Source organism: Centrocercus urophasianus, unplaced genomic scaffold (assembly GCF_019232065.1).
Source record: "Centrocercus urophasianus isolate 14NV4802_14NV808 unplaced genomic scaffold, USGS_Curo_1.0 seq_16, whole genome shotgun sequence".
Lineage (NCBI taxonomy): Eukaryota > Metazoa > Chordata > Aves > Galliformes > Phasianidae > Centrocercus > Centrocercus urophasianus.
Genome location: NW_024884711.1, coordinates 28,445,815 through 28,517,903, shown reverse-complemented (window position 1 = coordinate 28,517,903; position 72,089 = coordinate 28,445,815). Strand labels below are relative to the sequence as shown.

General features: G+C 41.2%; 1 protein-coding gene across 1 annotated transcript; it reads left to right on the top strand.

Moving 5' to 3' along the window:
- Window positions 1-23,154: 23,154 nt before the first annotated feature.
- On the top strand, window positions 23,155-58,310 carry ST8SIA6 (ST8 alpha-N-acetyl-neuraminide alpha-2,8-sialyltransferase 6). Its single transcript, XM_042817321.1, has 8 exons — window positions 23,155-23,234; window positions 28,695-28,781; window positions 36,703-36,847; window positions 40,398-40,510; window positions 42,473-42,565; window positions 45,581-46,053; window positions 50,500-51,373; window positions 57,545-58,310. Exons 2-6 carry the CDS (start codon window positions 28,750-28,752, stop codon window positions 46,047-46,049), a joined length of 852 nt encoding a protein of 283 aa, XP_042673255.1. The 5' UTR covers window positions 23,155-23,234; window positions 28,695-28,749; the 3' UTR covers window positions 46,050-46,053; window positions 50,500-51,373; window positions 57,545-58,310.
- The last annotated feature ends 13,779 nt before the right edge of the window (window positions 58,311-72,089 follow it).

Genomic DNA, 72,089 nt, shown 5'->3' with positions numbered 1-72,089 from the left:
ATGATCTACATGTAGGAGATTTCCTTGCCCAAGATGTGATCTGATAGCATGAGATCATCAGATAATAAATCCAGGATGACATTAGGACAACACTAGATAGTGCACACCATAGCAAAAGCCCTGTACAAGCTGGCAGAGCTCTCCACACCATGGTGGCCATGGAACCACCACAGCTAGCAGCATCTATGTGGACATCAGCCCTTCTGAGCCACTGCTTTCAGCTTTGGCATCCACACTGCCTAGGTGATACACAAAACATGGTATAGTGATGTTGGCAGCTTGGTGATTTTGGAGAGAAGACGACGAGCTTGGAAACTTCCCCAGTACTCCCCTGCCTTGTGCCCTCCCAGAGGCAGTGCTGCCCACACTCAGCAGTGTACTCAGTACTCAAGTACTCAGCCTGCCTCTCTGAGTGCCGGTGCTCTCTCTGATGCTTCCACAGCAACTCGTGTTTTGTGTCTGGTTAGTGCTGCTGGTACGGACAAGTGTGAACACATCTTGCTACAGATAAGAAATCAGAAGTAGTTTCAAGGTAATTATTTCTGGTGTTTTGTTTGCCTTTGCCCAGCCTTTGTCCAGCACCATGTTTTTGGAAGAGCTCTAATGGTGAGGGCAGGCCAAGCGGCAGCTGGCTGCCATCTCCAGTGGCAGAAAAAAACCTTGACCATAAAGCAGTGTCTATGAACACATAATTTCTGAGATGACATTCTCTATCCATATCATATTTGCTGTTTGCAGGCATTCTATTGTAAAGATTTTCTTTTCCTTTCCCTGAAAAAGTTGGAGCTTTATGAGTAAAACAACCTGTGAAGATGGCCACTGTGCCACTGCTCCCTTTAAATCATCAAAAACAAAACATAACCTGAAATTCTATGATTTTCAGATCTTCTCTGTTTTTGCTATCTATTATTTATATTCATTGTCAATAGTTCATCAGGTCTGGTCTGTTTTTCCACTTCAAAGAGCTTGTTTTTCATGAATGCAGACGTAAAGTGGAAAAAACAGCATGATCAATGACCTCACTACAATGAACGTAACCCACTTAAAACAGCTTGTTTGCATACAGTCTACAAGCTGAAAATTTCTCATCCCATTTATGCAAAAAAAAACCATTTCAGTGAAATGAAACCCATTCTCAAATAGAAATGATTTTTTTTTCTTCCTGTTTTGAGTGAGGTGTACGAATGAATCCTTGCAAATAACAAGTAGAGTGGTGGAAAGCAGGCTGGGTCCGTAAACAGCCTGCAAATAGGAAATATTGCATTCTTCTGATAACATAGCCCTCCTCGTAAATATTGTAGGTAGTCCTACCTAACCATGAGCTGTTCATCAGCATTTTTCAAAGTGATGAACGGTGTCTTGCCATTTCCTTCTCATTCTGATGATCTGTTATAATGACAGAGGCTTTTATCATAGCTCTGTCTGTGAGAGCCTCTCCCTTTCTTGCTCTCTTCCTTCTCTTACTACAAAAGCTCTCAAAGGAAGCCTTTGTACGTCAGGAGAAACTAAATTAACATAATATGCAGCCCCTATAAATAGTTCCTTCAAATTAGACTCTTCCACAAAACCTTGAAGTGACATTTCTTGCATTTTTCCCGCTGCAAGTAGAGATACAATGCAGAATAACATTATTTTTTTTCCCCTTTATATGACATTGTTTCTGCTGTTTAGATCGACTTATCCTCACATTTTCTTTGGCTATTTTTCTTTGTTTCATTCAACTGTAAGGGAAAGATAGTCAGAACCTTGTTATTGAATCTCGAATTTGTGCAAAAAGAGCTTGTTAGAATTGTGGCTTGAAGTATTGGCAAATCAGTTATCAAATACAATGAAAAAATGTCCTGAAGATAGACACTGGAAAAATTGGATTTTTTCATATGTTGTGTTTCTAATTTTTTAGCACTTTTTTTTTTTTTTTTTTTTTTTTTTTTGGAGAATTGCTTCCAGATGTAGAAATATGGAACATAAAACAGCACATCGGCTTAGAAGCTGTAAGACAAAGATATTTCAATCATTGACTGGTATGAGGATAATAAATGAGAAAATGTTAGTCATTGTTTTCACACCATGAAGATCATGTAGTGAAATTATCAGAGATTGAATCCGAGGTTATACAGTATTTTTCTTGTTTTCACACTGTGCCCAAATCAAGAGTGAGATTCACCTCCACGTGGCAAAAGGGGTTTTGACAGATCAGTAGAAGACAAATCCCCGAGTTGTTTTTTAACAAGACAGCCTGGAGATCAGACATCTCATAGCATTTCCACTGCTTCAAGCTGAGCAGTCACACTAAGGAAAAACCTGTCTGTGTACACTTTCCTTCTACTTCTGCTCTTGGACATGGTTGGACAGAGGGATTAGGCTATGCTAAGCCCTAAGCTGGCCATTATTATCACCTTAAGTGTCTGTCAGTCCTTGTCCAGCTGCCATTCTGGAGGTAAAAACCTAGCTGTCAGGATGGGTGATGGGGCTCTGCCCCATCTTGGTGTGCTGGGGCATTCCTCTATGGACCAGGTGGTGCTAAATGGCTTAAAAATTATCTCCATGAACAGTAGCAGTTGTTTAGCACTGCTGAAGACAGAGAGGGCTGACACTGTCAAGCACAGATTTTCAAAAAGTGTAGGAACACAGCACTTCTTCCAAGACATTTCATCTTGTTTCTCCTGGATTTCTCTAACTCTCTGGAGGTTCTTTTTTGTTTGTTTGTTTTTTCCTTTGCAATTTTAAAGCCTAGAATCTCATGACTCCGGTGACTGAGCAGTGGGAAAATCACTGAGTATCACAAGATGAATAATTAAATCCAAGGCATCCCTCAGTTTCCTGAGGTTTTGTCCAGGGAGTATTTTCCTGATCTCAGAAACAGCTATCATTTTAATCCTGCCCTGGGAAAGGCAATCCCCTTCAATTTAATTTAATTTATGTGTGCAAAGAAGCAATTTATGACCAAACTGTTTGCTTTTTTAATTACATGGCAGCATAATCTATTGCTATGTCATGGGCTATTACTGATTCTAGCTCAGGTATAAAAATAAAATGTATTTCTACAAAACACAGAGTAAGAAGTATCAACAGCTCAACAAACAGTGACTATTTTGTTCAGGTGCATTGAAGAAATCCTGTGGCAACCTTAATTTCAAATTATCAGGCTCCTCAGTAAGAACTCTGAGACAAGGTAGTGGCTGGAGAAGCATGGAACAAACTCTTCCTGCAGCCAAGCTCACTGTTTTCTGAGATGGCATTATCTACACCAATTAATAGCTCCCATTCCATAGCAAAGTTACTTAAGAAAGAGGAATTTTAAAGAGCTTTGAATATTTCTATTAAGGAATTTCTTTGAAAACTTCTGCTTCTCTACATGAATACAAAGACTCAAATGAAGTGATAAGAAGGTTTGGGGTTTTAGGAACAGCTCACTTGCAGGGCTTCAATTCAATTGTCAGTTTCTGGGAATCCGAGAGCATGTCTTTATTTTACTGCAGCTTAAGATTGTGTCCTTACAGTGTTGCCAACCTTTATTTTAAGGAGCTCGGCTTCTGCCACCGGCCAACCTGCAGTGCTGGGCCTGCTCACCAGGCCACGGGGGTCTCTGGGTTCACCAGGCTACGGAGGTCTCCAGACTGCCCATGCCTGGCTCCATGAGCTCCATCTGGGAGCTTTATCTGTCATAATTGCATTGCACATTCATGGCTCAGCACAATAAAACTGCTGGCAGTTTGTTTTCTTGCAGAAGCATGCTCAGCCTGACAGAACGCAGCATTTCACTGACTCGCTTCTCTCTTAGCTCTCTGGCACATTACTGCATGTAGCAACTCATTAAACAATTTCTCTCTCACGGGTATAAATAAAAAATTAAATGCAGTATTCTTTCCAAGACTTTGATAACTGGGGGAAAAATTAGTTAGAGGTCAATGGGCTTTCTGTAGCACCACTACCAGAGTGAGCACATTCGGTGTGACCTTAACATGACTGCTGCAAACTCCACTCTCCAGCCCCACCTGAATTCAGATGGCCAGGGCCCTTCCCAGCCCTGGTAAGTTCCACCAGAGGGGCTTCTCCCTGAGAACTCCTTCCCCACTAATTCTGATGAAGCAAATTTCTCTCCAGAACCAACTACCTGTTTTAAATATAACTGAAGCCACGGTGAAGGATTCAGATGCAGGTATGTGTATTTTAAATGACTGTACCTGATCACATGAAACCCAGTCACAGCATTCCAGTCATGTTACTGGTATTTTTATTTTTTTCAAGATCTTTTAACTTGCTAGATCTAATGAGGCTGATGTTTGCATGAAAAATACATCACTTGAGCCTCCTTCTAGAAGCAGAGGTCCTTACAAGATTTGTACCTAAAGCTGGCAAAATTAGCTTGTTTGTATATCATTTATTCATCTTAGATTTCATCTGCCTAGAATAAAACAGTATCTGTAGGCTACTTAAAAAGAAAACGTTAATGGTAAGTTAATTTTTGGAGTTTGTGTTTAATAACTTAATTTAAAAAAAAATCTGTGCATAAATATCAGAGGTGGCTAAATGTGGAATTAGGAATCTAAGACAAGTTGTCAAATATCATACAGTCCTAGCCTTATGATTCCAGTATAAATCAGCATAGCCAAACGGGTTCTGTCACTTTTTTGTTATACTACCTTGACCTGTGAGTGCAGATGCCATCATCAAAAAAACATAATGGCAGCTCTCTCTAGCCAGAAAAGAACAGGAGTGCCTTGATTCCAGTGTCCCCACCCTGCAGTTCATTTTGCCATCCCAGGGCTTTTTCATCCAAATGCTGGGGTAAACAGGGCTCCTGTCCCTCCTCTCCCATCCAGCGCTTGCTACAAGTCAGGATGTTGCAGCACTACCCCTCACTTCACATCAGACCCAACACCTCAGCCAGGTGGTGTCCAGGGCATGGATTCACATCAGTGCCTTGTGAGAGCAGATCTCCACATTCCCAGGCCACTGTGTCCTGTGGAACATCAAGCTGCATCTTTTTGTTGCTTGCTGGGAGAGCACACTTCTATGGCCATACACTCACTCTTTGGTTTAGTCTGAACTTTTTTTTTATGCTTATTAAAAGCTACCTGTATTGTCTTTATGAGTCTAGATAAATTATATGCTCAGTAAATGTAAAATGACAGTAAACAGGATAGCATTATTTATTATGGGGCTGCTCAGCAATTGTTAAAGAGCAAAACATTGAATTATGGAGCCGTAACAGCTTTACAAACAATGCAGTATCTGAACAAATAAATAAGCATGTCTGTTTTGAATTCCACCTTTTAATTTTCAGAGACCATCTTTCTTTGGATCCCAATGCGCATCACTGGGGCAGAGACACAGCAAGGCCCAGGACGACCAACGGTTCCTGTCCTGCAGGGCTCTGTACACTATGCACTCAACAGCTCTTCCAGATCCCTGCCACTATGTGTTAGTCATCCTCAGCTGGCAGCTAAGTGTGCCACAGAACTGAAAACATGCAATTCAGTGCAGATCATTTTGCACTCCAGATCTGAGAAAGGGAGCTGGCTCCATTTCCTCCTATCTAGACTGAATTTGGGGCCTCAATCTGGTGAACAATTTTGCGCACAACTATTACACCACATGCACTACTGATGAATGAACTGCGGAAGGAGTGAAGGAGCAGTGCAGGGCTCAAGCAGCCCCTGTTCCCAAGAAAGATGCAGCTGGGTTTGGGGTGGCATGCAGAGGGGCTGTGCGCTGCCTGCTATTGCTTGCCCTACCCTGTCTCTGCCACATGAAGAACTCAGGTTTTCATGACTGCACCCAACAGTTATCACCAAAAGCACATACTGCCTGCTTGCTGTTCTCAGTGTGCTCTTAAACACAGCCAAGCTGAGCCTGAGCACATCTGGAAAGCTGGAATAAATTTTCTCCAGCTGCAGGTTTCAAGTGAAGATTCCTTGCTTTAGAATTGCCTTTTACACACACTCAGCTATTCGGTCAAATGCACACTCATGCAATATGCAAACAGAAAATTAAAAGCAAAGGATTTTAAATGTATTTAAAATGCACATCTCCCAGCAGCATGATAATAGTACTTCAAGCATCAGCGTTCTCTCTGATAAAAATGTCTTCATCCTCCTCCCCACTGCTTCCCTCACCCTTGAGGGTCAGCCTGGAGTTCCCCTGGGGGCCACTGGCCTCCTCCGACACTGAGCCCTCACACAGCCCCCAGCATCCCCAGCTCTCCTCTTTGAATCCTTCTCCCTAACACCAACATGTTTTAACCAACTGTCTCAGATCTGACAATCAGTTATGCCAATACCATTGAATAAAAATGACTCAGAAACATTACATGTAAACCATACACTTAATAAACTAATTGCATTAGCTGGAATTGTTAGCTGTGGGGAATTTCTGATGGCACATAAAGCAGTGTGTCTCTAAATGAGTACTGTCGGTGTTACAGCCCTCAAGGTTAAAATGAAGGTGGATCAGAAAATGAGCATGTGCTGCAGAAGTGTCACCTAGGAGCGGGTTACTGAATGTCTGTTCTGTAAAATAATGCTAAATGTAAGAGTATTTATTTATCCCTCTGCTCAGATGGCACTCAATTTTCCCAGGCTATGCTCAGTTTTCCCCTCTGCCTGACTTTAATTCTCTCCTGCCAGGACATTGAATACACTGGATAATAATAAGCAACAGTGTGCTTTCTCTGGGAGTACAGTAATTGAGAGGGAGACAAATACATAAGTGGATATCTGAGAACTGTAACAGAGATTCTGGCTTACCCAGCACGTGGATTTTGCGAGAACTGCAGTATATTTGCAGAGCCTAATGAAAGCGAGTTGGAGTTCAACATGATCAGCGAGGTCTGTCGCTGACGCACGGATACCAGCCTATTTACTGAAGTGGGGAAGGTAACATTTAAAATAATTGTTGCTTTTAATTATTGCATGAATCACAGAGGAGATTGTATTTACATACGGCAGGATGTAGTGATGCATGTAGCAGGATGAGTTTTGAGGACACAGAGATGGAGAGCTTCACACAAAATTGATTGCTGGGGGATGAAAGAAATCCAAGACCCCATAGCTGCATCTAACACCATCTGCATTCCCCGGCCAGGACTCAGGCCATAGCTTCTCACTTACTCCTAATCACAGGCTGGACTCAGCCCCACTCATCCTCCCCTCACCAACCCCAGCAGCAATGCTGCTCTGGCCATGCTCCACTGCTGATGTGAACCCAGTGAGTGCTGGCCCATTCTGGGCTCTGATCTTCACCCAGTGTCATTCAGACAGAAAGTTACTTCAGAATACCTAATAGGGAATAAAAACTCTCAAATAAAAATTTGAGATAATGCCAGTAGACAGTAAGATTTCTATAGCGGGAATGCTAAATCACAGCTTGAACCAGTGATTGAACACCTGGCAGTAGGGCAAGCCCAGGGTTGCTCAGGTGCAAGCAGTGTCTCTGAGAGACTGGAAGGGATGGAGCCAGGATCCACCTTTTCCCAGACTTCATTTAAGGGCTGGCAGGGGAGGAGATCCCTTTCTACCTGAGGGCCTTATGGGTCTTCTGAAGGTAAGCAGCTTCTTTCTCTTATTTCTATACCTGCTGTTATTATGTCTAAGTAGATCCTCACTTGCTGTAGCCTGAGACTTTACTGCTTTGCTATCTTGTTATACTTTCTATTGCATTACACCTTCCCATGTGCCTGTGTATCTTGCTGGCTGTTGGAGTTGCCTGGACTTATTTCTGTTTGGAGGTAAAGGCTTTCAGTTCCAGTTTATAATAGCTTGGGGCATTACTAGATAAATACAAATAAAGAATTGTCTGTGCTTTTTTCTTTTCCCCTTCACTTGGTTTTCCTGAGGTTCCTGAACCAAGAAAGCTGTCCCACTGATAAGACTCATGTTCTTGCATGGCCAATTTTCCCATGTCTCTTTTCTTCCCAGGGTGTGTTCTGACAGTTGTTACTGTTTTGCTCTTCCCTATTGCAGCATGGATGTGCCCCTGTGCCCTGATGTTTCATGCTGATAGTTCATTGTGGAGCTTCTTCTAAGCATGATTTTTGCCATGTGCTCAACTGGAAGCATGAGACTGGCCTCAATTTAACTAATACTAATGAGTCTGAGCTGGCTCACAGGCCCTTCAACATTCTCATGATCCACTCCTCTTCCACTTGACCTCTGGGGTGTTGGTTCGAAGCTGAGCACCTTGCATCTACAAGCCCTGTTCAGAACTCACATCCCTCTGTGGGTCACAAGGACTGCAGGCACGGGGCAAGGGTACACTTGCACCCATCTGGCACCTTCCTGCACCGCAGCCTTATCAGCATTTACTGCATAACTCTGCAAATAGCTTCAAAAGGACATGATATGGGAAGTAGAGAATCTGGGATTTGCAGCAGTGATGCTTCTATGAAGCACTGAACACTTTTTATTGCAGAGTAAAATGGGAGAATCAGTATTATGTGGAAATAAGTTTAGGTTGCAGTCTAGGAGGTCATATTTCTAACCTCATTTAATGAGGTTAATGGCTTTTCCTCAGCTTGGAGGCAGAGGTCCTGTCCTCCTGGTTCCAGGTTCCTTTAAACCCATGAGGTTATTTTGCTCTGTATCACACCTGCTGTTTTCTTTATTACCCACAAAGTCATCTATCCCCATACATCTGCATGTGTCCTTATTTTTTATTTACTGTACTTCATGTGAGATTCAACAAAAGAAATGTAAGGATAAAAAAAAAAAAAAAAAAAAAAAGGCAGCTCCAGATTTACTTTTTTCTCAGCGCACTACAATCCCAAATAGCCAGCCTGGAGATGCCATCAGGCCACTGCCTTGGTACAAACTCAGTAGATAATCTTCCCCTCAGAGAGCTGTCCCTCTCTTTTCTTACAAGTAATCTCCCTTCTTTGCCTAGATACAGTATTTTTGTATACTGTGGCTTTCCATAAGCATAAAGAGTACTGCCTGATCACTGCATCATTAAGGATGATCTGACTCCTCTGTGGTTTCTCATTCTCATGGCATTTTACACTCACACTTCAATAAATGTGATTCCAAACTTAGATTTTTGTACAGACAAGCAGCTGGGCATACTTTCCATATTCACTGATGGAAAGAAATGCTAGTTTTGATGTAATTAGCTCAGCTGCTGACCATTCAGCACAATAAGAACCCTTGCATTAAGTGTCATCTTGGAGTCACAGCTCTCATCCATTGTGCAGGCACTTTGAAGCAGTTTGGGCTGTACCATCAACCTGCACACTGATCTACAACAAGTGAAAGTTACTTGAACTGTGTTTGTCAAGGTTGATTTACTTGCTTTGTTTGTTTGGGCTGTTAATAATAGTATTAGAAGTCTTTGTTCCTAATGGATTTGACATTGTGCCATGGGTTCATTAGGATTTGGTTGACTGTCGTGCATTATTTTTTAATTTGCACTCACAGTATGCTCTGTAATAACTTGGTCTTCATTCTAGCAATAGATGCTGTGAATATCTATTAAGAACAGTGCTGATTTGTGCAATGTGTAACAGAATTCCTTGCAAAAGAATACTTAGTGCTTTATGTCCTTTAGCACGGGGAAACTAGGGGTTCCAAATAACAGTGGAAATTTTTCTTAGAAAATTGTTCCTGGGGCAACCATAATGGGAAGGATTTCAAATTGGATGGAAAGCATTGACACAAGCTGCTCTAGATGCCAGAAGTTTACATGGTTTCAAAAAGCAATTAGGCACAATTATAGAAAAAGAAACGATGAAATGGGACTAAACTCTGATTGATGGAAGCTGGGAAAGGGTCTAGGGACAGATTGTTGCATGCCCCTTCCCCAGGAGTCTATTACTACCTGCTGCCTCAAGAACACACTGTTCTCACCTGAAGCCATACCTGTAATTTCTTATGGTGTTACATTAAGAAGTCTCATTAAGCGCATTTAGGGAAAGAACAGAAAAAGTACCTATCTTCAGGTTAACAACTTGTAAGTTGAGGATTTTGCACTAAAATCATCCTTCGTACCTCGTTAGTATTCAGATCCTCTTCTCCCCATTAGCTTCCTTAGGGAGAACATACACATTGGACTGCACAACAATCATGGGCATTTGAATGCCAGCCGTGCCCTTAATTGGATGGAGTCTTGGCTGGTTGCTGGCAATAGAGCACTGATTCTTAGTACAGTTACTAGCCTCAAGTTCATTTATGCTAGAAGGTGCATTTTAGACAATGGGTGTTTGTCTGCTTTCAGGCAGGATCATGATTGCTGAACAGTGGAAGCTGACTACTTGGTTAAACTAAAGAGAAAACTCTAGTGGAGCACAAGCAATACTTTCTTTTGATGCATAAAAAGCATAGTCAAGTATACAACATTGAAAATTCCACTCATTTTGTGCACAGGAGGCAAGTCCTGCCACCATGTGAGATCTTACAACATGCTCAGCATCTTGAAATGTTCTGCATGTGCCCTTTTTTCACCTTGACTGTGGAGAGGGAATGGTGCCTTACAGAAGTTGTCACTGATGACTGTCACAAAACTGGGGTACATGTAACTGCTTCTAAACAGCTAAAACTTCACTTGTTCTAGGCAGACCTCAACACAGCTTGACAGCTGGATTTAGTTATTTTAATAAGCCTTTTTGATAAGATCTGAAAAAAAAAAATCCTGAAAAGCAGTAAGGGAAGACTTCAAAAAGGTGTAGCACTAATGAACACACAAAAGATTTATTAGTTTTGGATTGGGCTTTGAGGTTGTTTTGTTTTTGCTAACAGCACCTGCTCCCATTGATATCTCATCTGAGAATGACCAAAGAGTAGTCTCTCACCTACATCTCCTGCATCTTGCTCTGGAGTCTCCCTTGCTTTACTGTGATGTGAGATTCCAGAGAAACCGGAATATCTCTGGTGTCTTTGTCTCCTTCCTGATTGTACCAGTCACCTCCCATCTTATTTGCAGCCACTAACACTCCTGTGACAGCCATTGCTTAGATGATAAGGTAGCATTAGGAAAGCATTTAATGAACATTAATTACTTAAGGTAATTTAGCTGCTGGAAATAAGAAGGCTAACTAGCACCCTACAGGCATCACCACCAGACTCCTAATATGCAGTCCAGTTGACCTGGAGGAAGCAGCCTTTCACAGATGATACCCAAGGCCATGCTTCACTTTTTCCAAAAGTCAGGCTGCATGAACTTGGTGAAGAAGTCACTGTGACACCACCTGGCTGATTAGTGATCCCTTCCTCTTGTGCAAGCCAGCAATTATCAGTTCTCACTGACTTTGAAGCTAATGGGAATCAGAAGTTGGGGGATGCTGCCAAGATGCAGCAGCTTCCAGCTGTCAGGAAGGGGCGGGACAGCTTCTGTGTACATCTTCTACGTGGCATCTTACCTCTATCTGTGTCCCTTCTGTGAGGTTACATGATACTGTTGCTCCTGATGTGGCAACATAATGCAAGAGACAAATATAATCATTAAATCAGGATTTGAATTTAGGAATGCTGGTTTCATCATAAATTCTCATCTCACCCCCTTAGGTGGGTCACTAAAACTCTTTCCTAAGCTTTTCTGACAGAATTAAAGCTGATAGCATCTACAGATACTGTGACACTCAATCAATAGATGTCTGTGAAGTTGTTTGTAAACAACAAGCACCAACTGCTAAGTCTAATTATACAGATAGGTTTGATAATCTTCTTTTTGTGAGAACTTCAGTATTGCACAGATTAACCTTTTGATCCAGAGGGAAAAAGGGGGGAAAAAAAAAATAAAGACTTCTGCTGGGGTATTATAGACTGTTGTCGGCAACAGACCTCTAGCTCAAAATGTGACATCCCTACTGACATCACTAAATTTCTCATGGATTAGCTGACAGTGATAGTTCAGAACTCAGGGGAAAACTGTACTCTTACAGGGAAGTCATATCAAGAAGGGGGAGGGGGGGAAACAATTATCTTCTGGATTGTAATGCTTAGTTGTCCTTCCTGTACAGCTTATATGGAGTATCATTAGACCTTTTAAAGTGGAAAAATTACTATTTAATGGGAATTTTGAAGTAGCTTGACAAACAGAAACCTTCATGCTTTTCTGAGGCAACTGTAGACCTGAATCCTCTGATATCTGCTAACCAGCAAAGACATCTAAATTGAGAAGCCTGCCTATGTGCCCCTACATGTTCACATACGGTGTCCACTAAGCTTATAGCACATGCCTGAGAAGGAAAATTTTTTAAAGCAGGTGAAATTTCTTTGAGATGTTTACAACTGCTGACAGACCCAGGATGGCACACTTTTACAGGACTTCAGCAGCCCTACTATAGCGTTTTGTTTCTGGATTGTGACCAAGGACTTCAAAGCCAGGAGGAAAACTAAGCCATGTATGCTGTGGGCTTAGAGCACTGAGCCAGGCAGTACCTGCTGCCCCTCTATCTCCCTGCCAACACTGACAGCACAGCTCTCCAGTGTCTTCACAAGTGCCCTAAAACAAATAATTGGATATTTCCTGGTGTAGAGCATCGCAGCAGGTGCCACACAGCTCCTTTGACAAACCGTAGGCACACTGCAGCTCACTGCAATATCCAGCCACTTACCCAGCACGTTGCCACGTCCCTCGCTTTCTCATTTGTATAACTGCAACCGGGCTTCGTGTTGGAGGATTATGAGGCTTCAGAGCGTGGCAAGAAGAGATGCTTTCAGATGCGGGAGGGAGATGGAAGAAGCCGCAGATGTGAGTTATCAGCCTGCTGGCTGTGGCTGAGCAGCTGCCTGAAGGTGCAGTAGCTCTGTTACCCATTTTCTTAATACAGTGCTCCTCATTAACGAAGCCCTGCCGTTTCACTAGGCTTCACATAGCAGCATCAGCCTCACGAGAGCAATGCTATTCAACTACTCAAAACGGGCGTGCAAGCTTGCAGGCAGACGGTCATTTACTCAAAACACTGTAGAGGTGTTCTACACATAAAGAACGTGCTCGGTGTTATCTGTACGTAACATGAAGAAATACCACAGCACAGCAACCCGGACGCGGGAGCGGGCCGCCCGCTTTCCCTCGGCGAACCCCTGACACGGCCCTTCCCTTCGTCCTGCGGAGCCAGTAGTACCCATGGCGGCCGTCAACCCCAGCATCCCACCCGCCGAAGGGGGAGGCTGGGCGGAAGGGGCGGCGTGCCCTCAGGGCTCCCGGCCGGGCAGGGCCCGCAGCCCCGTGCGGCGCGGCGCCGAGGCGGGAGCGAGGCGGGAGCGGGCCGGCAGGGGCGGCGCGGGGCTGCGGGCGAGGGGCGGGGCGGGGCGGAGAGCACCCGCGGCTGCCATGGCCGCCTCCCCCTCCCCGCCACCTCCCTTAAATACTATGGGGCGGCCGTAGCTGCGGCGGGAGCCGCTGCCGAGCGCACCATGCGGGCTGTCATCGCCTTCGCCACAGCGTTGGGCAGCACGCTGCTCGGCGGCTGCCTCCTGCGACTGGGCGGCGAGCGGCCGCTCCGAGCCAGGTAGGGGCCGAGGGGCCTCGCTCAGGGGCGGAGGAGCCTGGGGGCGGCCGGGGAAGGAGGAGCGGCATGGGGCGAGCCCACTCCGTCCCGCGCGGTCGCCCGGTGGCGGCTCTCGCAGGCTTTGACAACTTTTGTTATCCCGTCTTGTTTGTCAGGGGCTGGGAGGAGGAGGCAGAGGTAGCGACCGTCACTCCGAAAGTGGTCCGAGCCCTCAGGTCTCCTCTAACGTCCCTTCCTCACGCCGAGAACAGGTAGGGACTCGGCGCTGCAGCTGCTGGCGGGGCGGTTTGCTCGGGAAGGTGTGCGGGAGCTTGCTTCAGTTCGTGCATCCTTTTTCGAGTAGCTCAATCGGAGGGAGCGTAGGGGCTTATTAGACCGAGAAAGTGGAAATTCCCGTTAACTTCATTATATTATTCGCTAATAGGGCCTCTTAATGACGGCTGTTACTCTGTCTTTGGTTTTGATCCCGATAAAATGTTGCATATGACAGCTTTGTTGCCACATGATGTAGAAAGTCCTGGATGCTGTGTGCCTGGTGTCTCTAATTCTCCTCCCCAGGAAGCTGGAGCTGGGTAGCATTACAATCATTTTGGAATGCATATTTTATTAAAAACGCAGATTTCTCCCAAAGGCCAGGTATGTGAAGGCTCTTTCATTTTGTGCAGTGCCTTACTTCTCAGGAGTCCTTCCATCTGGTCTCACACCTTGATCTTTTACATCAAGTTGGATCTTTGCTTTGCAGCCTATTATTTCATACTGTGCAGGTTCGTGTGAAAATAATTGATAGAATAAGCTGTCAAACAAGTTGCGTGAGCAATTATCAGCATTAACCGCAAGGTTTTGTTCTCTTGAACCTTCACACGCTGTGGGAAAAGTAACAGTGCAGAACAGGATGGAGTCATCCACATATGAGATGTTGCTGTGTAAGAAGTAGTTTGTAAATATTTTGCTATTCTCTTCTGCTCTATATAGCCTTATTAACGTTGTAGTTCCAGTTATAAAAATAGAAAGAACTTGAGAATTGGGTCTTTAACTGAAATTGTGATGTCCTGGCTGTATTGAAGTCAGTGGTGACAGTGCAGTTAGCCTTACTGAGACCAGTGTTTCACACAGCCTCCTGAAATGTGAGGTTGAAATAGCGTATGCTTTCCCTAAGTGAATCCAAGGGACAATAGTCTAAATAACCATCGCAGCATGTAGTTTCTCACATGTATCAAGTGAGAGCTCTGGTGCTCCGTGCTTCAAAATTGGGAACTACTGTAAGTTTAAAATGTCATTCAGAATTAGAGTGAAACAAAAGGAACAGGAGCAGGCTTCTAACTACTGTTACGTTCTTCTGGCCTGGTTCTCTTTCCTGTGTTAATTTTTTCCCTTTCTGCTTTTTTTTTTTTCCTCTTTTCCACTCCTTGCTATTTATTGGTTTGCTGTATGTGCTCCATTCTGCTTTGGGTTCTATAGCTGTCATTTTTTCTCATTTCTGCTCTGTTTTGTGTTATGTCTGTGGTTCCCCTTTGCAACAGTCTTCCCATACTCAGCCTTTCCCCATTAGTTTTCAAGCTGCAGCCTCCTGCCACTCTTTCTGTGCTAAACCATGGAGTCAAATTGACTAGAAATTCTGGCAGAGAGCACTTCAGAGAACAGAGCCTAGCCACTTCCCATCTGCTCTTAGTGCACTCACAACAGAAGCAAAGAAAGTGTAAGCAACGCGTGCTGAAGAGGGATGAAAGGCCATGGCATGTATGGGTCAGCTGGTAATCTCTATAATAAGTCAAGTGAGCATGAGATTTTAAAAGAATATTTTTTGTTAAACTGCTTGGAGGATTTTGACACCAATTTGAGCTAGTTTTCCTCAGCCTGAAGTTGCATGTTTAGTGACTAAGTGACTGTAGAAGTGCAACAAGTAGATTATTTGTCTGAAAAGTTTCATTTCACTGTATCTCCTATGGCTGTAGTGTCTTTGGAGGGAAGGCTTACTGGTGGAACCAAGGAGGGGATGTTCTTTCTCACGTGGGTGGCTGTGCTCAATAGGTTGTCCTGACACTAGTCTGTGGTGCATTTGATATCTGAAAGAGAGAGCTGCTGGAGTGACCAGGGGCTGTGTCCTAATCTAGCGAGCAACTGGAGTGGGCAGGGAGCCATGCTGGAGGGATTTGATTCAAACAACAGCTGGACAGGGCCTGGCTGAGGGCTGTGCTGGAGAGATGCGATCCGGAGAGCATCTGGACTCGTTCAGGAGATTCAGACCAATCCATCCGTGATGGAGGTGGATGATGTGGGCAAGAGGAATTAGATTCCAGTTTTCAGTGGGATTCTGCTGTAGAATCCATGAGTATAGCAAAAGGGCAAAGAGCCCATGACTGAAATACGCTGTGTAGGTATTAGTGAATTTTTCAGATGAGGCAGGGTTAGTATGGTGATGCTGAAACCTATGAACAGTCTATTGGTGCATGCTTTCCAACTGTAGTTCTCTCAAAATGCCCTGAGGGTTTGAATAGCAGTGCCTTGTTGTTGTGTCCCGTCCTGCATAAGAGAGTGTGCGTATGTGTTAGGTCACATCACTTCATCAGTCAGACTCATTTCTCTGGCAAGCAAATATTTTTGTCCCCAGCTTTGGTGGGAGGAAATTTAAAAGAAAAAAAAAAAAAAAAAGGCACTTTCCTTGTTGAGCTCCAGTCAGTTAGTATATGATTTTCAAGTATCACAAACAAACCGCTGCTCTTATTGTGATCTCTTTTTGCTGTTGGATGCAGATTTGTAATCAAACATCTCTTGAAGAATTTCCAAGCCCTATTATGCTGCTGCCTTGCAATAATGTAAGCTAATCTGCTCTTTCAGTTTGAGTAATTCTTTTACAAGGATGAAATTGAAGGATGAAAAGTAGGGATTGGTTCAGAATGCCTTAGATTTCTAGGCAGCTGCCATGCGCAGCAGTGTTTAACTGGATGGAGACTAGGCACCTGAAGTTCTCCGAAGATCTGTCTTAGTAACCTTGAAGATGTGGTTTGGCTCTTACAGAACATTTCATACCTCTTTTCCTTGTTAAATGTTAGAAATGTCAATCGATGTGTCTGCCTCTACAATGTGATTGCCAGTTTTTGACTTGGGCTAATTTCAGTCTGTATCTGTTATAGAAGGGTTTCTCACTGAAAACACAACCATTGTTAACAAGATTTCTTTAGCAGTCCCCAGATTTCTCCATGTGAGCAGTATCATTTATTTTGCAGAATCGTTGTTCTCTGGCAAATCATCATGCCTGTGCCTTATACCATCTTCTCGTGTTTTAAGCGTACCTGCAAGTACAGCTTAAACTTGCATAAGCCAACAGTGCATCCAGAAGTAGTCCTACACTTGTCCCACCTTTAGGCACTCGGTTCTCTCCCTCTGCCCTCATTTGTGATAGCATACTTGTTCGTGTCATCTCGGCATTAACAGCAAAAGGGAAGGCTCAGGGCTGCTAGTGCTGTTCAGGGGAGGATGTCTGTGATAAGAGGATCTGAGTAGTACTGTCTCTGTCATGAAGCTCAGAGCGTGCTATGTTAAACCTGAAATTCTAGCTCCTTTCGTGGCATGTGGAGCAGGTAAATAATGCCAGCTGCTACAGGGAAGGTGAAAATAGTCTTCTCAAGCACCATGTGTATGCATTTTATATACAGATATTAACAAGGCAGCAGTTCGTATCGCTTATTTTAGGGCATTTGCTTACTATTTTCCTAGCTATCTCTGCAGGTTCAAGGCAAGCGCAGTGTGGAGACTATGGAGGTAATTGAGCGGTGGGAGGAAGTGATTGAGGAGCTATGAGTAAACAAGTTAGTATTGATACAGTGTTTCACAATTCTAATTTCTCCAGTTCCTCCCTCAGCAGCAGATCTTTATACAGGCCTAGGGAATAAACAACTATTCCTAATTAACTATGCTACAGAGACCTGTACATTCTGTCTGCTGTCAAAATATTGCATTTTGGCAGGCAGAAAGGGAAGAAGAGGCAGACTATTACGGAGATTATAAACAGTAGCATAGTGTGTTGCACAAACAATTTGCTACAGTTTAGATTAGTCAGCATTGGTGGCCCTTTACTAATTTTACTGCTGTCTTAGTATTCATTCCCCTCATTTCCAAGTGATGCATGCAGACATATTTTAAGAGCACATTTCTAATGCGTGCCTCATGTATTAGTTCTGTCTAAATGAATAGGTGTTCAGTTGAAAGCTGCTGCCAGGACGTGTTTATGTTCTGACAGTGGTGAAAGGTTTCCCAGTCTTTTTCTGTTCTGTTTACTTGGTCCAAGTGAAACTGCTCTGTCATTCTGTCTATCACACACTGCTGTAACATCATTTTGGTGTAAGTACCTTATTTTTTTCACTTTACCTGCTATGAGAGTCTGGATATTGCTTGTCATGTTGTATGCCATACAGTTAATGGATTTTATAAATAAAAGAATATCTGATGTTACGTATAATGCTAGTGAACGCACTGAAGGTCTATCAAATAATTTCAGAATGCAGCTTGTCTTAAAGACCTGATTTAGCATTCCTTAGATAAGCAAAACCTCTGGGAATTTGAGCAAGGATAGTAGGATAGGTCTCTCTCAGTTACTGTGATTAATGTTACAAGACAAATTCTTACTCCTACAGCTTGATAGAGCCATTTTTATAGTCCATTTCACCAAGGATTTAAATGGCATATTGCCTTATTAATCAAGGTGTTGTGAACCTTAAAAGCATTGCTATATTCTTATCATCTGATTCATTTGAAGTGGTGTTAAAGATAGCGACAAAAAGCAACCTTGCTAGAGAAATGTGGGGTACAGGCTTTTGATGACTAGTATTCAACTAGTTGAGTATGGGATTCAAATATAAATGAATCTTTTCAAGGGAGAAAGTAAGTCAGCAGGAATTCACAATCTGTATGGTGTTGTTTGATGCCAGAAGGATATAAATGTACAGTTTTGCAGGCAGAAATTGTCCTGTTTAGCTGGAGAAGCTCAACTGGAACGCATTTCAGAGGTTCTGTGCTGTTTCAGGGAGAATAGAATGGAAAGACAGAGGGGTTCTGCTGGGCAAGGAGTAAATAAAGCCAGTCAGTAGGATTTTCCTCTGATGTGGAGTGTGGCCTTATCTCCCTCTGAAATTAGGGGTGAAATTCTTGTTGCTTTTAGTGCTGCCAGTCAGCCTTGCCTTGAAGTCTTCTGAAAGTCTCTTCACGTTCTTTCAATTTTTACAACTGTTTTTGTAGGAATTTACAGGACTGGCCTTTCAGCCCAGGGCATATCTTTGTCTTTGTTATAGTATAATTCACAGCACTATGCTTCTGATTTTTTTTTTTCCCCTATTTTTTCCTACTGTCTATCTTTTTTTTTTTTTTTCCCATCCTTTTACCCTCTATCCATTTATCCATTTTCCTACTCTGATTATTGTGTGGGGTTGTTTTTTTTTTGTTTGTTTGTTTGTTTGTTTGTTTTTTTTTTTTTTTTGTGGGGGTGGGGAGGGATGAATTTGTTTTTAAAGGGCTTCCCCTTTCTTTTTCTTGCTGTATCACCACTCCCCTCAGATTCATGTTAACGGAAGTACCTGGTGATTCCCTGCACTAAGGCTCCTTCTAGTCTTGGAACTGAAGGTGCTAGGCACAGTAAAATGGACTCTGCACTTCGCTTACAGTTTCTCAGTTTCTAGTGGTATCTTGGAACAACTTGCTTCTCCAGTCCAGTTGGTAGAACATGATTACAAATGGGATGATCAGATGACTGTTTTTCTCCTAATTCCCTGTTTACTTTCATTTTTTTAATCACCATTCTCCCAAGGAAATACAGGTTCTTCTTGAGCTGGACACACAGACTTAGAGATTATTCACCATGGGCAATTCATTTCCCATTGATTTTTTTGTTAAAATGTCTATTTTGTTTGTGTCAGGAGAGTCTCAGGACCTAGGCTCCATCTGAAGTTATTGCATGAAAGTGGGTGAAATCCATGTCTTGCAGGTTTTTTCAGTTTAAGGAAATGTTGTATGTTGTCTTACTGTGAGTAAAATATAGAACAACAACATGCTGATAAATATGGCATATGATCTTAACGTACTGTGGCTTTATTAAAGTACAGATGGTGTACTTTCTAAGTACCTAGAATTGTCATAGGAAGGATGTGGCTCCCAAGCTGTTAGTATGTGATTTAAATAAATAAATAAATAAATAAATAAATTTGGCTTTGAGAACATCTAGCAATCTAAGGGAATTTTAGCAGAAATGGCCATTTTGTCTGTTTTGCATGTTTAAGCCAACAGAATATAACGTGGTTTTCACTTTGAGTTCTCATTTAGTTTAAGAGTTTGCAAAATGAGCTGCATGTCACCAACCCGTGAGGCCCGTTATCTGATTGCACTGAAGAAGTTGTAGTGCAGTTCTCAGTATTGCACCGAGACTGTCATCCTCTAGATAAATTCATTTAGTGATAAATGTTGCCTAGCATGACTGTCCAAAGTGATGAAAAATCTAATCTGAGTCTGATGTCTGCATAACTCTGCTATGAATAATGCAGTAGAAGTCTGGAATGCCACTTGCACACCCCTTTATGTTTGAATGCAAAAATTTCCACTCAAGCAGAAGCCACTCTAATGAGTGGCTGAATCACTCTAACAGGCATTCAGAAATTTCACCTTTACTGGAAGAAGTCGTTGGTGTGTCTCGGAAAAATGGTTGTATTTATGTATCTTTCTGCACCATACAAAGTGTTGAGTAAATTTTATAGGGAAGAATACACAGAAGAAGCATTTTGGTCATCTGTTTTCTGCCTGCTTTGTATGGATAAAAAATTTGGGTGAAAAATCACGTTGGAGCCATTTTCACCAATCTTTGTATGGGCTGTGCAAAGGGAAGGCTCCTTATTGCTTTTCCTCCCACTGATGGCTTTAAAACTGATGTAATGTAAAAAAAAAAATGGAACCATAATTTATTTTGCTCATTCTTTTTTATCTTTTCCCTTTGTGAATTTTTCAAGTCTTGAAAATGTGTGCATAAAAAACAATTGCACGTGAAATAAACAAGACAACTCACTTCACTTGATCGCAGCACTATGAATTTAAAGTGTTAGAAGTCTGTTGATTAAAGCTTTTATGTGGTTGAGAGAATGTTATTCACCGCCTCTGCTGACCTCAGGACATAAATTACCAGGAAGCTGTAAGGATCTTGCAGTGAGTCTCTGTGCAGAGCAGAATCCTCCTTGTGGCAGACTGGTTGTCCTCCAGCTGTGCCTGCAGGTGCCCCAACAGTGCTCTGGGTACAGCTGCCAGCCAGCTCCTGCCTGCCCAGCACTCTGTGCTGGAGGCCTCTCCTCTGCCCAGCTGTGGCCCAGGAGGGCTGTGGCCACTTGTACAGCCAGCAACTGGTGTCTCAATTCCTCAGCTGCCTTAAAAGACCATTTACATCAGTAACATGCACTTGATTTATTATAATGATCTCTTTTTTTTTTTTTTTTTTTAAAGACACTTTATACAGCTAAGCTTTGCTTGTAGCCATTTTGTTTAAACTGTGCCTTCAGAAGGATTGTTTTCAGCTTGTTTAGAAGCATGGCAGAGGAAGCATGATTTATAGTAACTAAAGTTGTTTGGGAACTGATCCACCTGCTGCTTCTGTCTACACAGAAACACTCGGGCCAAGCTGCAGTAAACCCATGTACCTGGGTTGTAAGCAGGGCATCTGCTGTCACTTACTGTGTCAGGTCTGTGGAGCTGTGTGCCTGACCCTCTGAACTGTGTGCTTTGAGAGCCTTCTGCCTTCACATTTGTATGTCATTCACTGAGAAAATAATTAGATAAGAAAGCTGAATGCGAAATCAGCGGTGGAGCTCTCAGCAGGTAGTGCCAGCTGTTACTGTCTGTTACAGCCTCTGCAGAATTGAAAGGACAGGGGTTTACATTGTGTTCTTACCATTCCCTTGAACAAGGGACATGCAGACTGCATCGTTCCCTAGGGGCACTGGATGTATGCTGGGAAGAGACCCTTGGTGGTGGAAAGATGCTGAGAGCTGATCTCTCTCTGCAGCATGCTTCAGGGATGAACTGCTCCCTGTTTATGGGCAATAGAATGAGAAAAAAAGGTGCTTTATGGCATTTCTTCCCTTGTCGTAGCCATGAAAATGCCAGACAGTTTAGTACCAGAATAAACAAATATTTATTCTGCTCCTTCTTCAGTCAGACTGCTTCCCATTTGAATTGTTTAAGATCTTAATTGTTACGAAGAGTGTGTACAGGAGGAACTCATCAATGTGTATGAATACCTACAAGGAGGGTACATAAGATGAAGCCAGGCTCTTTCCAGAGATGCCTAATGGTGTAACAAAAGGCAGTGGTCATGAGCTGGAACACAGGAGGTTCCCCCTAAACCCCAGGAGCAGTCTGTGCTATGTGGGTGCCGGAGCACTGGCACGGTACACAGGAGCTGTGTGTGGGGTCTCCTTTGGAGATCTTCAGAAGCCACCCAGGCACGTGTGGGCACCTGATCTGGGCAGCCCTGGGCACAGAGGGTCCTGTCCACCTCGATCGTTCTGTGACTTGAAATGGCATCGTTCCTAAGTAAGAGCTGCTTGTCAGAAATCTTGTAGATATGTAGTCTCAGTGTTCTAGCAGGTGAAGGCAATGAGTTTTGATCCTTGTTAATTAAAGGATGAGGATGCAGAAGCAGACTGTGTCGTGTACGAAGCAGGAAGACCCTTGTGCTTCTAGGAACGGGCTCTGTTTGGTGCTGCAGCTCACACCCAGGCATGAATGAGAGCATCTGTGTCTCCTGCATTTCTAGTTCAGGTTTGGGAAACAGGCCACAGTATCCAAGTGCTCTGTAAGTAGTGAGGCAGGTGTGGTATGGAGGTGGTGAGGAACAGTGAACGTAGAAATGGTAGAGGAAAGAACTTCATGATAAGTGGCAATACACTGAACAGAGGTTTGATGAAAGAACAGGGTGATTATATGAGATTAAACCTAGATGCTTGGTGAACTGAGGTGAACTGAGTAAAAGCTTGGTATTTCAGTCATTTGCTAATTTATAGCGCAGTCTTCTACCAGGACTGCCAGAGCATGAGGACCACACAGGGCCTTAAATATTCTATGATTCTATGATTTTGGTGAAAATGAGGCAACAGGAGTTAAAGGTCACTGTCTGGCATATGCATTGGTTCCTTTTACAAACACTTATTCTCTCTGTGTAAATAAAGAATAAACAAGGGAGTAAGTATTAATCTCAAGTCAATTAATTAAAGTCCAAGTAAAAAGATCAACCTCCCCGGAGGTGTTTCCTGTGTATATTATATTGGTTTTGAGTGTCGCAGTTCATCAACAGCATTAGGAAATTGCATCTGCTAGAATGTTTTAAATACGAATATTTTAAAAATCTTTGTAATGTTCAAGAGGCTTCCTGTTTCATTCATTTTTTAATTACATTTCCCTAATTACCGTGTAAAGCAGAAAATACAATTCATTCTATAAAACAGAGTTTCTTTAAAGAATCAACTGCACTATGGTCACTAGCAGCACAGCCTCCCTTTATACAAGAGCTTCACAGTAGAAGTGAAAAAAATTCCTTTGGTAATGCTTTCAGCTAAATCAACAGTTATTCATCTTATTGTCACAGCAAAGAAAATGCAGCAGCTCTGCCAGAATATACTCTTTTTAAAAGTATGTTGCTTTCTTTCCCGCTCCACCTTTTTAACAGAACAACTGCTAATAAAGATGGAATTTACCAGTTTGAACTGGATGCAAAATGTAAGGCAATTCAGGACAACATTTTGTCATCATCGATCAAGAAGAAAAGGTAGGTTCTTGCTATGCTTTCTGCTTTGTTTGTTTTAAATAAAGACTAACAGGTTGTCTGCTTCTTTTACATAATTCTTAATGATAGTAATGTGGAACTGCACGAGAACAAATTGAAGATGTTCAACCAGTGTTTGCTTGCATTTTTTCTTTCACATCTGTTAGATTTATTCTAGTTTGGATTTAAAGAAATAAAAATCAAAATCATAAGTCAACAAGATTTCTCATTCCCAGCTAGCAACATTTTATTCTGAGATATTTACAAAAAAAGCAGACCAGAATTTGTGAGGTACAATTTTAGCCTTAATGTCCTCTTCCTGACTGGCAAACACTCCTGCTACAAGCAGCATTAGTTAATGGTTCTTTTCTTTGTGTTCACTAGAGTAAATATAGATATGTAGTACAAAAACTTATTGAGTAATTGCACTCATTGTTGCAGTAACTACTTCACAGGAAACTAATTATTCAATTTTAGATGTATGAAAAATTCTCCACCCCAAATCCATTTCTGGATTCCACTTGCTGTTCCGCCTTTTCCTGATGTGGAAAAACAGTCTTTGCTAGTGGCTCTGCTCAATTTCCTCCCACTTAGTGTAGAAGTTGGAGAAGCAGCCCATTGCTTCTGACATATAGCATCTTGCCTATATGGATGCAGCAACATATATAATATTGTAAGTAAGAAGAGCATCCTGTTAGGACCAAGTGCTAGCTTAAAATTAATTAAGTACTATAGTATTTTTAAAATTGGAAGCTATTTTTAAACTCCATTTATGAAGAGAAGAGGAATAGAATGAGAAACCAAAACTCTGCTAAAAATATTTACATGCTTTTCTCCATTCAAAGGACTGTAGAAGCCAAAATTTCCTTAACATTAAAGAACTTTTAAATTGTGATTTTAAAGCTTCTCCTGATTTTTTTGCCCTTTCTCACTTTCTCATTGCTTTCTAAGATCTTTCACCAGTTTTTTAAGTCACCCTATTCCCAGATTCCATCTTTACTGTTTCATTTTTTTTCTCCCCTATGTTTCCTCCCACCACTATTTCTTCTCATGAGCAACACTATCACTGAATTTTTAACTTGTGAAAAATGACAGGCTACCATGCTAATGTTGCACTTCTAGTAAGAGCTGAAACAGAAGTCAAAGAGTATAGCTGAAGTGTATGTTTAATACCAAGAGAAGGACAACCAGTCACTGTGTTGCCTCCAAAATCCAGCTATGGCAGTATAAATGCTGTTATTTATTCCGTGTACTATGAAGTTGTAGAGGTTGCAGGAATGCAGACTTGCTTTTCACATCCAGAACATTCTGAAGCTGCTTGTAGGAAAAACAAGAAAGCATCAGACCTTTATTTTATGGCTAGCAAAAAAGGAGCTGAGCCATTAAATGAGGCAGAAGATGAACTGGGTAGGTGGGAAAAGAAATTGGTATTTGGAATGAAGGAGCAAAGGATTGCTTTGTGCTGTGAATACTGCAGCTCATTGCCCCTCACTGAGAGGAGATGTTGGGATCTTTGCTGCTTTTCTTATGTGTGACCACAGGCATGGTGTATAAATACTTTACATTAAGGGACATTCTGGACACTCTGGTCTCTTAAATTGGCCAGAACCAGAAAAACTTACTAGTTGTAATCTTGTCAAATGATTTGATAGTAAAAAATGCTATTTAAGTATAACAGGTTTGTGCTGGTGGTGATAAAGAGCCTGAAATGCTGAGTTCTTTTGGCACGTTTTCATTTTTATTCTAGAGTGAGCTCTGTGTATGGTCTCCTGAGGGCTTTAAAAACTGATAGTTGTTTTTGTGGTATTAAAGTGTCCAAAAGCACAAGACAGCCTCCATTTCTCTGGCTTTTCCTTCTCCTGTTTTTATTTGTTTCTTCCTAGATCATAAGCCACCGAGGAGGAAGATATCCCTTTTTCATACCTGCTGCTCAATTTTCCTTCTAATTCAAGTAGCTTTCTTTCAAGTATAGTTCCACCAATAGCCAGTCGGGCTGCATCCATCTCTGTTCTGACGTTTTACTTATTGTCTCCCTATTGTATCACCACTGCTGTTCCTGCCATTGTCTTTAGTTATCCACCAAAAATTAGAAGATACTTCATCAATGCCTCAACTATGCATAATAATTGCACTTTACCCACTGCAGTTAATGTTGACAGTCAATGCATACCTGACAATTACCATAGGCATAAAACCCTACCAGGGGTTATTTGCCACCAAGGCTCATGCAGTATAAGTCAGTTTCCTACAGCAGCAAATTATTCTAATGTTTAGGATGCAGGTGGCAGGCAAAAACAGGACCAAACATGTTTCTTTCCCTATTCTCAACACTGTCTTGTCCACATATTGTTATAGCTTTTTTTTTTTCCTCTTAGTAATAAAGTTATTTTAGCATCAGTGAATATGTATCGTTAGCTCCTGGGTGCCACTGGAAATGTATGTATTGTTCCAGCTCTTTAAAATGAAACAGTGGAGAAGAGGATTGTGTAGGTTACAGCAGAGCTATGGAATGATGTCTTGATGGCCTTTCTGGACTCACTCCATTGGAGTGAGTCCCTGAGGCTCCTTCAGAGGAGGAAATAGTAAAATAGGCTTTCTGAGAGGCAAACTAAGCTTTTGGGGCTGTAAACCCAGCTGCAGAAAATTCCAGAACTTTATTTTGAGTCTTTAAAAAAATAGATAAAAATCTGTGGGAATACTGCCTATGTTCAAGTAGAGTTCATCCCATGGAACTGGCAGGATGGAACCTTTATGCTGGGGTAGGCGGCTGCAGCGGCCTCGCAGAGCTCCTGTCCCCACAGTTTGCTGCTGAGGTATCTGTGATGCTTGTGGTGCTAAGCCAGCACTGGCAAAGGTGGAATTTGGCAGACTGTGGTGTCTGTAGGTCACAGGAGAAACACAGCCAGAGGCACAGGGTGAGCGGAGGGCTGTTCCCTGTTGTACAGACCTGGGAGTGTGGCTTCCAGATGAACAGCTAAGCCCTTGGCCACCCCTGAGAGGGATTCCATCCAGCTGACAGCAGTGGAAGGGCAGCAGTGTTCTTGTTCTAACACGTGGTGTTGCCCTTTATGCAGGTACACAGCGTATGGTACATGTACTAGAAGGTCCTTAGCTTCTGACAGTGAGTGCCTATGCTTTTTCAGGGGCCTTAATACCAGCAGTGTGCAAGACACTTATTTTTCTTCTCACCAAATGTTTCTCTGCAGCTTGCTAATAACTTGTCAGTCAGTGCTGTATCTTTCTAGTAACTTTTCATTTCTGACTCTGATATTCATCTTATCAGTATCTTTAGGCTAGAATTTGCTTTTTTTCTGTATTTTTTTTCTCCTAGATAATGATAGTATAAATAACTTTCCATATCCTGTTATCTTTTCTTTTTTCTCCTAAATCCCAGCATCTAACATTTATTTATTGTTTAGCCTTAAGGAGTAAATGATGGGTGATTCAACATTAGGCTGTCCTGATCCTGTGCTTCCATCCCCCCTTCCCCTGCAGCATCTGCTGCCTGTCCTGCCCTGTGCTGCTGGCACTTGTCTGACCCCACAGACAGAAGCCCATTTGGGTAGGTGCTTCAGTAAGAAAGTGGTTCCATTTCCCTGGCTGCAGCTGCAAGGCTTCAAGGAGGCAGCTACCCGAATAGGAAGGCCTTGCTCTCAGTTTCTCCACTCTCATCACTAATTTATTCTGCCTATGGAGTTTTATGAAATCTTTCCTGATACAGTGAAACACACCAAAAATATGCATGCTGTGTGCTTTATTTGTTTATATATATATATATATGTATATGTATATTTTTAAAACAAACAAATTCTGAATTTTTTTTATTTATTTTTTTTTTCCATGGTAGTGAATTAAGTGGCCTGTGAAGGTATTTGAGTGGTACAAAAGCTGATAAAACAGGCTGGGAGTTGTGTAAGTACCAGACATGTCATGAGAAAGAGAACAGATGTGTAGCTGAGCTGAAAGGAGAAAGAACACACCATGCCAGGTCAGAGCAGCTGCAGATGCATTTAAGCCAGTTGTACTCTGCTCCCACTTTGGCCCATTCCTTCCTGCTCCCTTCAGTGGTACAAGGGCTTGGAAAAATTAGTTTGTTCACAGTGATGTGGTTCGTGTAGGAATTTTCTAAGTCTGGTAATGAATATAAATGCTTCCTGTGTTTGTGCATAGAGTGAAAATTGTCACAGGTACAACCTTGAGCCAAAGACCAATTCTAATGCAGAATTCTTGTGGAAAAATTTCTGTTTCTGTGTGGAAATGGAAAGTGACCAGTTAACTCCAGGGTAACAAGAAATTTATGGAGCAAACAAACAAACCGTAAAAAGGGATCTGTTTTCTCAAACATTTACCGTAAAGCTGTGGTACTAAACATGCTGAATACAGAAATAGAAGAAAGCTTTCAGAGTGCTGAGTGCTTTTCTGCTGCAAGCCACCATTACCTTTTGGTTTTCCTTTCTATCAGTTCTCAGACATCATTTAAGAACAAGTGAGGTTTCATGCCTTCCCAGCCTTTTTTGTTGAGGTAGTTCAAAATATACTGTTCTAAGTTCCAGTTTAAGAAAGATCATGATCATTTGGTTTGAAGCCAGCACCAAGCTGTATTTGCTGAAATCCTACAAGGCAGGTGTTTATTGGAAAGATGACTCCCGTAGAACTTGTAGCGGTTGCATCCATACTGTCTTTTATCTCCACCCACCCAATTCTCCCTTTAAATTGGAGCTGTTGTTTTTAAAAAGCTGTAGTGGGAATCAAGCGCAAATGGGGGAACTGTTAACACTGAACCTAACAGGGAGAAAGTGTCTCCGTTCTTTTGGCTTGCATGATCTGCAGTATTTCACATGTGGACAAATGTAAATCTCTTGATCCTTTCAAAAAGCAGAAAATTCTTTGGTTACATGTACCCTGCTGGTGCTCAGTAGAGTAAAACAGATTGTTTGTAAGATATAGTTTGAAGGAAAACGTATCTGCAAATATTGGTTTACAGCATAAGGTGACTGAGTTGAGCTTTGGGGACCGTATGAGGTGAGAGAGAAAACTGTAACTTTAGTCTTTATTTGCAAGAACTGCATGTCAAAACATTTTTGAAGTTAAAAACAACAAATACAAGAAACAGAGGTTTTGTATTTTGGACTTCTGCAGGAGAGAGAACCTTTGAGGGGTCCAAACCTTCAAGATATGCATGGCTGAACACTAAAGTTTGAAACAGCAGCACTTGAAAGTGTGTGAAAAGTTTGTTAGACATCACTGTTAAGAAATTGATGTTTAATAGGTCATGCTAATTAAACAGAGACAGTGCTGTTACAAATTACAGAAATAAAATAGGCCATGGAGTTCAAAAAGCAAACAATTATATATGCACCGTGTGCATTATTATTAATACATGCATCATTTGAATGTTTTAGAGTCTGTTTCTAAATATACATACATACATATTCTAGTGTTTGATGTCGTTGCCTGTTTTAGGTTTCCAGAAGATTATTATCTTCACATAGTCAAAAAACTGAAGAACTGCACCTGGATGAGGAGACCAGAAGAATCAGCAGATTTCAGGTAACTTTAATTGCCTCATTTGGAAAACTGTTTACCCTGGATTAGTCTAACAAGTAATATATTTAGATCTTCCGTTTTAGAAAGATAATTTGGTATTGCTTTCAGACTGCATTTGCAGTTATAAATTTCTATTATTCTATTATTCTTTTGATTCTAGGGCTCTTCTCCTTTATTTGAATTGGGCTGTGCAAATGGAGTAAGAAAAAGATCTACAAAAATAAAGGAATTTCACTTGTCTCTACTATAATGAATAGTTAGCTAACTTATATAGAATGGATTAAAATTATCGCTGAGTCAAATCCTAAGGTATTAAAGAAAATGAATGTGATGTTATCCATCTGAACTCACTCTTTGGTAAAAGACTCTGCAATGAAGCAGCGTGTTTCTCACCCCAAGGCTATTGCTTCTACTGCAGAAATGCCCTAGGCACTCATTAGTTTGGCTGTGTATGTCATGGTCCTCGTGCATGTAAGCACATGACTAAATCTGTCCTTGTTCAGGGCGTCACATAAGTACGTGCTCAGTAGGGACAGTGATCTATGAAAAGCTTCCCCATTCATTTGGAAATGCATCATGCTGTGTTAAGAGAACAGCTTCCCTGTGCCAACTCTATTTTCTCCAGAGGAAATACTCTCTTGAATTACATTATCACATGGATTAGAGTTAAGATTCTGTCAAGATCATTAAAAATGAGTAAACTCTCCTGCCTTCCAAGTCTTTGGAACTGACTAGCACTGTAAACATAACCTACATGCTCAGCTTGTGACACTAGTGGAAGAAGTGGTTTGTTGGGAGAGAGGGGCTTATGTACAGCTTTTCATGCAACATAATTTGCTGTCTTTGCTGTGTATCAGTGGCATATTACACAGTTAAGGTTTATGAAACTTTCAGTTAACTCAGGCAGGCTTCAGCTTAGCACAGAGATATCGGAGCATGATGAGAAGCTGCTGAAGCAGTGTGTTGTGTGTCAGAATAGGCAGGTGTTTTGTACAGAACTGATGAGAGGTGAAACGACTTTTGTCTGCTAAAGTTAGGGCTTTTGTTGTCATGTTTATTCTTTTTTAACTTCTCTTTCTTCTCAATGAACCAGCTACAACTTATGAGAAATTTGCCACTTTGTCTATGCTAGATACATGAGTCAATGTCATAGCAACCAGTCCCTCTTCCAGCTTGGCTTCTTCCTCATTTTTTGTTTCCACAATTTCCCTTATGCTGAGGCAACTTCTACATCTTCCACGCCTATGAGTATGGAACATGACACTTTTTCTCTAAAATCTTAGATAAGACTGTTGGACTTTTAGTTCAAGATGTTTACTATTTCTTTTACTGTCTTTTTTGCCTTCTGGCGAGGAGTTTGGGTCGTAAGTGACCAACGTGGCTTATAAAACCAGTAATCGGAATGGAATTGTACTTAAGAGCAAACTGTGGGGTGCATTAAGCCACCTAGAAAATGGACTGTATTTACACTAAGGTGAGCTTGCTAGCTTTAGCTTAGCTCTAACATCAAGTGAAAAACATTTTTTTGCAACTCATAGTTCAGCACAAGCTGGACAAATTCTGCTACTCCTTTGACATTCAAAGATTCTGCTGTTAGGGTTTCAAAGCTATTTTACATCTAAACTTGCCAGAATACTAACCAACATATATATATATAATAACTCATACCGTGTTGGAGTACTGAAGACACTCTCTATGAAACTTGACCTGCTTTGACATCATTCAAATGCTCTGTTGATATGACCAGGGACTGGTACTTCGATGTTTCAGGTGTTGCTGATGATTATCATTCAAAAGATGTGTACTTTTGCATAAGTCTTTTCTTTTTTTTTGTTCTCTCTGACTCATTTTCTCGGAACAGGATATTAAAGCTGTACAATTGTCCTCACTCCCAGACCATACTGGAGGCTTTCAAGGCTTCCAGTCTCCCAGCAGTTGGTCAATACAAGGTTTTGAAGAAGAAAAAAAATAAAGCAAAGGAAATTCAGTATAAAATTTACTGACTAAATCAGTATCAGTCCATGCTTACTGTACTCCCAGATGTGTTTATCTCACTTAAGCACAAGAGCCTGGAACTGGCTTTAAAAGGACTCTCTAGCTGAGAAGTGATGCATTGACGGAGCTCTATGGAGAACAGAGCTTCTAGAAATGCAGTGAAATTAATGATTTAACAATCCCTTGGCAGTGCATCTCGTCCTTTTTCTAACTTTGTCTAGTATCAGTAATGCATAATAATTGTATAATATAAATATTACTCAATTCTAAAAATCTCATTAAGTGGGTAGATAAACACACATTTTGCAGAAGAGGAAATTAATCTCAAAGGGGCTGTGCAGCAGGAATTGGGTAATTCAGCTAGCCACCTTCAGGACTAGAGTGTGAAGCTGCCTGTCACATTATTCACCTGCAGAGCCACTGGAAATCTGCCTGCTGACTAGACTACAGAGAAGCTGCTTGACTCCCTTCCCTGTTTGCCCATCTGTTAAATGGAGTGAACACTTACATACTTCTCAGGCGTGGTGTCAATTGCAGAGCATTTTGGTATTATGCTGAAATTTTAAAGAAGAGATGTGAATATTTATAAGAGGCTTAAAGCTTTATGCTCCAGGGCATGAACTAACCTCTAATTTATAAGGTGCAAAAGAAACTTCCCAGGGGTAGTGAGTTTCTGAAAGCTGATTTCTTGTGTTTTCCTTTGCAGCTTTTGCTGTTGGCTACTATCACAGTAGTAGTGGGGTGAATGAATATGTGATCCAATGCAGAAACTCTTCTGTTACTAGAAGACAGCGTTGTTTGCCAACGAGTACACATCATTTCTCCTTGTAAACAGAACTCCCAGCAGATCCACGCCAAAAAAAACAAAACAAAGCAACAACAACAAAAAAAAATGCCACAAAAAAACCAGAATATGAACTAGAAGTGCAATTCAGGAAGGAAATACTTGCCTTTATGTACTGTCAGAAAGGATGTATCTGGGAGCCCTACTTTGCACAAGCTACTGTGTTTGTGCTGTGGCATTATACAAAAAGCAGAGTGCAGGATTCTAGGTTGACCCTCCCCTGCCTAGCTCAGCTCTGCCATGCAGCTGTGCAAACTCTTTTGTTGTCAGAGAGCTGTCTTTCTTTCTTTCCAAATGTCGTCTAATAAGCTGCTCCAGCATATGTGCTCACATGCACTGGACTGCATTGCTATCTGGCAGTACTCAGTGGTTCTTGGCAACTGTGTGCTGTTTACCCATGCATTTCTCAAAGTCAAAAAGAGTCATAAGGCAAGTACAAACCATGATTTCCTCTTTAATACCTTTAATACCTCTCTTTTGTGGTGGATTTTGTCCAGCCTCTCTTGGCTCTCAGACCTACAATTAATTCAGTATCTGTAATGCTGATATCAGTACTGCTAGATTTGGGTTGCCCTCAGAGAAGCCCATGGGAACACATGGTTTATTGTTCCCAAAATCCAGTTAAGATTCAGAGTGCCCCATAAAATTGTCACCTGTTGTTAAGGAGCTCCTATCTAACCCAACAGTAGATGCTAGGAAAGGTGGTGTATTTATATATACCTAGCAATGCTGTTAGTGTACTGGTATAAATGGCATCCTACTAAGTGATTTAGGGAAATTCTTCAGCATTTGTATACGTGCTACTGACACACAGAGAAAATATTTAAATTGGCTAATTACAGACAGATATCCAAGTGTGGTGACAATTAAAACAAGGTATTGGGGAAAAAAAATTCTTCCATTATTAGCAATCTACTGACCTTTGTTGCTTAAAACACTTTGTCCTTTATTCAAGTGATACTAAAACCATGGTGTGAAATACCCCTAGCATCAGGCTTAAAATAATTGCCATTCTTACTTTGTGTACAGTTATCTATTCTATGTGGTCTTTCAATTCCTGACTGAGTGCAACTGAAGATCCACAAATAGGTATGACTGTGTAAGCATTGCTGGCATGGATAATGAGCAAATGCTGTATAACAGGAGTGACATGATATTCATTTTGCAAACAAGCATTCATTTGTACAGATGCTTGTTGAACACCTCCTACTTAGAAAATGGATGGTTAACCTTTTGGCTTGTTTGGGCCACGTTGAATGAAGAGAAATTGGCTTGGGCTGCATACAAAACATATAATATAGTTAATGTATGTAAGTAGCAAAAATTATTCTTTTGCTTTTATTAAAACATAAAAAAGAGGGCAACAGAAACATAAAACTAGTGGGATATTTGACCTTGTTTTTGTGAAACTGATGCATCAGGCTGTTTTTATGACAGTGATTGTCATTCTTAGTGACTTCTCAAGGTGTTTGTCAGTGACTTCTGATAAAATTTTACTCTTCCTGTGCTTCACCCTTGAAAATAGTTGTTTGCAAATACTGCCAGAAAGCAATGACATGAATAAGGTGTGACTGTGACATGAAGGATATCTTTCTCTGTTAAGTGAGGGCTTATAAAATTCTAGTAAAGGGACGTGATCGAAAGTTGAGTTGAATATCTGATTCCAATGCTATACATTTAATTTGAAAAGTCACATGTAATTTATGATTTTTTTGGCAATCTTGAAACCTAATCTCAAGTTCTGTTATCAAAACAGAAAGCATGGCTGCATATTTTTCACTATTCACAGGAATGTTTAGCCGATCTATCAATATGCATACAGTGATTTGCCATACCTTGAGTTAGCACTGCACTGTGCCCTCCCCTTGTCCTGCTTTCAGGCCAGTGCAATCACACACCAATGTGGTCATTGCTGAGTGACGGGCTGCGTGCAGCCCATGGCCCAGAGGTTGGACATTCCTGACTTGGAACAATGTTTTGCATTTTTTAATGAATTTTTTTAACTTTTTAATACAGCGTTTCTCTCCATTTTTTCCCTACTGTGTTATCTTTCTCAAAGCTCCAAGCAACTCCACTGTCAATGAATTTTCTTCTCTAAATGGTTGATAGCTGTCTTTGTGCCGCGCCTGATTAGATAGGTGTATCCTATCAATTGATGCATAATGCCTGGTCATGACTATTTCAGCTTTACAATCTGAAAATTTGGTTCAGTAAGAGCAGAGAGATCACTGTTCTCTAAACTGAATACATGATAGGGTTTTGTGTCTGATTTCAGAGTTCTGATGGGGCTAGCCATTGCTTTTCAGTAAAAATCCTATCCTGTTAACATACATATATATTTTTATAGACTTGAAGGCAACAGAACTTGTAAGGTGAGTGACAGAGACTCCAACAAAAATGTTTAGGGACTTCTAAAAGCATTCTGGAGCACAGCTGGACTGTCTGTACCTCAGAGGAGATAGCAGTCCTTTATTTGGAAGTTGTGATATGATTGATTTAACACTTCTGATATTGTGCACAAGAAAACTGTGCTGAACAGTTGCAGAAATGAGTTCTTATTTAATGGACTTACAACCACCCATTTGTTCACTAAGTACTATATCCAGTACTTCTCGTTGAGATTCCTTTCATCTCCTCAGCTCTTTCTTTCGTCACTTTCTTACAATCACTTGTTCTATGTCGATTGAAATCTTTGCTAATTCTTTGGGGGCTGAAGACTCAGTGTTTCTGTAATAATCGTAACAATTAATAATAAGGAAAAGGCTGATAATGACTTAGCATGAAAAAGGGAGACTAATAGAGAAAATCTCACAGCTGCCTGGAAGCACTGTTCGTAAAGCTCCAGACAAAAAGCTGTGTTGGGTGGCTTCCTCTGCAAAGGCTCTCCTAACTGCAGTCAGTAGAGTCTCAGGTTCCCTAGGTAACTTGAATATTAATTATTATATTAGTATTCTTCAAAGGTTTTCCACTTAAAAGAAATGTTTCATTAGTGCAACAAATTACAGAGCCCAATTGGGTGCAAGCTGTAATTGTTTTTTATACCTCCACATCCTTTTGCTTTACAGACTTCTAAGCTTGATTTATTCTACTTTGGGCTATACTTCTAGAGTGGCAAATAATCTGCAGTTTTTCCAAATAGTTACAACTCGTGTTTTTGCTGGAAGCTAGCAAATAGGTAAAAAAAGCCCTCAAAAAATGGGTGGGGAGGAAGGGAGGGTCGGTATGGAGAAGGGCTGAGCAGATGCTGTATTTCAAAGAGTCTCTGGGCATTGTGTTTCTGGGCTATCTTGCATAGCTTGAAGCCTGGCAGGGTGATACAACAGTTCTTCACAAGCAGTCTTATGCTGTGATAGCTGTAGGCTCTGCCCTCCCTCCTTACTGAAAATGAAGAGAAAGGGAAACTCCTGGGTATAAAATGGGTTTTAAAAATCCAGATGTTAGATCACAACTTAGCCAGCACAATATTTCAGTCCTGCCAATATATTTGTAAGTTTTTATTTAAAAACAAAAAAAAAACCAAAAAAAACAAAAACAGAACTCAAAAGAACCCAAGATATTGAAAGAAATAGTTGAATTCAATCCATTTTCCTAGTCCTGTAATCTACCCTCCTGCTTTTTATTTCACTCAAAATTTATTAACATTTTCCCGCTTTATTATCTCTTCAGAAAAGGCTGTGAAACATTCTTGGAGGTTATGAGATCCCACTCTTACTTGAAAGGAACAATTTTTAGTATGTTACACAAATTTGTAGCAGTATTGCTTAACACATCTGTGTACTGCAACAAAACATAGTCCAAACACAAATGTAATACCCTGCAAGGTCAATTTATGCTTACATAAGCTCACACCACCACATAATCAATAGCTTTCCTAACGCTAAACAGATCAATAACTCCCCTGTATTCTCTGAAATCTTCCATTCCAGTATATATGAAGAAACATAGAACTCCGAGATCGTTGTGTGATTTAAGAACGCATTTGCTTCGTGTTTAATAGAGCATAGGTAAAATCAGAGACTTATTTCCATTTCAGAAAAGAAAAAGGCTTGGACAAGAGATGGGAATAGGTGACACTGTGGAGAAATGGATGAATCTGTTAATTGCTTTGCAGACATCATACTTTCCTAAAGATTGAAGAATTCCTGTAAGAGGAAACTAATTTTGCATTAGATTTTGTTATGTTTTTATGGTTGACTTTTTCCAAATGTTTTGTTTGAAAAATCAAACAAAGGGCATATTCAGCCCTGGTTTCAGGTTCAACCTTGCATTTCATTGCCTTAGACATGTATGACATGCTGCATTTATGAAGAGTTCAAGGGCTCGTCAGTGTGGCATATCCCTTCACCACATTTTGTTTCAGATGTATTTAATCACTCTTTTCTAAAAGATTGCAATAATTCTTAACATGCCTTGTTGCACTTTGGTGCTATTGACTCGGTCAGAAGCTTGGAGAAACCCACTGTTCTAGAGCCCCCAGAGCAGTACTGTAAGGCAATTTCTTGCCCATTATAAAGGATTGCATAAGTAAGCATAGATAAAATATCTCCTCACTGTTTGTGACTGAATCCTTTAAATTTTTCTGGTATATTGCAGGTATTTTGTGGGTTCTTTTTTTCTGAAAATCTCATTATGAAATTTCACAATCTTTTTTTGTCTTCAGTACAACAGCTCGAATGAACTGATGCCTGCAAATACCCAAGGCGGACAACACCTGAACAGCTGTTGGGAACATAAAGATTTTTCTCTGGTTGTTAATAATCTACGGACATTTGTTGCTTGAAATACTTTGTCCTTTACCAAATGATTTCAGAAACCTTGTTGTGAAATACAGTTAGCTTATAGGAATTACAGCTTTAAATAATTGCCATTCAAGAGAAGGTTCTCTTGAATTGATTAGTTTCTGAATATTTGCTGTGAAATTAGGCTTGCAAGTGAAAGGAAATGACATTACTATAGAGGGCTCATACAGACTTTTGGTGCTTAGTTAGATAGAAATGGTTTTCATTCATCTAGCTCTCTACCACCTCACTTCTATTTATTTGCCTGTCTTTGAGCAGGTTTGGTTTGTTGTTTTTTTTTTTTCAGGTCAGAGTTAGCTTCCTGCTGTAATGCAGTTCACAATTTTATTGCTTCTCAAAACAACACCCCACTGGGAAGTAACATGAGTTATGAAGTGGACAGTAAAAAGACCATCCTCATTACAGAAGACATTTTTAGAATGCTGCCTGTGGTAAGAACTGTATCCTTGCCTGGTATTATAATTACAGTATCATATATACTTTGGAATAGTAATAGAGCAGCTTTCTTTTATTTCTCTGGAAGAGCCCCTTTGCCCTGTATGCTTTTCCTCTTTCACTTTGTGCAACTTTTTTTTTAGCCTTCCTTTGCCAGTGGTATAGACATGAACAGCACATCATAGATCTGGTTGCAGGTAGAGCTACTATAGAACCCAAGCTGCTGCCTGTCGTGGCAGTCAGCTGAATTCAAGGATGAAGAATTGAGGAAGGTTGCTTTTTTTTTTTTCATTCTTATTTTTTAAATACATTTCAGTTTTGAGCTATGTTTCATATTCCTGGTATTCCCATGCTATTTCTCCTGAAGGCTAAGGCTTGTCACTTGTGGAGGCTGTTTTGGGGATAAATCTGATGGTGAGATGAAGTCTTTGCAGACAGAAACACGGACAGAGCAAAGGAATTAGATTTTGTAGCTAGGGTCTTATAGCAGAGATGTAAGATCTAGAAATCAGACAAAGGTGTCCTGGTTTCAGCTGACATTAATACTGCACCGTGCTTTGGTTGTTTCTGAGTGCTAAGAGGGCTGAGCCAGGCCACTCAGTGAGGAAGAGCCACTGCCTTTATGGTGCAGCAGAGAAGGGTGGAACAGAGCCAGAAGAGGTGGCCAGAATTAGGTCTGGGGTTATTCCACAGCATGGGTGCAAGCTGGCTTTGGGGGTGGTTGCTGCTTGTGGATTAGCTGTGTGTTGGTTGGCAAACATTGGTAGTGGAGCATTGGTTGGTGGGTAACTGTATGTATGTATATTCAATTATTGCTGTGTTTTTGTTTTCTTCTTCTGTTTTTCTGAATAATTTTTATCAAACCCCTAGCTGCTTCTAGTCCTCTCCTTATTCTACCTGGGGAGGAGCAAACAAATGACTATAGGGTGTTGAGCTACTTGCTAGATTAAATTTCAACAGTCTTTTTGGCAACCAATGTGAAGCTTGAAGGGTTGAGATGACAACAGATCTGATGAGAGCTTGTTAAAACAAAACTGTTAACAAGCATGACAGTAATTTAATAGTTGCTGGTCACAATGTTATTTTTTTATTATTTTTGGAGATCTGTCAGTTTTTTCATGGAACCATATTACTTGCTATATACGATCGCTGATGCACTGTTTGCCATCTCTGGGGGCTGGACTAAGGTTATCGTTCTTCTGTAACACTGGTTGCGAAACTAATCTGATATTTGTATTTGATATTTCAGTAATCTTCATACTTTGGAAACCGTATCTTGGAAACTATTAATAATTTCACTCTTTACTTGGTCTCCTCAGGGAGCCAGACTATGGTGGAGGCAAGTGGTAATGTTCAAATCAGTATGCATCTAATGCTGTGCCTACTTAAAGTACTTCAGGTTTTGTTTAAGGTTAAACAACTATTTATGAAAATCCTCCAGAGGTCTGTCCCAAAGCTGGATAGTTATGAGTGGCAGAGAGTGGGGGTTGATATGAGTGGGTACCTAAAGCAGTGGGCACCCACAGTGTTTTGGAATTTCACCCCTGAACAACTGCAGAATCCTGACGAATTTGGAAGAGGTATGCTGTTGCCTTGGCAATCCTGGTGAAACAAAAATCGCTGCAGTGTGCTGGGACCTGGTCCATTTTTACTGAGACCCATTCAATGCTATACAGCACCCTAAAAGGAAAAAGATATCCGGATTTGAACAGGCCCAGCTATTGCTCCGTGCCCTGTAACAGGCCTTGCAGTTCAACTAGAGAACCAACCTGTGCCACTATCAGTTGCCTCTATATAAACGGCAAATAAATGGCTACAAAAGCCGACTCATTTAGTAGGGAAAGAAACTAAAACAAGGATGGAAGAAAATGAAGCAGAGCTATCATAAGGACAGGAGGAGAAAGAACCAGCATTCATAAGACAAAAACAGTCTGACCCCTTTGAGACATTCGAAAAGACCTCAGCCGTGATCCAGGAGATCGTACTGTCACCTGGCTGCTCCAGTGTGGAATAATGGGGTCAGTAGCCTGGACTTAGTGGGCATAAATGCCAGGCAACTGGAATCCTTTTCTAGGGAAGGAGTCATTAACAAAGTAATTGGATAAGGGACTCAAACCTTCACCCTAAGGAGGACATGGTACATTTCCCAGGTAAATGGACCACTGTGGAGAAACATATCTACTACCCGAGGGAATTAGCTGTGCTGGAGGTGATGTAGAATATTGACCTAGACAATGACCAGTTATCTCAAGATCCAGATGATGTCAGGTGCTGGCAATCTGTGACAAAAATTCGCATGGAGCACACCATCATCATATGCCAGCACACTTACAGCAACGTTCTGGAATGATAATAAAAAACAATGGAGGAGGTTGCAACTCTACTTCAACAATATGGAGAAAATCTCTCTTCCTCCCCGTGGGCCTGTGCCTCAGCACAGGGAAACCGTTCTGGGAACTCAAAGACAGGATGTCCTATCTAATTGTGATTTGTGTGATGAGCCTAGTGCTTTCTTATGCTGCTGTGAATCACTAAAGAAATGGAGGAGGTGACAGAGGTTCCAAATGAAAGAAAAAGTGTAGTATTTCTTAGCGTATGTTTGCTAGACTAGCCACAGTTCTCTGTCCTCTGTGTTTTTCTACTGTCTTCAGAATTAAACAGGATACTTGAACATGGTTAATGATATGTTGCCAGGCAACATGACATCTGCCATTTTCCCTGCTCTTTTTACCTTGTTGATAACAGTTCCCCCTTATGCTTTTTTTTGAGCAAATTGATGAGAATATCAGGAGGGATAATGCTTCATATAAGCAAGTTTTGACTCACTTTTACATGTAGATTCAATTTCTGCAGTTGAAGTAGCCCTGTTGCTGGCTTTCTCTATTGAATGTCTGTGCTCCTATAGCAGGGGGGAATGAATGAGATGCATGAGAAGTTTCTGACACCGTGGGATAATAACCAACTAAATTAATATCAGCTGAAATAATCAACAATTTACATTAATTTGCTGAGTTGTGATCATAAGTGGATGCACTAAGGTGTCTTTCAGGTTCCCCAGGGCAAGACAGCAACCTAGTATTACAAAAAAAAAAAAAAAAAACACAACTTATTACAAAATAAGCATTTGCAAGGTTACCTTCTATTAGCTGACATAGACGATGACAATGTGACAACTCCCGGTCTGTTTAAGTGTAAAGGAAAATGGGAGAATTTAAGCTATCTTCAGCAGGAGCTAGTTCCATAGCTTTTCACAGGTTCAATCCAGTACTAGGTTTTTTTCATCACACAAATGTAAATTATATTCATCCCGTTTTAATGGTCTGGCACTACACCATCAAAACACCCAAGACAGAAGTAGCGGTTTTCAGTCTGCTGGTGACTATTTTTGGCTTTTGGCCGTCTGTGCCTGGCAATGCAGTCTGCTAAATGGTGGATGCTTTCACTGGGATTTACGAGATTAGAGCTGCAAGGACAAATGACTGAAGGCACAAAGAAACAATCAGAAAATTTATTAAGCATGCACTGTGTCTTTTTATTTGTTTGCAGTCCTCTCCTCTTTCAGTTTATCCCTTCAAGAACTGTGCTGTGGTTGGAAATGGAGGCATTCTGAAAAATTCCAGCTGTGGAGCTGAAATCGATCGTTCTGATTTTGTGTTTAGGTAAGAGCTGCTTCATTTCTCTGAAGGCTGTTGGACATTTCTACAAGCTTAGCAAGCTTGCCAATGCCAGTTTTTAGCAATGAGAGATCTACCTCTCAAAGGGCACTCCTCCAGCTTTATAGATTTAAGGACTCTGTTTCCTTAGTAAAAAAGGGATTTTATGGATAGATATATAATCCAAAATTACAAGGATACCTTGCCAGTAGTGTAAAACTTGATTATCTGAGAAAGTGATATTTCTTTTCAATCAACACTCTTAAATAAAGAGAATTTTTTTTATTTTTTATTTTTTAATAAGGAGATGATAGTAAAAAAAACTCTCTGAAATTAAAACAAGTCTGTTATTAAATACCACGTTTACTTTTGCCAATGGGTTTATCTAGTCACAGGTTGGGTCACTAATGCAGTTACTTAACTGCCCCAGTATTTGTCTTACCATCTGGGAGCGTCGGATTTAAATAATTTTTCATGGAGTCGTAGCGGGATCTGTGACCTTTAAACATCATTTAATCCAACTGCTCTGCAATGAACAGATATGATCAACATGCAGTGGGATCAAGTGCACTCTCAGTAAGTTTGCTGATGACACCAAGCTGGGTGGTGCAGTTGACAGAGCAGAAGGAAGGGATGCCATCCCAAGGAACCTAGAGAGACTTGCAAAGTGGGCCCAGGGTGGGAACCTAGTGAGGTTGAACAAGGCCAAGTGCAGGGTGTTGCACTTGGGCCAAGGCAATCCCAGATATGTGTGCAGACTGGGAGAACTCATTGAGAGCAGCCCTGTGGAGAAAGACGTGGGGGGTTCTGGAGGATGAAAAGCTTGATGTGAGCCAGCAGTGTGTGCTGGCAGCCCAGAAGGCCAGCTGTATCCTCGGCTGCATCATAAGAGGGGTGGCTTTATGACTTTAATGACTTTAAACTAAAACAGGAGAGATTTAGGTTAAATATTATGTGGAAATTTTTTACTCAGAGGGTGCTTAGGCACTGGCATGGCTGCCTAGAGTTGTGGATGCCCCATCCCTAGAGGCACTTAAGGCCAGCCTGGATGGGGCCCTGGACAGCCTCATCTGGTGGATGACAATCCTGTCTACAGCAGAGGGTTGGAACTGGATGACGTTTTCAGTCCCTTCCAACCTAAGTCTTCCTATGACATCTATGGTTAGATCGAGTTGTTCAAAGCCTCATCCTGTTTCTTCAGCTCCCTCTGTAGAACGTGGAAAAAAAAGGCAAATTCAGTACAAAATTTGGCCCACTCATTCAGTGCAGGTGAGAGATTGTTGTTGCTGCAAGGGAACACTAACCAAAATACTTCTCTCAACCATGACCAATCACATGGTCTCATTGACTCTGTTTCCTTTCCTGATCTTGAGTAGTATGTGGACTTTTCAGATAATTTTAAAAAATCTTTCCAATTAGATAACTGATTTTAATACGTGAGAATTCTGTATACTAACATGCTAAACCTAAATGTGTGACTTCAAAAGTCACACCTCCTTTCCTTATAACCGAAACCATTCTTTCTGCAGTTGAGCGAGTTCTGCCATTATCTCATGAAACAGCCATCAGCGTTGCTGTGCCAACTGGGAGATTGGTATCAATCAATCTTTTTAGACAGCAAATGATAGAAAACTTTGCAGATTAAATGCATGGTTTAGGCAAGAGGTGCAGTATTTTCAGGCAGCTAACATGGGGCATTCATAGACTGTCTCCTTACAGGATTTTAACTCTGCCTCTGATTTGTGAGATGATTTATGAAAATGAGCTCTCGATGCCCTATTTTAACCATCTGTACAGTAGATTATTATTATTATTTTTACCAAAAGTGCTAGTGCTGTAAGGCTTATTTAATATTTGTAAAGTACTTAGGGGTTCCTGGGAGCTGCATGAAAGCATCATTGCACAACAGCGGAATTTGCAAATAAATACTGTGAAGCATCTGCTTAAATAAATGTTTCTCAATTTCAGGTGTAACCTCCCTCCAACAATGGGAAGCATTAGCAAAGATGTTGGCAATAAAACAAATCTTGTGACGGTTAATCCAAGTATCATAGCTCAGAAGTAAGTAATACTGAAATTCTGTTTCTGTGCAATATTATATAATTGCTTGACGTGATTTAGACTTTGTTAAAAATCCATTGAGATAACAACATAGAAGCAGTGCATACTGATTACTTCATTAATGAGCTTTAGTTCCCATGTAAAATATGTACTATTCTAAATGGAAATCTATTATGCTTGGTCTTTTTTTAGCAGAAAGGAGTCAGCAGTACCCAGATTAGCAAGTTACTTGGTTGGCACCAGTCCAAACTTTATAACCAAGTAAAACTGATGATTGCAAGCCCAAGCTGCTTCCTTTCCTTCCATGACCTTTATGACCCCATAATGTAAGAAAGGAATTACAATAATAAATTGGGAAAGCTTGGAAATGTGTGTTCAGCTCTATCAGCAGGACTGTAAACACATGTTCCTAGTTAATATGTTAAAGAGCTGTTCTGATGAAGGATATTTTCTAAATGGACACCCAACCTCTGCAGTCTGTTTTTTCATTCCACACTGGTCGCTCTTCTTTTCTCAGTAGTTTTTTTTTACTTCCTTGATGAAAAGAAAATCTAATAAGGCCAGCCTGACTAATCCAACATCTTCAGACATCTTCAGCAGTCTGGAGCTGCAGCTTATCTATGAGAAGGACTGCCATGGCATGTTATTTGCTGCTTACTGATCTTACTGTGTCTCATTGTCTCTTGTATCGGTATTTGTCAAATGGACATCAGGCAAAGCTTGTTTCTTTTTCTCCTTTGTTAGAAGACAGAAGGAAAGGTAAAGAAAGCACAGAAATGACTAATAGGCATTTGCTATTGTTTCAGGATATAAACAGAATTTTTGCAATAAGACTTAACTTCTTAGATGGCTACCCAGCCCTTTTAACTTAAATGACGATGAGCTGTAGCTTGCCCCAAAATAGATTTAGCTCATTGATGTTAGTGGGGCTGCACTAAAATCTGAGAAGTAAAAGTTGGTTCAGTGACTCCGCTTCACTGGTGACTGTTGACCTGGTGCGTGATCTTGTAGGTCCTTTCCAACCTTGTGATTCTATGATTCTATAATATTTCTCTGACCTTGATCATAGCCCTCTGCCATAGGTACACTCATTTTTTTTTAGCCAAATTAGGCAACCTTGAAGTTTACAAATCCTTTAGGATTTGAAAAAAAATGATTATTTAAATTTTCAGAGAAGGCTTTTAAAGCTTTAGAAAGAGGAAAGGACAAGAAGCAACACAGAGAGGAGCTATCTTTGTTTTCTCATCTAGAAGTCCTGTTCTTACTTGATTCACTTTGGTTTCTAATTCTGTGTCTCAGCACTGAGTTACTTTGATGTTGCCTCTTGAACTCCAGGCATGTCCAACCTTTGGCCCCTGGACTGCATGCAGTCCAGCCTGTCCTGCAGCCCGCCCCATGCTCTGCTGTGCCATCATGGCAGTGTCTCTTTCATGCAGAGCAACCAGGCCTGGCCTTGAAGCACACTACTCACTCAGAAACAACCAAAACATCAGCCCAAGACAATTCCTCCTCACTCAACGTGGTCCAGGCAAGCCAAAAAGTTATCAGACTCTCTTGCAAGAAACAAGCACAATTATTGTGTGTCCTAATTAAGCTGGGCTACACCACACCTTATAGCAGAAACACTTGAAAGGAAAGAAAGTTCCAGCTTCTAGCTAAGAAGGAAGTACAGACATCTGAATTCTGACCTGAAGGCTTTCTATACATATTACCCTGAGTGAAAACAAAGATAATTCTGGGGGGAGAGGCCAGAAGTTCACCCTTAGCAATAAGCTCAGGACTCTTGCTTGCTTTCACCACATGGCTCTGGGACGCACAGGGGACTAGGTTGAGCAGGAGGGGCTGAGAGTCTCTCATTCATTGTGTTTCAGAGTCTGCTGGTAATGGGATTTTTCTGAGAAGCAGAAACTGTAAGTTTAAATCCCTTCAGACTGAGACTGGTTGTCTCTCTCTTTGCATAAGTTCAATTGTGCAAGAGGAATTGTTAACTACAGTGAGAGTTTTGATTGGAAATAGCAGTAGCTGCTGTCCTCTGTGTTGAAGTTCTGCATGAGAAGACAGTTTGAAAGTGTTCAAGTTGCAAAGAGAAATGAAAATACTTTTTCCATTTTGTGGAAATAGAGCCATTTGTGAACAGTGGTCTCTGGTAGGCAATAAGAGGTTAAAGTGCACTGCTCACATGTGTAGCTGGCAAAAAAAGAGGACTTGGTGTTTTGAAACCCAAAGGAATTGGAAGTGCCATATGTTCGGATGATTCAGACAACTAAGACCTATGAAGTAAATTAATTGAGAGGCACCCTTGTGTCTTGTATCACTCTGTAACATTCAGTATATGGGAGCACTGCATTATTTGATGATGAGAAAAATGTCTCTTTGCTGACTGTTAGGGAACCAAATCAACTGAGTATAAATCTTCTTCACCTGTGAAATTAGCACCATTGTTCCCTTTGTTGTTAAAGGAGATAAATAGACATGCCTGTATTTCAGCTGTTTTAAAAGCATGTCAAAAGCAGCTAAAACCCTGCTCATGTGCATAATGGTATTTCCACACAAGGCAGACACCCAGGGTTTGAAGAGGACTTAGTATGACATGTTGATGGAAGAAATACTTTTCACAGATACATGCAGTACATGCCATTAGGGAAGTATTCTTAAGCAGAGCATGATTCATTTTTGTTTTTTGAATTCTCCTTCAAAATTTTTTGAATCAGCCACTTCTGTAAATGGGTCCTCAATTCCTTAGCTGTGAATTTTTCTTCTTCAGTAACTCCTGTGTTGCCAAATCAATCATATATAATGTGTTCTTATTATACAAAAGAGCCAGATTTTTCCTCAGAGCACATGTGACAAGATGTAACAGATCAGTATAAATTCACAATGTAGACAGGCTGAACTGGTACAGAAGGGTTTATTACAAATCGTATATGCAAGTGCAGTTATGCAGTTTTGGTCTGTAATATATTTACTTCAAAGTATATTCCATTCACTCTTTTCCTAAAATATTGTGCTTGGCAGATACAACAAACTAAATGAAAAGAAGACAGAATTTGTGGAGAATGTTGCAGTCTATGGAGATGCTTTCCTTTTATTGCCAGCATTTTCCTTCAGAAGCAACACAGCTACTTCTTTTAAAGTCTATCATACTCTGCAAGAGTTCAAAGCAACCCAAAGGGCAATATTTTTTCACCCCACCTATCTGAAAAGTCTTGCCCAGTTCTGGAGAACTAAGGGTGTGAAAGCCTACCGGTTGTCATCTGGTTTTATGATCACTAGTGCTGCTGTTGAGCTGTGTGAGAATGTGAAGCTTTACGGCTTCTGGCCTTTCTCAAAATCCACAGAGAAGATGCCAATCAGCCACCACTATTACGACAACCAGCTGCCCAAACCAGGTTTCCATGCAATGCCCAAAGAATACAACCAGATCCTTCAGCTTCATGGTAAAGGCATTTTGAAGCTGCAGTTCGGTAAATGTGAATCAGACTAAAAAGGTAGGTCACATTCCTATGACATAAGATGTCTTTATTGAAGTCATGTGTCAAAGCAAAACTGGTTTTGCAAGCAGTTTTGTACTCTTCCTTAAGGAGACATTTCTACGTTGCAATCAATAAATGTTGTGTTCATAAACGAGATAAATATTGGATAATATACATAATGTACTGCGGAGCTGAGAAATGCTTTCTACGTGTGAACTTAAGATGGGAAGATAGCTAAACACGCATTATCACTGCAATTTGCAGTCAGTCAGTAGTGTCTTCTAATCTCAGGTAAACATTTTCACCAGCCTCTGTTTGGTTTGAACCAACCTCCTTTGTGAATCACTTTATTTAAGGCAGTCATGCACTGTAATCTACAAGAGATGACAGCTAATCCTGACATAGTATTTCCAGGTGTATACAGAGGCTAAAGTAAGGATTAAGTTGACCCCGTGTAGGACTAGCATGTGTGTACTCTTATTCTCTCTCACTAGGGAAAAGTATGTTTAGAACAGTATGCTGTCTCAGCCCTGGGCTGGAGAGCAGCTTGTGGACAGCAGTGAAGAAGCTGCCATACACTACAGCAGATCTTGCTGAGCATTTACCTTGAGGCAGCCCAGAATCTGGAAGTTACAAATACAGGATGAAGTGTCATACCCAGTCTGTTCTTTCAAACTGTTCCATCCCCCTTGGTCCTCTGCCTGCTGTGCACTGCCTTAAAGAAATGCAGCAAACAGTCTGGCCCCTGACCTTGAACCATTTTACCACATACAGACTACAGATGACTTTAAAAATACTTGTCTGCATGTTTTCAATCTTGATTTTCCCTATTTGTATAGATACTTAGAACAAAACCATAAAATGGCTCAAGGGAAGAGACCCACAGGGATCACTGAATCCAATTCCTGGCTCCACACAGGACTACCTAAAATGCAAACCCAATGAGCATTGTCCAAAAGCTTCTTGAACTCAGCAGGCCTGGGGCCATGACCACTGCCCTGGGTAGCTTGTTTCTGTACAAGCTGTGCCTGTACTTCCTCATTTTCTAAGCTAATTCAGAAATTCCCCAGCTCAAAATATGTCATCAGATTTGCCTTTCAACTCTGTTTTCCCAGAGGGTTCAAGTTAATATAATAGTAAGTGAACTGTAAAGTAGAATCACCACATGCAGTGGACTTTAATTGGACTGATGTAATCTTACGACTGTATTTTTATTTAAATAAGTTAAAATAACATCAGCTTGCTCAAGCCAGAAAGTTTGAAAGCTAGAGGCTTTTTTTTATGGCTCAGTTATGAAATATATTTGAAAGTACCTTTTGATGCTATTTAGAAGACACGCTGTCAAAGATACATTCGCAGTTGGTTTGTGGGCAGGGACTGTTAAGTTTTAAACTCGCTGATTGCTAAAACCAGAAAGGCAAAACCTTTTATGGTATAAGTTTCTTTGAAGAAATAGAAAAATAAACTGCTTTCATGTATTGTTAGCATAAAATAAAATAGTTTCTAAGTCCCTTCTAGCCTATCTGGTGATTCCGTTCCTGTCTGTAGTCCGTGGTAGGAGATTATTTAAAAGGAGGTGTGTGTGTATGGGATTTCATGTGGCTAAGGTGAGCTTTTTTGCTTGTAAAAGGTTGCAACATATTGGAAAGGTTAAGAAATACATAATGTATTTTGCTTAGTGGCCAGGCTGTTTATATCCTGCAGTTTCCATTGTATCTATTCTTTCTGCAATATAAATCACCGAAGACATTCCATGTAATTTTAATTGTAGTAACTACACTAAACAGGAAAATGAAAGGCAGCTCCTTATGAATTTTTCATCCAGAGAAGCAGAAAGAAGCCACAAAAATGTTTAAGCATCTGTATGTGTTAATTAAATGCTGTCCATGCTATGCAGACTGAGAATGACTTTTGTGGTCAAATTTACGAAATGAGCTGTAAAGGAAAAAGCAACCAGAAGGATAAGTTGTGCTGCCTCAAGATTTTTGTCTACTGTTAATCACTTCTATTTACAGAGAGAAAAGTTAGTCCTTTAATAAAAAGAAATTAAATGTGTTCAGTGTGAGCTATCGTTCTGCTGCTATTATCAAATATAAGAGATAATTGAAATCCTATAATGAGTATATTTTGCAGAAGATGATTTTTTCAAAAAATTGAACAATCTCATTTCTCTTTTCAATTTCTCTTTAATGTTATTCTTGTTCCCACTCTTCCCCGTTAGCGGGATAGCTGAAGCTTCTTTATATCACTGGGCATCCACAAAAGTCTCAGGCTGAATTTCCCTCACAGGTTACTGTAACACAAGTCTGCTGCTATAAATAAGAAGTGAATGAATAAGAAGTGCTGTGCTGGAAGCACCTGTGTTGCAAGCAGGTAGCAGAGGCTGGAACACCACAGGGACACCACATACCTGCATTTCAATGAATATTTTCTGCAGTATTGTTTGCCATTCTTGCCATTGCAGAGGTGTACTTTGCTTGTTGGATAGAAGGGACTGTCAGGTGTGAGAGTCCTTTAGAACTGGTTTGGAACAATGTGGGTAACTCCATCAACCTTGATATCCACTCCTGCACTGTTAAGATTGTGCTCAGCAGAAATGTGTCTTTGCTAAAGTAGATGCATACCTATCACAGATTGTAAGATGGGAAATGGGACATTAGCAAAATCTCAAAATGTAATTAAAATAATGATCTTTATTATTTTGTATTAAATTACAGAATCATTTTGCTATGGCCCTGCAGCTGAAGGAAGAAGTCTTGTTTGTTCATTGCTTTAACCTGATAAGGCTGAAAGGCATGTCATTAGCTTCAAGTAAACATGGGCTCAGGGAGGGGAAATGGCCTGAATCCTGTTTAAAAATAGAGAGAAAAATCTGATTAGAAAAAATGTCAGACGATAAATTAATCAGACTGGCAAAAATGTGATGGCTCAGAAGCTGGTTAAAATGCAAACGATATCTGACCGAGAAACCATCGGGTTTTCTGCTTGCTGGAAAGAGACAGCGGGGAAGATGAGTATGTGTTGCTTTGACATACAGCACAGCAGCGTTAAGCAGCTGCTAAGAGAAGTCAGTCAACAGAAAAAAAAAAAACAAAACATGGTGAATAAGAATGGAACTGAGACTCCCCGAGCCCGGGGCAGGGAATAGTGCTCAATCGTCTGAGCAGAAAGTGCTATAGGAGGAGAGGCTGAGCAGGGAAATGCTGGTGGCTGGAGAGTAAGGGTTGCTGAACCTTCAACTGAGTGCGAGTGTGTGTTACCTGGAAAGTAACAACTGGGTCTGGGCTTTTGATTGCAAGCAGATGAAGAAAAGCCATCTATTTGTGACAGAGAGGGAAGCCACGCAGACTTCCAGTGGGGGTGGAGCTAGCTGGGTAATATCATGCAAAGCAGGTGACTGCCTGCCTCCTTGCTCATGATCCTCATCTCATCAAAGTTAACTGGGCTGTGCCACCCTGCCAGCATATAGTATTTTCTTAATATTAAAAGTTCCTGGAAATGCAATCAGTTATAAATACCGTTATAAAGAATCTATTTATAATTGTTATAAAGAGCCTATTTATAACTGTAGGATACCAATATGAGGTTAAATTCTATTGGAATTCTTTCATCCTTGCGGTGTCGCAGTGGGAGACATATGAGCTACATCGCAATTTACTTTTAATGAGAAAAATATCACATTTTGAAAATAAAGACACCTCTAGATCCCTGCCGGGCAGCTAAATTTCAGCCTCCCTAAATATTATCCAGCATCAAACTATCAGATGTGTGCAGCATTAGAAGAAAGGTCTTCTGCATTAGTACCTGTGCCACATCGCTTTAAAGCACGCACTTTGCTTCTGTGTTCAGCCACTGAGCTAAGTGCATTAAGAGTAACGTCAGTAACGAAACAAGTGGGGATAAGTTGCTTCTGTTTATTTAAATCCCACCAGATTAGAAGAAAAAAATAGATTATATCAGATTAGAATTTGCATTAGATGTTAAATCAAATGGAAAAAAAAATCTGTACAGATTTAGGAGGGCTTTATTTTGTTTTACAGAAGCAGAACTAGGCTGTTGAACAAAAAAAAAAAAAATTCATTCTCTAGCTGTTTCAAAATATGATTAAGATAATATAATTTAAAAGTTACCCATGTTCAGATGAGGAGTGGATGTGGTTGCGCCCAGCCCTGCTCAGTTTAGAAGGCTGCAGAGGGTGGTGCAGGTGGGGTGCTGAAAAGAAGCACTCCTCCTTTAGGAAAAGCAGATGTTTGAGCTAGATTGGGCACTGGCAGCCCAGCATAGCCAGGAGACTTTTGTGAGCCCGTGTAATAAATATCAGCAACCTCCAGTTTGTAATAAAGCTGAAAAGCACATGCAGAAGGTGAAATACATGTAAGCTATTGGCTGGTTTGAATATCAAAGGCGGTTTTCCTACTGTACTAATAATATCAGTAACATGTTTTATTGTTTTAATTCCAGGGTGATCATCCAAAGGAGACAATTTGTGTATATCTTAGCACCTCGATGTTGGATTTGATCTGATGTGATTTTGTGAGCATTAAACTGCATTATTACAATAGATAAATATTTGACATCTGGGGGGAAAAGGAAGGGATTTTTCACACATTGACTGCTACATTTCCAATTCTTAAGTATTCATTTTTTTTAATACAAAATAACATTTATGTGTAAATTCTGAAAATTCTGACTGTGGTTTTAATTGTAGCAAAGCACAATCTCAGAATGGTGGCAATATATAACATTCATAATGTTTTTCTTCTTAAAGTATCATTAAATTATTTTGATGTAAGGTCTCTGGTTTAATCAATATCATGGAACACGGGCAATAGTCACTGTATGGTAGCTGCCCAAGTTGGTAGTGAATGCTTTGAATTAAGAACTCAGTCACACATATAGTGTTTTTCTGTCTGAGAAAGGCGATGAGAAGATCTACAGTGGAGTTGTTAATTCAGAACTAAGTCATTCTGAGTTTGTCCCAGGGTGCACAAATGAAAAAAAAATCCCTCAGGTTAGAGATAGTCAAGTAGTTCATGTGCTTTAATTTTGTGGCCAGTGAGTAATGCTGAAATGGATGTAATGGGATCCGTCCTGTGAATTATGTTAGTTTTGTGAAGAAGTGTTTGACAAACCAGAGCTGTAATTACCAGAGTTATAAAACCAGAGTATAATTATTTTTAAAACCCTCTTCTTGCTTGTATTCCTGTCTAAGGTCCACAGTTCAGCTCCAAGTGAGGACAATCAACTAGCTTTCATCCTGCACTCCCTGGAGTCCTGGTAGGGCATGACTTTGCACACATTCCTGCAATCCCAGATCCATATCTGTGCTGAATACGTGAGTGTCTATTCACTAGAAAAAATAATCTATACCATCCCTAGCATTTTTTCTGTTTCATTTTCACCTAGCATAACACCTTTCCCTATGTGACGACTGATAAAGAAACTGCATTGAGCATTGTTAGAAGAATGTTTCTTTTAGAGCCAACCCCAAACTTTTCTCCTTTACTGGGGCATGTGAGAAAAGACTACAGTCACTTAATTAAAACCCCGTGCAGTTCTTGTGCTTAAAGTTTCCATATGGTCTATTGGAGCACAAGTGAAATAAAGATTCACATTAACGTTAATGGGAGCTATAGGCACTTGTTCCTCTAGCTGTGGCTGCTAGTATATGACTGCTTATACTTTTTTACTGCAGAAAAAAGAATTGCAGTAACCAATTTCTCTTGCAGGAGGCTTTTTTTGAGTCTACTGAATGATCAATTCAATGATAGAATGTCCTTGCTGTACTTTTAGTCAGATACTATCAGGTTTTTCCGTACTAAAACCCATCTTAGTACAGTAGCACTAAATCCCCAATCAACTGATAGTTTAAAGAGCATTCAGTATTCCACTCATTGAGGATTATTTGTGCAAAAATAAAAAACACCCAAAAAACCTACTATAAATGTATCGAACCTTATAAAGTATACTTTTAGACTGATATCTTATAAGAGCATTTCTATATTGCTGTAATATTTGAAAGCTTAACTTGCAACAGTTTTATAACCACATAAATAATCCTAGAAATATTTGAATCAGTCATTATCATTGCAGGTCTGTGTTCAGCATTTTGATCCATTTCTAAGATGATATCAGAATCTCACTACTCCTACCCCAGAGTGGCCCTAAACTCAGCTACATACATCAGCACCAAGTTCTTTTTTTTTTGGCAAAATAAGGTTTTAAAAAAATAGATAGTGCTTTGGGGTATTGGATGACACCACCAATACACAAGTATAGGATTGAATATCAGTAGGGCTTTCATGAGAAGCAAAAATGTCATAATTGAGCTGATGGGCACAGCTGACTTACCAGCTGGTGGCTGAAAGAGGCAAGCACAAGGGCTTTATTCACTGAGACTGTTCTGGTTCCAGCACCACGCATCCATGTTTTGTACTCACTAGCAGTGGAATTTGTGCCAGTTTCTGACCACAGACATCTGCCACACATACAGAACTAGCTACTTGCATCCACATTACAAGTGTGGTAGATGATTGCCTGCTGCAAGACCCTAATTACAAATAGAAGACAAATTTACTGCAAGAAGAGCTCTTCTATGCCATAAATCACTCATGTAGACTGTACCTGGGTGTAACGAAGCTGTGAAAAGTGGTGTACTCATACTTTGTGATAAGAACAACTGATTGGGAACCACCTCATATTTCATCCAGGACACAAAATACCTGTACTCAAGCAGACTTATTCCTGCCTAGTGTCGTGCAATGGGGTGATCTCAGCTACGTAGCAATTCCTCCTCCTTCTTGTGTGGTGGTCTGTATAGCCTATGGATCATTATTTCAGAGGACTCCACAGATTTTTTTCTTTCCTTCCCAAAACTGTTTCTTTTCTTCTGTCCTGGCTGGCTCCATCATCTTGAGTTCAGCCAAGGGAGATATCAGTGCCACATGTGCAGTAGAGCATTAAAGAGTTTCAGAGTCAGAACTACTGTTCTGTTTGGAGACAAGCAGTGTTTGCTAATGCAGCCATACAGCTGTCCTCTGTGCTTCAGAATATTTCTTGCCACGTAAATCAGAGCAGACTTTATGTCCAGGCAAGAGCTACATTTTCTGAAATGCTGTAATTTTCAAGCTGTAATAAGCACCTGCTGGAGCTTTAGTTTAGTTTAGTAATGTGGACGTTGTGGTTGCAATTAGGCAGCTGCAGTAGATCCCTGACCAATCTTTATAGCCCTAGCTTTAGTGGATTGGTCACAAATGAGAGCAAACAAAGTTCTGTTAGATGGACAGACACCTTGACTTTTTCGTGCTTTCAACAAAGTTGAAACTTGCCAGTGACCTGAAGGCGTGTTCCTTTATGCTCTATGAGCTGCCAGTGATTTATGTGGAGTGCAGAATGTGTTTTTAATATAGCTTTCTCAGGCCTTGCTCCAGACACGAAGCTATTATGTGATGTTCATCTCATCCACTTCCCATCAGAGGAGTGCAGATCTTGCACTCGGTTTTATTACAGACCTTGCTGCTGTGTGCTTGATGGCTACTTCTTGTTAATTTGCGCACAGGCCAGGCAAGCCAACAGCAGCGTCTCTGTGTGACAGGGTCCAGTCAGATTAATGAAGACTTGCTGAATCCCAGGCACTGCGGTAAAAGATGTTTTCTCTGACAGCTGAACAAATTATTTCTCATTTATTTTACATCTGTGCCAGGTTAATGATGAATAAATAGGGTTTGTACCTGGCTGGGAGTGTTTATGACATTTTTGCAAGAATGAGCCAAGAGCAGTTTTGATTAAGGATTCTTGACCAAAGGTTAGGAAGGGCTTTTCAGCTTCTCTCCTCCATTTGAGGAATAATAATTTCTCAGGTCTGTGGGCCTCCAGTGCTGTCACACGCTGCGGAGTGAATGCAGAGATTAACTAGTCTTCTAAAGATAGAAGCACAGACAATGTGCTCATATTTCCACTGCACCTTCGCTGAGGTACAGAGGCTGACAGTGTCCTTGCATATGACCAGTTCACAGCATCCTTAGATTACAGCCTGCTTGTCTGCTTTTACTCCTTTTTCTCCTTCAAATCAGTATTGTTGTGTTTTCCTCTATGATCCTATGCTGCTAGGAGCTGGTTACTTCGTCTCCCTCAGGGGAACATTATGTAGTTCTGTGTGGTGTTTGCAGTGAGTGTATGGCCAAGAATCAAAAGCTACTATGCACACAGCATAGCGAAATGCACTTAAGATTGCTTTTGCTTGGCTTTCAGTCTCTGAGAAGGCAGCGTGGTGGGACATTCACCTTGCCTGACCTGAGCTGCTAAAATCTGGGCTGTAGCTCCATGGCGACTCAAGCAGTGATGGCTGGCTGTGCGGCCCAGTCCCCTTCTTGCGCTTCATCCCTTCCTCCATGTGATCTCTGGCACTGTGCCGTTTTGGCACTTCAAGCTGGCAAAACCTAACCTGGCAACAAAGATAACTGGCTCGTGCCAACAGAGCCATGGGAATCTCAGAGTCAAAGCAAAGGAGTGGAACACAGCAGGGCCCTTTTGGTGCCAGACGGCTCTTGAGTAAGCTCAGCAGTCCCTAAGCTGGGAGCTGGCATTGCTGGGGATGTGACGGGCTCCTGGGGGGCAAGTCGGCAGTGCACAGTGGTCACCCACCGTTAGTCTGTTCAGTAACGAAGAACTTTGGCTGGAAATACTGTTTCTCAGTTTGTGAGCTGTAAGATTGTACAATCTTGCATGCAATTTAGCACACCTGTCTTTGCTCATCTCAAACAACATCTGCAGAGATCAGGGCTGAGCAGGTCTGGCAGTTTTGAGAACAGTTAATCTCACCCCATCCCTTGGATGATAGTGAAACATCTGGCAGCTTGTCTGTCTTGACAAAGGTCTCTATCCTGTGTGATACAGGAAGAGAAGCTTAGTGATCCAGGTGGCCCAGCATCTTCTGTGGCCTCCCCAAACTACCAGATTAAAAAAAAAAAAAATCCTGTTGCTATGTAGTATTTGATTTTATACAGTGCAAATGTTTGGATCTGTTTATTTGTCTTAGTTGATTAATCACATAGAACTTGATGCATCGTGGACTCAGTAGCGGAACAGCAGCCAGAAATGGCCATGTTCTTAGAATGTTTAATTTGGAGATCTTTCTCTGTTATGTGCCAAATCTGTGGAGCAAGACCCTGAAGATGCACACAGCTGTGTCTCCAGGGCTCTCAGGTCTGGAAAGCGCATGTCCACTTGTGTACACAGATGTGTGCAATATCAAGCCCAAGGACTATCCTGTTAAGTGCTTTATTCTGAAACAGCTTTATTTGAAACAGATGATTAGTCACTTGTGTGCTGTAATCCGTGGAGGCAGTAAACTTCTTACACATGTACTTGCTGCTTAAATGTGTCCTAGCTGCAAATATTCGCAGCCAGGTAATCCTTTATCTCAGGATGCTTCAGCAGCTGGTCTTTCTCCTCTCCAAGAATAGCAACAAAGACTTGTTTTAATCCATACAGCTTGGCTCTCTTGATTTCGGATTGTATCATTTTAGGGAGGAAAGTCATTCGCTGAATTTCAAAGTTTCAAAGTTTTGAAGGCTGCTGATCTCTTGGGATACTCTGGAGAAATCATTTGAGGCTTTCAGCTGTAGGGCACAATGAGTGGGAAATTTATATTTATTAAGCTTTGTTCCAGATTTTCATCAGGCTCATATTAAGTGTTTCTTAATTAGCTCTAAATTATAATAATGGCCAAGCAGGGCATTGAAAGATCTGCAGCGTGCCACTAAACAAAGGCACTATTACTGTTATTTAGTAGTCTCTCTCATCAAGTCACATTGCAGAACACCTTCCTATTCTTGAGCCTTGGCTCACAAGGGAACTGCCCCTTGTCACTGGGTGGCCACGCACCAATCCAGCTGGGAAGTGGTCTCTGCACATTCTTCATGTCAAGCAAATGTAAGCAATATGACAAGTTAAACCATTAGGATTACATCAGTCTGAATTTCCTATAGACCAAGGACCCATGCATTAATTATACTTAATACTGTGATGTATGACAGTTTACTGAGCTAACATCCCTGTGTGTGAGTAGTAACTACCCTTCAGTGGCCAGTGTTGGCACATACTGATTTAAGGATGAAAACACTCTGACAGTGCTTCTCTATTGCATATACCAGAACTGCTAGAGCTTCTTTTATTCCTTGTTGAATACAGGAAGAAATGACATTTTTGCATTGCCATCAAATAATCAGTAATTTACCCTTTTGCTAAATTATGAGGTAGATTTAGCAGTATAACATGCCACGTAAGTTGCTGCACCTGATACGGCTTTGTCTTGTGGTTTCTTTTTCTTCCTGTGTTTTCTTGCTGCTTTCCACTGAGGGAGACAACTCAAAAAACTGAGTGATGGAAGTATTTTAATGATTGCACCATTAAATCATGGTACAGTGGCAAGAGGCCATCAGAATGAATAATGCTAATGGCTGGGACAGGATATTCTAGTCTAAGACAAGATTATGGATTTTAGTTCCTTCAGTGTTTAGTCCCTGACAAGGGAAGGTTCTGTCACAGCAAGTCAGCATCCTGCTAGGTTTTTCAGCTCTTGGCTCAGCTGTGAGCTGTTTCCCTAAGAAAACCTTTCTACTTCTTATTGTATTTTTTGGCAGTGTTTATGGTACAGAATCATTCCTAAAATCTTGTGAAATTGAAATGCAGTAGCTGAATTTTCTGTTGTTTTGTATGCAGATTTTATATAGTAGCTTCAGGTGTATTCTTTATGTTAATATTCTTAATGTTGTTTTCCTCAAGCATTAAATTAAATTTATTTTAAAATATTCACTGTATTTTATTCTATCAGAGTAAGCTGCAGGGAAAGTTATATAATCACACACACAGAGATACAGAATGGCTGAGGGTGGAAGGGACCTTGGATATCATCTGGTCCAAGCCCCCTTCTCAAGCAGGGATACCTAGAACACATTGCACGTGATCACATCCTGGTGGGTTTTGAATATCTCCAGAGAAGGAGACTGCTCAACCCCCCTGGCAGTGTTTTCCAGTGCTCTGTACCCTCACAGAACAGGATTTTTCCTCGTATTCATGTGGAAATTGCTGTATTTCAGTTTGTGCCTGTAGCCTCTTGCCCTGTCACTGGGCACCATTGAAGAGTCTGGTCCCATCCTCTTGACACCTTCCCTTAAGATATTTATAAGTTTAGATAAGGCCCAGCTCTCCCAGGTTTTCCTCCTGAGCGGTGCTCGTGTTCCCATCTCCTACTCATCCTTGTAGCTCTCTGCTGGACTCTCTCCAGTAGCTCCAGGTCTCTGTACTGGAGGCCCAGCACTGGACACAGCACTCCAGGTGTTCCTCCTCTGGGGCTGAGTAGAGAGGGAAGATCACCTCTCTCAAGTTCTTGGCAGTGCTTTTCCTAATGCACCTGTAAAATAACAATAATGCAACTGAAATCATTTGTAAGGGTATCTGACTGATTTCTAGGAGGGTATTTTCATTAGTCTTTTGTTTTCTACAGGTTTTTGTAGATTTACCTTTCTAAAGAAGACTAACACACCACCTTTGTTGGTTTAGCTCAAGAAATACAAGCAAGGAGACTGGTAAATGGTGAGGTTTTTACATGGAACTACTGCTAAGGGATGCCAAGTGCATGTTTTCTTCTTTTTCAGAGGTGTGTCAAAATGTAATTTCCACAGTAGCTGCTTTTTCTTTTTTTGTTCTTTCCCAGAAGTTTCGTTGTCTGTCAGAGTTGCAGTGTTTGCGTTCATTTCTGTTCCGATCTCTTCAATGCCATTGTCCAAGCAGAGCTTACCCAGCTTGGAGCTGGTATCGTGTTCCTCAAGCACCAAACTGTGTGAAGCTGCTAGCAGAGGCTCTGCAGCTGCTGTTTCCAAAAAGCTGCTGTCTCTAAAATTCTCTCAGTGCTGAATTTATTAATGTTTTCAGATGTGAACTTGATATTGTCTGTTTGCACATGAGTAGTGTGCGTGCAGCCTAACATAGAAGTGTCTCTACGCAGGATTTAGGAGGAGGCATAGAAAGCCCCTCAAACGTGTGTGTGCTTTTATTACAGAAAACCAAGATAAAGTTGTATTGTTGAGACATCTGTTAGCTGGTTTATGTTATGCTTTGTTTTCATGTTTTAAGTGCCTAATGATTTTTTTTGTCAAGGAGGCAATGGTTTCACTGGTATAATGTGTACTTGGAATTCTGCACTTGTTACTTGCTCTGTAATAGAATATTTTTGCAGTTTCTGTTTGGGAATAAAGACTTATTAGGCATAATTGTGATTTTATTTTTCCTTTTTGAATTCCTGAGTCTTAATAACAACTTCAGTCTTTTCTGTTCCTGTATGGCAGTGCAATTAACCATTTGCTTTTGTTACTTCTAATGCCCGGATTTTTATTTTTTTTATTTTTAAAAATTTTTTTTAGCAAATGAATTGAAGAAAAATCAAACAAGAAAAAAAATCATTCTCTAAATTCAACTATCAGATTGGAACAATATCCCTAAAAGCAACTGAACACTTTGAAATGTGATTAACTGGAAATGTTAAAACCAGTCATGTAAAAGATTTTCATAGAAAGTACTGATCACAGATGCACACCTAGTAGACACGTATCTTGTAGGCCACAAGGTTTTGCTTATAGAGTACATACACAGAGATCTGTAGTGAGTGAATTTCGAATGCATGAATTTCAGAAGAAAGTCTTTTCCTTCACTGCAGTTATTTTCCCTTCAAGGCACAATAAGGCCATATAGCTTCTGTGCTACTTACTGTGACTTCTCCAAATAGAAGCTGACCGTCTCATCAACTCAAGGCAAATAGATACATACAGCTGTTTTGTGATGTGGACTATTATCCTTTAGGGCCCTCTATGGACTGAACTGTAATTGCTAAATTTTATTACAGCCAAAAGAGAGGGTTAGAACTGAAAGGTTTTATTTGACATCACAGACCACCAAGTGGCTTCTGCCCAAAGGTGAAAGTCTGGGTGGTTGTCACCCCTCTCCTTCCTGTAGTGTGTCAGTCTTCCATAGATCAAAAAAAAACAAAGAACTTTGCTGGAATTGCATGTATGAGTGATACAGATGCAAATATGTCCTCATAAACCAAAATATTTCTAAAGCAGAAGTGTAATTTCTGCGGTGTAAAGAAATAAAAAATTAAAATGATCTTAACTATCTCAAATATTTAGCTGATTGGCCATTATTTGCCAAAAGAGCAGCACTGGCTTGTGATGAGGGCTGCTTGGTCCAGGTGCAAAGTAAGTGAGCACTGCCCTAGACAAGCCATTGCATCTTCCTCATCCTCTGCTCAGATAGGGAGCAGTTGGCAAAAAGCTGACGAGCAAGAGGAGAGCAGGAAGTGTCTGTGCCCTGAACTCAGATGGCCAGATAGTTTGCTTCTAAATCACAGCGAGCAGAAACCATCCTCCTATGGAGAGAGCATATTGGATGATGATAGCGGCCCTGCTATGGGAAACACACGGTCGTTGGTGTTAAAAGGACTGAAGACATTTTCATAGAAAGCACTGATCACGAATACACACCTAGTAGACACATATCTTGTAGGCCACAAGGTTTTGCTTATAGAGTACATACACAAATATCTGTTTGTAATCTTTTGTAGCAAGATTGGCCAAAACCAGGCTAGGTTTTCCTCCACCCTCAAAATACTGTCAGGTAAAAAGCGTCACATGAAGATGTTGCAACGTAAAGATACTTACGTTCATTTGGTTAGTCCAGGAGAAGAGAAAGGCTAAACCCAGTCCACACAATGAAAGTCATGGCAGTGGGCTAGCATTCTTAGGGTCGTGACCATACCACAGCCCTCAGCTGCAAAAATACACATATGGGCTGAAGAAAACTATCAGCATTTTAAAAAGAGAGAAGGAGCTTCCTCCTGAGGGGCCCTTGATCTAGTGTCTGAATGTGCCTGGGATTTGAGATTCATATACAAGTTTTAGCTTGTATACTCTTATATACTGCATGATTCTGTGCCATCCTCACTCTGTGGCCAGAGCCAATTCATTGCAGCTGGGAGCGGTAGATTCTCACAGACTGTGGGGACTGATAGATGGAACCATCTGGTAAATGGAGATGCCCTAATGAAAGCCTTAGCTCTTAAGTATATAAATGCAGATGAAACTCTTTTATCATGTAAGTGAAGAAAGAGAAAGTCCAGCAAGGACTGTATTTAAGCTGTTGCCCATTTTCTGCAGCACAGAGAATTAAAGCTGAATTAGTCCAGAAGGTCACGTCCTGCTGCTGTTATTGGAGGAAGAAATACTGGGTGTGCTGGAAAAAAATTATAAGTATTAGAAATGGAAAAACTTTCAACTTCTAAATTACTTTATTAGGCATTTTGGGAGACTTTAGGGGCAGAAATAATTGAACTGAATTGTAAAAGCCATGCTGCTTCTATAACTCTCAACCTGCAAGGGCATTAGTTCTTTTGTTCAGCTTTTAATATTCTATGTAAGATAGAAAATTGCTCTTTTACTATGTATGGAGTTTTACAGGAGAAAAAACACTCAGTAATGACCCCTCCATTTGAGCTTCACCATGAACAAATAAATACACGTTACGCAGAATTTGCTGTTTGCTAGGGAGGCAGTCCTGTACTTTCTCTACCATCTAACAGGGCTCAGTCCTTGTCTCTGCCTCAGGACTGTGATCAACTCCTGCCTGGAATGGTCAGCAGCTGGGTGCCTACAGCTCCTTCCAGAAAGGCAGAAATTGCAAATGTGAATCACCTGTAGGAGAGGAAAGAGTTGGGCTGTAAGTATGATGCCTTGGTAAACATCCTAAAACTGGGTTATGATATAAAGGAGGAACAAAGGAATCTCATCCTACCTGGATTTTAAATGAATCAATTGTGGTCTTCCAAAATGCAGAGTTGTTGGGGAAGGGTTCAGGGCTGATTGCAAAGAAGACAAAAATATTCTCTGAGGCAGTGGAAGAGAAGTAAAAGAGGCCAGATTTAATATCTTTTGGATACATTTATGCTCAATGTGTTACAGAGAAATGTGATGAGGGAAGGGTGAGGGATCGTTATTAAGTGACATGGGTGATGACCTACATGGGGAGATTATGGTACTTTAATGTTAAACGTGCTGTTGCTCATCAAATGCTAAAGTTGAATAACTTCCTTTCAAAGAGCCAAACATTGAAGTTCCAGATGGCAGCTGCAGGAGGCAGATCTAGTAGCTGTGACACAGGTTGACTGGCTGGTTTTGGGCACCTCGCTTTGCTATAAAGCTGAATGAGGCAGTAGAGGGGAAACAGCCTGAGATTTGTCTTGCCAACTACAGTCTCAGCTTCAAGGTAGGATGACTTGTGTGCTAAACTCTGTGGTCCATAATAACCAGATGCTTTTTCATAGCCAGAGTAACTACTTGGTATGTAAATTTCTACATCACAAACTCCTGCTCTTTTTTAGATGAGTCCCACCGTTCCTGTCCAACAGTTCTCTTCCCTATGTTGAATGGTTTTTTACAGTGCCTTAATTACAGAGCTCTGAACTCTTGGCCCTGCTTGCTGTTCTATAATATGGATAATAATTTCTAGGATGAAATCTCTTTTTCTGAATATATTTAACATCTTTTATAAGAGTCTAAAATAGAAACTCTGAGAACATTAACTTAGAGCACTTTTCAAGTTCATCTTACTTGCAGTTCATTAAAGTGAAGTGACAAGTGAGGTGTGACGTGAAGTAATTATACTGATTGTGTTGTATGTTCTCTGCAGGAGCTGAATGATTTGCTGAGGATATTAATTTCAAAAGCCAGACAGCAAGAGATCAGCTGAGATGAAAGATCACTGCAAAGTGACCTCACACCAGGAGAAAAGAAAAGGAGAAGAGGAGGGTGTGGTTAAGAGCAGGAATTTAGTGCTGTATAGTCTAGCAGTGAACCACAGCAGATGCATTTTGATGCCAAAGGTGATCTTCATGTGACTATGGTCACGGTCTGTGGAGAGAAGGGGAGCATAATTCACCTGGCTTATTTTAGATATCAACATCAGGATGTGGTAAATTAATACCCAAGGCTCACAGGTTTATAAAACTTGGTCAGAATTTCTGCAATTAGATGCTTCACTTCCAGGGTCCACGGAGTTGGTGAAGTGTAGGTGTGTACAAACCTAAAATGAGCCACCACCTGCCTTATCTATACGTAATCATGAGCTTGTCTGATCACTACACCTGTGACATTAGATTTCGTGACAGTGGAAATTGTAGCTAAGTAGAGACACCATATAATGAGAACTAGTTGATCGGGACCTTTGTCAACAACAAACACAGTAAACTAAATTTCTTTAATCTTTAAAATAATTTTCAGTCATGAGAAGTTAATAAGAGTTTCAAAGCTTTTCTCCATGAAATGTTCACTGTTGAAATCAGTTTTGAATTTGTGTAGTTAAACTGTTATACATCCCTGAACAGATAAATTAAAATTAGTTTAATCCTATTGTACTTTGACTTTAGCTTAGTTTGGCAGTCTAGCACTGCAAGTAATAGTGCTTTCACTTAGGGATTGTCACTGCTTCACTTTAGTAAATTAATTAGCAGGACATAAAGTGAATGAATCTGAGGGGCTTTGAGAGCTAGATCTTCCCCAGAGAGCTAAAACCACTGGTAGGTGGGTGCCACTTCTCAGTGTAACACAGCATTAATGAAGAGGTTGTCATGAAGCTTGTTTAGGTGGCATATTCTCTGAGTCTGCTTATCTATGCTCAGAGAAGGAGGTAGGCAGAAGGAAAAGCATGACCCAGTGTTAACAAGGACCTCCATCTTTGATCCATTCCACACTACTTCATCTATCATCTGCCAGAATAAAAAAAACAAAGACTAACTACATTCGTTTGACTGAAGCGTTGATTTGGCCAAGAAACAATGCTTTGTCACATCCAAACAAAATGAAAACAAAAATCTGTAAGCAGCATAGCCATCATGGTTACTGACTCAGACGCTACAGGGCTAAACACAGGCAGTTCCTGAGCTGGATGCTTGAGGATCCCTGGACAACTGTATTTTCAGCTGATAAGGCTCAGTCTGTACTGAAGAGGAAGCTGGCCAATGGAGCCTATCCTCTGAAAAGCTAGAAGTCTGGGTGCACCTGATCCTCATTAGCTGTCAGTGAACTTTTTGGAAATGGCTCTTTTGTCTCCTCCACCATGGTGATGATATACCTCCAATAAAGCTAATTCGGACAAGGGGTTTAGCTTTTTGACAGGTAATGTAGAAGAAAGGATCACCTTGCTCACTGATTAAGGTTCTATCTTTTTATGACACCATTAACTGCATCAGTACTCCAACCTCTGCAATTCAGGTACCATCTGCAGGCCTGTTGTTGAGAAGTGATGCTAAGCAATTTCTGGCCATCAGGAATCTTCTCTCTTTCCGTCCCACATACACCCTTGGAAATGAGGCATGATTTTGCTGTTCAGAGAGAAGGATGCCTTTGTAAGGATCTTTTTCCATGTAGTGATAGTAGTCAGCAGTCTCTTGATTTTTTTCTCTATGGCCAAACACTTCATCCCATGTTATTCCCTTTTTAAAATGGGAAAAATGATGTTTGGTCCTCTCCCAGTAATGCCACAGGGGTTAAATACACTACATCTGGAGATTTGTTTTTGTTCTACGTGATGAAGTCTATGTATGGACTGCAGATATACAGCTTTCTTTCTCTTTTAAAACTTCAGTTCACTTACTGCTGCTGTTTCACAGCTTGATCTGTTTGGTTGGGCCATAATATAGAGCACAACTGAATGGTTGAATTACAAAGACAAAACAAATCAGAAGAACAAGGAGAGAATTAAACACTTTTGATCAGCCTTTCTCCTGCACTTACTGTTTAATTTAAACCAGAGCTGTTTCTTTCTGTAGTAGTCATTCATCTCCAAGAAGTGAAAATACACTTGCAAAACTAATAAATGTGAATCTATTTGCAAAGATATGTATTTATGCGCCTAGCACTTCAGGGTGTTTAGAGGGTAATCTCAAACTGTGAGCACAGCACTCTGTAAATTTTGAAGCAATTTTTCTAAATGTCAAGTATTTATTACATGAAAAAAACATTTGGAGTGTGGAGCAGGTCCCTGGTGATATATGGTGCATTTGGGGAAGGGCTTCTTGGATGAACGGAAATAATGTTTGAGTGCTGAAAAGCAAATCCTCTGCTTGAAATTTCTTTGTGTACATGGAAAGGAAATTGAACAAAGCTGGAAAGCTAGTCAAGTATTTTGCTTTGTCTCTTGCATAAACTTAATATAAAATAGTGATTTTCCAAGCCTTTTATATGTAAGCTTATTCCAGCTTTTCTTAGTCTGTGGCATGTCTACCTCCTCAGCTCAGATTGCTGCTGTCTCCTTCTCATCCCCTGAACAGCTCCAGAGGGCTCAGTTCAGACTGCAGGCAAATAAAGCCTGCAGGATTTATTCATGTTAGCTTTTACCCATGTAATACCTCACCTTAATGGCAACATATCTCAAAGTGCAAAGTAGTGAAGTGCATCTCTGACTGGAGGCTGATGATGAGCTGGAAGTTTTACTCACCTCCCTTGGAAGACTGACTTCATGCCTCAGCCTCTAATGCTTCTCAAGAGAAAAATAGCCAATATAGTTGGTTCTTTGTGGTCAGTCTAGGAGTTAGTAAAATGCTTTCTACCAATAGCACTATAACAGTTTCCCCTCTGCTTTTATGACTCTTTTTGTGTCCAGATATAGCCTTATATTCCCTATCTACTCTGCAGCTAGTGCATATTCTGAAGCTACCATATTACTGTTGTGTACTGTTTGGGTTCAGTCTGCAGATGTCTGTGATGTTTCTGATGGAGCTAAGGAAAGCCTTTCAGTTCCTGGGCAAAGTGATACACACTGAGATACCGATACACTGCTTGATGCTCTACTGAGTGCAGTGCATCTCACTATCACTGCAGTGTGGGGCAGCAGAACAGGAAGCTGTGATCACAGAATCATTAAGTTTGGATAAGACCTCTAAGATCATCTAATTCAACCATCAACACGTCACCGCCATATCATTAAACCATGTCCCTCAGTGCCACATCTACCCTTTTCTTGAATGCCTTCAGGAGGAGTGACTGCACAACCTCCCTGGGCAGCTTGTTCCAGTACTTCACCGCTCTTTTGGGGAATAAATTTCTCCTTATACCCGATCAGAACCTCTTCTGGTGCAACTTAAGGCATTTACTTCTTTTCCTCTCTCTAGTTACATGGGAGAAGAGGCCAAATCCCACCTTGATACAATCTCCTTTCAGGTAGTTGTAGAGAGCAACAAGGTCTCCCTTGAGTCACCTCTTCTCCAGACTGAAAAATTCCAGTTTCTTCAGCTGCTCCACATATGACTTGTGCTTCAGACACCTCACCATCTTTGTTGCTCTTCTCTGGACACACTCCACACAAGGAAGCCTCGATGTCTTTCTTGTAGTGAGGGGCCCAAAAATATGCCAGTGCATGCTCCAAACTTGCCATCTTTATCTGGTCCACCTCACTGGGACCTTCAAATCAATGCAACCTCCTGTAGAGACCCACCTGTGAGAGGAAAAAAGAAATCTTCATACAGTGGGTGTAACTACACAGTCAGTAGGGATATCACTGCCCAGTCCTTCAGGAGTTTGCCAGGTAGAGAGGTGTATCTATGGACTTGAGCTAGGTTACGCTGACTCAACAGATCAGTGGTGGCATCAGGGTACCCAACTGCATTGTTGTCAGTGCTGCTTTCCTCATGCTTAAGGTACCAACCTGTGAAGGCATAAGCAAGGATCTTGGCCAGCCCCCTCCCTCATCCCCCCCCAAAGTCAGAGCTCCCACATTCCCCCTGAGAGCTGAGTGCCAGGCAGATGGGGGGCAGGAGGGTCTCTAGTGGGTAGGCCCTGCTGTGCTGGACCCTGAGACAAGGTGTGTGAAAAGAGGCCCTGCATCTTAATAGTTCATCTTATACATTTGGGGAAGAGAATTAGCAGGCTTTCATCTGAAACCCTTTCTCATGTCTAAAACAGGTGACACAATGTTCAAAGCAGTTGCTTCAAGTTCAATTATATACACTGGAGCTGCACTGCATGAAGGAAAAGGTGGTTAGACACTTACGGATAAAAGGCGAGAAACGCTAAGAATATATCTTGCAAAGGAAAGAAAGAGATACGCAATTTATACTTTGTGTGAGAAGTGAAAGGTTAGCGGTGATGAGGACAGACCAGTTGCAGGTACTGATATTAAATATCCAACCAGGAAGGAAAAATGCTCTGGAAGTCCACTTCAATCAAGCTGAACTTCAAAAGGAAGCTTTCATCAAACATAAGCACCAATTCTTATTAAAAAAAAAAAAAAAAAAAGAAAAAAGAAAAAAGTAAAAAGATACTAAAAGGCTGAAAGTTGAGAAGACACAAAGAGACATTTTGATACCATATTAAACACTGAACACTGCCTCTTATATTGCAGAAAACCCTCTTAAAAACAAATAAGCAAACAAAACCACAGCAGAACAGCTCAATTAAAAAAAAAAAAAAAAAGAGAGATGAATATTAAAGTTGACGAAAATCACGTTCACATGAGAAAAACAGAAAATTCTGGAAAGTAAATGAAAAGTAAATCTCCAGATCAAATACCAGCTCAAGAGGCAAGTTGCTAATAAAAAATACTTTCACACACATCCAAAACATTATGCCTACTTGAAACTTAGTACAACTTCAAATGAAAAAGTGAAAAGGCAGAATTACTCAACAGAAGTAAGGCCATAGGAAAATTATTGCATGATTACAGCTTGATAATAAGGTCAGGGAGCCCCACGTCATAGGTGAAGAACAAACTCAAACTGAAGAGGTTTAGGGACAAATAGGTAAGAAAAATAGGGGATGAGGGGATGACAACAATCAAATAAGTCTGAAGTGATTCAAGGGAAAACTGCTCATTGCTGGTTCAGTTGCTGCATTCAGTGCTGGAGCAATAGTCAATGGCCAGTAAAACTTCAGACTCCAATAAGGCTCCAGACCAGCGCTGAAATCTACAGAGCAATAAATCTAACATTTTTATCTTGTAAAATCAGAAGAAGAAACTGTAAAAGCAACTATACTGAGTAAAATTCCACATGCATTTTTTTCCTGAGGAAGTCACGCCTCATGAATCTAGTGGAGATGTCTGTAAGGATTTTACAAGTTTGGTAGGAGCCATTGAGTCCCTCAAAGGCAGAGAGGCCTTACAGAGAGATCATGACAAACCAGGGGGCTGGGCAACAACCAACAACATGAAGTTTAATAAGAGCGATTGCTGAATTCTGCACTTAGGTCAGTGCAATCCTGGGTACATTTACAGTTTAGAGGATGAGAGACTGGACAGCAACCCCACAGAGAGAGGTCTGGTGGCCTGGGTGACAGCGAGGTGAATGTGAGCCAGCAGTGTGCCCTGGCAGCTCAAAGGCCAACTGTGCCCTAGGGTGCAGCAGGCTCAGCACTGCCACCAGGCAAGGGAGGGGCTGTCCGCTCTGCTCCATGCAGCCTCAGCTCCAGCACTGGGTAGAGTTTGGAGTGCCACAGTACAGGAAGGACATAAAACTACTAGAGAGTGTCCAAAGAAGGCCTATGAAAGTGGTGAAGGGTCTAAAAGTCGAGATGTATGAGGAGCAGCTGAGATCCCTAGGTTTGCTCAGCCTAGAGCAGAGAAGCTGAGGGGAGCTGCCATGGCGGCTGCTCCTCACAGGGAGCAGAGGGCAGTGCTGAGCTCTGCTCTGTGTGACAGCGACAGGGCCGGAGGGAACGGCATGGAGCTGGTCAGGGGACGGGCAGCTGGGGCTCAGGGGAACGGTCTGCACCAGAGGTTGGGCGGGAGCGTGGAACAGGCTGCCCAGGGCAGGGGGTGCAGCCTCAACTGCTAGAGCTGAAGGAGTGCCTGGACAGCATTCTCAGTCACTGGGTTTGAATATTGGGTGGTGCTGTATGGAGCCAGGGGTTGGACTTGATGATCCTTGTGGGTCCAACCCAGGGATATTCTATGGTTCTGTGATTCTTTGTGGGTAAGGGTGAGACAAACGGAAAGTTTTGCCAGAAGTTTTTGCAGAATTCTAAGGAGTAACAGGGAAAGATCCTCTCTACTTCAAGTCAGAAAGTGGGAAAAAGACATACATAATTGGAGTGGAAATGCTGAGTCATGGCTTGAAACAGTGATTGAGCACCTGGTGGGAAGGCAGGGCCAGCCCAGAGGAGCTCAGGTGTATGCAAGGCAGCTGAGTGACCAGAAGGGGTGCAGCCAGGATCCACCCCTTCCCAGACATTCAAGGATTCATAGTGGAAGCAAGAGTATCTTGCTGGAGATTCTTGTATGCCTGAGCTTTTCTGAGGGTGAGTAGTGTTTTTCTTTTGTTTCTGTGTGTGTGGCTGTTGTATTTGGGCAAGTCTCCACTTGCTGCAGCCTGGGATTTTGCTGCTCTGCTGTCATTGCTGTGCTTTCCATCACATTATAGCATTACAATAACAGATGGCCTTCACTGTAGAGGGAAGTTGTGCTCCCACCAGTATTTGCAGTTTAGGTTTTAGCATTCAGTATATTCCTTGGTGATCTAGCAAACAATGAATAGTAAGTTAACAAAGTTTCTGTTCTTGCAAATTTATTATGCACAGTCAGTATCAATGCTAAGCTCAGAGTTGCAGAAGGATATTGTAGTTGGCATGCTGACTGTGCGATCAAATAGCAGATGTAAATTTAACGTCAGTGACCCCAAAGCATGGGGAAAAATAACTCTATGTAGCTGGAGTTCTGAATTAGCTATTAGTCCTTAGGAAATAGGACTTCAAGTCAATGTGAATAACTTCCTGAAAATGTCAGCACAGTACTGAGCAATCATCAAAAATCTAGATGGGATATTTTTACTTACCTTAAAATAACTGAGCACGAAGTGAGAGTTCCCTTTATGTCATTCTGTATTGCTCCAATGCACGTGTCTTGAAGACTGCTTGTTATCTTGGTCACTGTGTTTTAAATAGATTATAGCAAAACTAAAATAAGAAGAGTGATGAGGATTTTAAGCTCTTAAATGAGGGCTCCTAAATGATAAGACAGTATGAACAGTGGAAGTATATTGAGATGTGTCAGGGATCTACTGGAGAAGTCTGCTAAGTAAGGGTTGTCATGGATTGAATGCAAAATTAATTTTTACTATGTGTCATAACACAGGAACTACTGGAAAGTAAACAAAATAATCACAAAGTGAAAATAAAATGATCAAAGTTTTTTTTGTTTGTTTGCTGACATATTATAAGATAAAGGCTGTTAGAAAAAAAAAATATCAAATGTTTCAAAATAGATCAGACAAGTTTATAAATGATTTGGATAAAGGCTCTGGCTTAAAAAATTTCCAAAAATGGAAGTTATTTTAGGAATTGGGGTCCTGTTTCTTAAGCCAGCACTTTCAGTAAGTAGGGTAGTTGGTCTGACCCGTTATGTCTGTTCATAAGTTACAGCAGAGCTCCTGCTTTTACTTGCCCTCCTATCTGCTGGGTCACCCTCACCTATGGGTCCTTTTCATGACCAGTCAGTGTAATTCCACAGTGAAGCTATGCTTTCTGAGGAGCACAGTCACCTCTGCTCAGCCCTAGTGATGCCCACCTGCAGTGCCTTGTCCAGCTCTGGGCTCCCCACTGCAAGAGAGGCATGGACATAATAGAGCAAGTCTAGCAGAAGGGCCCGAAGCATCTGATACAGCAGAAGAGACCATGATAACTGGGACTGTTTAGCCTAGAGAGGAGAAAGTTCAGAAGAAAAATGCTGGGAGGTGTCACAGTGGGACAACTGATACAAATGGGTATCCCTAATTGTACAGCATCATGCTAGGAAAGATTACAGAACATAATTCTGGAGGGAGATCGCATAGCATGTGTAGGTCAGCTGGGGGGTCGGGACTAGCCAGCGTGGGTTCATGAAAAGCAGGTCTGCAGCAGTACTGCATGATTTCCTCTGCTTTGGTCATAACTTGTCTTCCTCTCTTTCCTTCACCAGTTGTGTTGTCTTTATCTCAACCCGCAATCTTCCTCACTTTTGTTCCTCCTATTTTCTCCCATTGGAGGTGAGGGGGGATGAGGGGGGAGGAAGCAGCTGTGGGTGCTCGGCTGCTGGCTGGAGTCAATCTTCCACGATTCTCCATCCTGAAAGTGATTTTGTTTGGTGTCTACCAAATCTGAGACATCTTTAGAATCATTACTTCCATTTGGTACTGTACAAACCCGTACAGTGTGCTCGATGTAAGGATCTGTCAGACAGGAGACATTTCCACAGGCTGCAGTTCGTGTAACCCACCACAGGGGGACAGCTGATACACGTCTCTGAAAAAGAGCTGGGCAGAAAATGTCAGGCTGAGGAGTTTGCATGGAAACCATTACATGCCACTGTGCAGAGGTTGGGCTCCTACGGACTTACCCTTTTCTGAGGCAGTGAGTTTGGCTGCTGTGGACCGAAGCTCAAAGCCAGCTTTCACCTGTGGGCTCTTCATGGAGCCAGGACCCCAGCAGTGGCTTTGGTGGTTGTTCTACATAGTCCCATGTGCAGATCAGGGCTGTAATATCTATCTCATGGGATTTGTGAACACTCACTGAAGCAGTTGCTGAAGTGAGGTCTGGTATGTGCACTGCATGAGAAAGGTCTGTGAGTTTACAGCTGAAATCTGTAGTATTCTGCATGAGCACGAAAGGACCAAGTGAAGATTCAAAATGTGATTTTTATTTTTGGCACCTCCTAGTTCTGTATGTGTGACTGCTCTCAAGCAAATGTCTGTTAAAGCAGTTAATTATATGCAAATGACTTCAGAGATTTCAATAATATCCAGGCTTCTCTTCTTTTCCCTTGTGAATTAATTTGAAATTAGAATGTCTGATGTTTACCTGTCATTAGGGCATCAGTGAGCTCCTCTATCCAGCCATTCAGCCACTCATCTCTGAATGTGGGGGTTCACACTCCTGGGCATCTCCCTTTACACCAGCTGGCTTAAGCAACCCCTGTGCTGTGAGACCTCATGTGGAGTCCTTAGTGCAGGAGAAATGTGGGCCTGTTGGAATACATCCAGAGGAGGGACACACAAATGATCCAAGGGATCATTTGAGGACAGGCTGAGAGAGCTGGGGCTGTGCAGCCTGGGGGAGAGAAGGCTCTGAGGAGATCTGAGGGTGGCTGTTTGGTATCTAAAATGGGGCTATAAGAAAGAAGGGGACAGACTCTTTATCAGGATCTGCTGTGAGAAGACAAGGGGAAATGGTTTCAAATAAAAGGAGGGGAGATTTTGGATATAAGGAAGGTGTTTGTTAATAAGAATGGTGAGGCACTGAAACAGGTTGCCCAGAGAGGTGATGGAAACCTTATCATTGGAGATGTTCAAGGTCAGGCTGGATGGGGCTCTGTGCACCTGATCTGGTTGTAGGTGTCTCTGCTTATTGCAGAGGAGTTAAACTCGGTGGCTTTTAAGGGCCCCTTCCAAACTCAAACAATCCTATGGTTTTATTCTATGACTCTTACCTAGGACTCTAAGCATGAGCCCTGTAACTCTCTGATCACAGTCAGAATTGGGTACCATCTCTGATATAGACACCCCTTGGTGGAATTTTCACAACAGCTGAAGATGAGTGGTCTTCTATAAAAGTTTTATGAAGATCTTGGTTCCTTGGGTGCTTTTGTGGCTTTGCATGAAGAGCCTGAGGCTACAGGTGCCTCACTGCAGGGGACGCCCAGCAGTCACTAACTGAGCACCACTCCTTTTCAGTAGTTCTCTGCCGTGCTTTTGTGTTACCTGTTTCCACAGGCTTGGAATGGGGTCTATGCTAATAACAAGATAAGGGAAGGGGGAGGGCAAGGCAAGAAGTTCTTGGTCACATCAAGCAAAATAAATCAAGTACAAGGACTCAAGATTATCTGGAGGATTAATATCCTTACACCCTCAGAGGGTGGAGTTAGATACCGTAGGGTTTAATAATGCAACAGAAGTGACAGGCAGAATCAGTTCTGCCTTGGTGAACTGGAAATCTGTCTGTCCATGCTGCTGCTTGGCTGTAGGAGCAGCATCCCAAGGC

Excerpts from the sequence above, each read along its gene's own strand:
- ST8SIA6 (XM_042817321.1), top strand. The coding sequence starts at position 28,750 with ATGAGGAGACCAGAAGAATCAGCAGATTTCAG. Across the intron at positions 28,782-36,702 it reads GAAGAATCAGCAGATTTCAG|GTCAGAGTTAGCTTCCTGCT; the intron begins GTAACTTTAATT and ends TTTTTTTTTCAG. Across the intron at positions 42,566-45,580 it reads CCAAGTATCATAGCTCAGAA|ATACAACAAACTAAATGAAA; the intron begins GTAAGTAATACT and ends TGTGCTTGGCAG.